The sequence below is a fragment of the Pyrus communis genome, chromosome 1 (genome assembly GCF_041283825.1).
Source record: "Pyrus communis isolate YQ-2024b chromosome 1, ASM4128382v1, whole genome shotgun sequence".
NCBI classification, from domain to species: domain Eukaryota; kingdom Viridiplantae; phylum Streptophyta; class Magnoliopsida; order Rosales; family Rosaceae; genus Pyrus; species Pyrus communis.
Genome location: NC_142565.1, coordinates 11,369,043 through 11,438,650, shown reverse-complemented (window position 1 = coordinate 11,438,650; position 69,608 = coordinate 11,369,043). Strand labels below are relative to the sequence as shown.

At 37.3% G+C, this 69,608-nt stretch overlaps 7 protein-coding genes, 2 long non-coding RNA genes and 2 pseudogenes across 26 annotated transcripts in view; 4 read left to right on the top strand and 7 right to left on the bottom strand.

The window, feature by feature from the left end:
- LOC137720573 (AT-rich interactive domain-containing protein 1) overlaps positions 1-3,647 on the bottom strand; it is a 4,818-nt gene extending 1,171 nt beyond the window's left edge. Inside the window, 6 exon segments of the mRNA XM_068459657.2 lie at positions 1-148; positions 1,256-2,372; positions 2,374-2,491; positions 3,027-3,084; positions 3,086-3,206; positions 3,640-3,647. The exon segment at positions 1-148 is cut by the window's left edge and continues 1,171 nt beyond it. Of these exon segments, the coding sequence (XP_068315758.2) occupies positions 1-148; positions 1,256-2,372; positions 2,374-2,491; positions 3,027-3,084; positions 3,086-3,206; positions 3,640-3,647 (1,570 nt within the window).
- A 6,272-nt stretch (positions 3,648-9,919) lies between these two features.
- LOC137719478 (protein DETOXIFICATION 34-like) lies at positions 9,920-13,428 on the bottom strand. Its single transcript, XM_068458515.2, has 7 exons — positions 12,892-13,428; positions 11,729-12,354; positions 11,531-11,587; positions 10,905-11,143; positions 10,689-10,807; positions 10,444-10,530; positions 9,920-10,319 (listed from the first exon to the last, which is right to left on the bottom strand). Exons 1-7 carry the CDS (start codon positions 13,198-13,200, stop codon positions 10,215-10,217), a joined length of 1,542 nt encoding a protein of 513 aa, XP_068314616.2. The 5' UTR covers positions 13,201-13,428; the 3' UTR covers positions 9,920-10,214.
- Positions 13,429-14,926: 1,498 nt separating this feature from the next.
- Positions 14,927-19,873, bottom strand: RLK4 (receptor-like protein kinase 4). Of its 5 annotated transcripts, none has more exons than XM_068459305.2 (4): positions 16,852-19,873; positions 16,382-16,557; positions 15,632-15,823; positions 14,927-15,470 (listed from the first exon to the last, which is right to left on the bottom strand). In XM_068459305.2, the coding sequence occupies exon 1, from the start codon at positions 19,647-19,649 to the stop codon at positions 16,896-16,898; it is 2,754 nt and encodes a 917-aa protein (XP_068315406.2). In that variant the 5' UTR covers positions 19,650-19,873; the 3' UTR covers positions 14,927-15,470; positions 15,632-15,823; positions 16,382-16,557; positions 16,852-16,895. The 5 variants fall into 5 exon arrangements, with proteins under 5 accessions (XP_068315406.2, XP_088553489.1, XP_068315407.2 ...); XM_088697363.1 differs by having other exon boundaries at positions 15,635-15,823; XM_068459306.2 differs by having other exon boundaries at positions 16,430-16,557; positions 16,852-19,837.
- Positions 19,874-24,353: 4,480 nt separating this feature from the next.
- Positions 24,354-28,240, bottom strand: LOC137720456 (putative E3 ubiquitin-protein ligase RHB1A). Of its 7 annotated transcripts, none has more exons than XR_015964432.1 (7): positions 28,049-28,213; positions 26,716-26,841; positions 26,137-26,500; positions 25,929-26,038; positions 25,705-25,805; positions 25,220-25,570; positions 24,354-24,750 (listed from the first exon to the last, which is right to left on the bottom strand). XR_015964432.1 is itself a non-coding variant. In XM_068459526.2 (5 exons), the coding sequence occupies exons 2-5, from the start codon at positions 26,782-26,784 to the stop codon at positions 25,544-25,546; spliced, it is 570 nt and encodes a 189-aa protein (XP_068315627.2). In that variant the 5' UTR covers positions 26,785-26,841; positions 28,049-28,240; the 3' UTR covers positions 25,002-25,543. The 7 variants fall into 7 exon arrangements, 2 of the variants coding, with proteins under 2 accessions (XP_068315627.2, XP_088553502.1); XR_015964433.1 differs by lacking the exon at positions 24,354-24,750 and adding an exon at positions 24,774-24,910; XR_015964431.1 differs by lacking the exon at positions 24,354-24,750 and having other exon boundaries at positions 25,002-25,570; positions 26,716-26,876; positions 28,049-28,214.
- Positions 28,241-33,621: 5,381 nt separating this feature from the next.
- On the top strand, positions 33,622-37,164 carry LOC137721580 (Pentatricopeptide repeat (PPR-like) superfamily protein). Its single transcript, XM_068460671.2, has 2 exons — positions 33,622-35,889; positions 36,693-37,164. The coding sequence occupies exon 1, from the start codon at positions 33,779-33,781 to the stop codon at positions 35,762-35,764; it is 1,986 nt and encodes a 661-aa protein (XP_068316772.2). The 5' UTR covers positions 33,622-33,778; the 3' UTR covers positions 35,765-35,889; positions 36,693-37,164.
- A 2,609-nt stretch (positions 37,165-39,773) lies between these two features.
- Positions 39,774-42,521, top strand: LOC137721437 (calmodulin-binding receptor-like cytoplasmic kinase 2). Of its 2 annotated transcripts, XM_068460532.2 has the most exons (6): positions 39,778-40,124; positions 40,767-41,011; positions 41,092-41,260; positions 41,417-41,506; positions 41,590-41,891; positions 41,961-42,521. In XM_068460532.2, the coding sequence occupies exons 1-6, from the start codon at positions 39,875-39,877 to the stop codon at positions 42,210-42,212; spliced, it is 1,308 nt and encodes a 435-aa protein (XP_068316633.2). In that variant the 5' UTR covers positions 39,778-39,874; the 3' UTR covers positions 42,213-42,521. The 2 variants fall into 2 exon arrangements, with proteins under 2 accessions (XP_088553470.1, XP_068316633.2); XM_088697344.1 differs by having other exon boundaries at positions 39,774-40,124; positions 41,092-41,506.
- LOC137721435 (uncharacterized) lies at positions 42,455-49,058 on the bottom strand. Of its 7 annotated transcripts, XM_088697343.1 has the most exons (16): positions 48,804-49,051; positions 48,301-48,353; positions 47,961-48,066; positions 47,350-47,462; positions 47,111-47,179; positions 46,701-46,857; positions 46,525-46,601; positions 46,246-46,410; positions 45,317-45,852; positions 45,100-45,164; positions 44,550-44,629; positions 43,917-44,021; positions 43,576-43,715; positions 43,333-43,479; positions 43,015-43,167; positions 42,455-42,933 (listed from the first exon to the last, which is right to left on the bottom strand). In XM_088697343.1, exons 1-16 carry the CDS (start codon positions 49,000-49,002, stop codon positions 42,786-42,788), a joined length of 2,313 nt encoding a protein of 770 aa, XP_088553469.1. In that variant the 5' UTR covers positions 49,003-49,051; the 3' UTR covers positions 42,455-42,785. The 7 variants fall into 7 exon arrangements, with proteins under 7 accessions (XP_088553469.1, XP_088553457.1, XP_088553453.1 ...); XM_088697331.1 differs by having other exon boundaries at positions 46,525-46,857; XM_088697327.1 differs by having other exon boundaries at positions 46,246-46,601.
- On the bottom strand, positions 44,096-44,214 carry LOC137721581 (5S ribosomal RNA; annotated as a pseudogene).
- Positions 49,059-50,870: 1,812 nt separating the features above from the next.
- On the top strand, positions 50,871-51,596 carry LOC137719800 (uncharacterized). The gene is made up of 2 exons (XR_015954259.1): positions 50,871-50,997; positions 51,406-51,596. It is a non-coding gene; the product is annotated as an uncharacterized LOC137719800 (long non-coding RNA).
- Positions 51,597-59,312: 7,716 nt separating this feature from the next.
- On the top strand, positions 59,313-60,219 carry LOC148699158 (uncharacterized). The gene is made up of 2 exons (XR_015954250.1): positions 59,313-59,430; positions 59,732-60,219. It is a non-coding gene; the product is annotated as an uncharacterized LOC148699158 (long non-coding RNA).
- A 6,087-nt stretch (positions 60,220-66,306) lies between these two features.
- On the bottom strand, positions 66,307-68,225 carry LOC148699157 (uncharacterized; annotated as a pseudogene).
- Positions 68,226-69,608: the final 1,383 nt, after the last annotated feature.

Here is a 69,608-nt window from a genome sequence, read left to right as displayed (position 1 = left end):
CACTGGCCGAGGATGACTCTGAACAGGGTCCTGATTGTGGTGTTCTCCCGTCTGAAAGAAGCTTCTTCTCCAACCTTAACCTCTCTCTAAGATTGTAAGCGGAGCCAAAATTATCATCGTACATGCTTGGATGCATCCTCTGATTCTTCTATAAGTGGGAACATGGTTTCATGTCAAAAGGAAAAATAATATGAAGATAATTATGTAGTTTATTGGTTTAACCAATATTTGAATATAGCAACCACGGCACCAGATAGAAACAATATCAAACATAAATGGAGATAGACCACCTCTTTGCAGGTACCTCAATAAATTTAATTTTATCTTAAGGTAAAATTTGTCTTACAATTTGGGAATACAAAAGAAGCCACTGACTTAACCCTAAAAGTGTTGCATATTGTGTAACAAACAATTCACTAGTAACTAGCTGAGTACAACTAACTAACTAAGCAGACCAGTTTAAATAATAGACTAGGAAGATTTTCCACCATGGGTGTTCATATTTAAGCAAAAAATAAGGACATCCTTTTTCTAAATTGTAATCCAATGATGGGAACGGTTCAGTTTTTAGCTTCTCATGCAAGGATTATCCATGCAAAAAACGACTAAATCAGAAACTGCTAAGCCATTTAATTATCCTCATTGTTGTTTCAATTTTACCTAATTGTGTCTTTTTTTGCACATTTTAGATGACCAAACAGTTTATGATCTCAATGATTTTTTGAGGGATGATCCATGAAGAAGAGCTAAAATATAGACGGTTCCAATTGAACTGCATTGCAGGTAAAAAATATAAGGACATCATGAAAATAGAATACACTAGCACACTCATCAGGTATTAACAGCATCTTCCAGAAAACAAAATGGGTACTATTGTTCATTTAATTATCTTTCCAGGAGAAAAGAGCAATATCCTTTTTTAAAAATTTAAACAAATCTTGAAGTTCTATCGTATCCACCAGCATACCATATATAAAATCGATAGGAATCCATTTTATCGAGAAAGGCATAATATTAACGAAACAATAACATTTCCATATCCCAAAAAGACAAAAAAAAGCCAATAGAGGATTCAGGTCCAGCAATAAAGGTAATCAAATTATAAACATGACTATATTAAAACGATGCATACATGTTAGCACACACATACGCGTATACAACTTTAACCTGGTAGATCTTACCAAATGCACACATGCAAGAACAGAATATTTCCAATTATCTAAAAAGTTATAGCACATAGCATATGTTGATATACCTGCCAGTTAGACTGTTCAGGACCTGAATCAGCATTCCTCTTCAGAAAGATAGCTTCTCGAGCCTGCAAAACCTGCATCCAGTTCTCCTCCTTCCCGAAGAACTTCCACTTTGACCTCTCTGGTAATGAACCAACTGAAGGATCACAAGGATCCTTTGCAATCATTTTAACCCAATTCAGCATACACAGTGATTCTTGCTTTGTTTCGCAAAAAGGACTCTCTTCTTCAACCGTTGAGGAATCCAAAATCATGACATGTTCATCACTACTGTGATTTTTCTTCCCTCTACACAATTCCCCCACCTCACTTCCCCCGAATGACTCTCGCTTCCTTTTACAGAAAGAGTTCACTTCTTCAACAGCAGATGGATCCAAAATCATGACATCTTCACCAATGTCATAATTTTTCTTACCTCTCCCCGATTCCCCCATCTCACTTTTTACCTCATTATTGTCACGCAACTTGTCAACATCCTCCATGCTATTCGTCAAATCCACAAAATATTTCATGCCACAACCTGACAAAGGCACATTACCATTGCCAAATTTTCCAGCATTCAAAACATTTGCCACACTCATCGTATCCAAATCCAGAAATTCTTCACTAACACCACTTTTCTTGAGCCTATCCGAATCTGCTACTGCACTTTCCACCTCATTACTATCCTTAAAACTCTTAGATGACAATTCAACATGCAGGTAACCCCCGTCTTTCAATTTTTGGTCAGACATATCTGAGAAGAACTCTGTTAACTCCTCCTGGAAAGCCATCAAATGCTCACCCAAATCAATATCACTAATAGCCAAACTCCATTCCAAGTCCTTCTTTTCTATAACCTTCTCTAGCAAATACAAATACTTAACATAAACCAATTTCACAGCCCAGCCAAGACTCAAACCCAAGCCACACTCTTCTGCCACTGAATCCCAAACCCCGAATTCTGAAAGAACACGAAACCCACCTCGCCTTCTTACAACCCAAAATAGCTTGAGCAAATCCACCCGCTGCCCATTACTGATCATCGGAGGCAAAGGCCGGAGCAGGTCTTGGGCACAGATCTCTTTCAGAAAACCCCCAAGAAACTGATCGAACCAGCATCGTAGCTTATCGGGCAAAAAGGAACCGTTTTGGAGCTTTCGGAGGCGGTTCAAGATCGGCAGAGGAGCCGTCCGTCGGGTCCTCTTTGGGGGTTTCGTTGCAATCTAAAGCGGACTCATCAGCTAACCACGACCACCCTGCCATGGATTCCGAATTCAAACCCTAAAAAGCAATTCGCTGGTCGGTTTTTTTCCAAAAGAAAAAAACCCAAAACCACAAAAACACAGAGGGCAATATATAAACACTTCAAAATTCAAATACAAGAAACGATTTTGACGACATAAACATGAAATTGGTACATATTAAGCATCTGGGTCGGTGACGGAATATGGAGTTTTGGCGGGAAAATAGATCTATATCTAGAGCATGAAAATGTTACCGAGTTTGAATTGGACCCCATGAAAATCTGAAATTTGTTTTTTCAGTCCCGCGCCCTTCTTTTATTGCAGGCATTGATGATTGGGTGTGCGATTGCGTGCGTGTGGGAGAGAAAGAGACGGCATAAAATTTTCCATGTTTTTTGAACAGAAAAAAATAGACCCACAATCCACAATTTAGGTCAATCTAATAATTTACGTCCTCACACACACACACACACACAATAGAGAGAGAGAGAGAGAGAGAGAGAGAGAGAGAGAGAGAGAGAGAGAGAGAGTCAAAGAGAAACCATACCAGTACTGGTGTTGTATTTTTTTGAGGGGTTTTTTGCATTTGATTTTTGGTGACTGAGCCTTGGCTTTCTCTTTGGGTGTTGTCTTCTTTAAGTCCTTGGTGCTCACCTTTGGGTTTTGGCCTCTCTCTCCCTCTCTCCCTCTCTCCCTCTTTCCCTCTTGTCTCTCTCTTTTCTTTACCCTTTGATTTGTTTGTTACCACTTCCCACCCCAACCCACACCTCTTTTGTTGAGGTGTGAGAGAAAAGAGAGACTTTTTATGGAAATTAATAGGATTTTGAAAGGCTCATAGGGTTTTTGAGGGAGGGCCCCTATATTTATACCTCACATCATCCCACTGACCTTGGTTAATCTTTTACTAGGTGGTTGAGTTAAGATGGGCTTGGGTTTAACTGTTTGTAGTGGAGAAAATCCTTTTTATTTTTTTATTTTTTTTTATTATAATTAAAATTCTTTACTTTTTTTAACATTTCAATTCAAAAGTTCTTGTAAATTAGATCTAAAAAAGATATGTATAGCAAAAAATAATTCTAAAAATTCTGAAGACGATGTGTGGATAAGGACAAGATTACCTTCATCAAATGATCAGAGCTCTCAAATATTCACACACGTACCTCAGCATTCCTGAAGGTTCAACTAATCATAGTTTTCTTGCTCGTGGCAAGGCAAAATCAAATGCATTAAATATAGGAATTAATCACCAAATCTCATCTTTAATACATTCCCAATTGAAGATTAACTCTATCAAGTAAGTAATATTTATTTTAGGGATGTTGGAGGGGATAGTTCCAACATTATCCCAAGATATTATTTATCAATTAAGATCTTGAGAATATTCTTTCTTCGCACCTTGGCCAATAAGATGTCGTCACGTGTAGAACAAAACCGTAACATTGTGGCCCGCCTTGTCCTCCTATAAATACCTCCATCTTTACTAAATTTTGGTAAGCTTTTGCTACCCCTAAAGCCTTAAACACTCACTCTTTTCCTAGAAACTAACTTAGGCATTGGAGATCCCTCCCCACCTCGTGGACGTGTGAGGCTTAGGTCTTTGATCAAATGTTTTGATTGTTTTGTAGGTACATTTTTGTCAAGATTGAAGACAACAGAAATTCGCTACCACAACATAATCATGATTAATTACAAAGTAATAAGTAGATTTCAAACACTTCACTAAGAGTCAAACTCGTTTGGGACTGCAAAATTACAAGAATCAATAGAATTGCTAAATTCATGTTACTGAGAGATGATTTAAGAACATAAAACTCTTAAATTGTATTGGACCCAAATTCAAACCGCATAACCTAATCACCGCCACCATAACATCAAGTAAAGTAGATCCAATGAATCAAACCACTACACCCCTTTCAAACCAAGATGAAACTAAAAGAAAACACTCTCCTATAGAAATTATTAGATATAGTCACAATTAAAAAGGACAAAATAGTACATCATCTTGATATCTTGAAAGAAACCATAGCATTGCACTGGCTAAACTCATAGTGTTATACTAGCTAATTCCTTACCTAATGCAAACTCGATAGATTTCACACCTTGTAGCGTAGTGTCGTACTAGCTAAATCCTTATCTTCTTTGTTTGAAGAGAAATGATAGCTATAATTCATTGATACGAGAAAATACGATTAAACAAGGATGCCAACTGAGTACATCTTTTTTGATGATCAAATCCTTAATCTAAAGAGAATAAGCACACAACAAGCAATAACTAATCCCCTATATAGCAACCACAATGAACAACACAAAAGAACCATTAGCATAGATCTAACACAATATATTAGCGGTGGCAAATCGAAAACCTAGAGACACCTAAAGCCACCGCCAAGAGCGAGGCCACACACAAAGCCACTGCCCTGAAAAGTTACATTTAAAAACCTATGTGGTGACATTTTTTTTAAGTTTTTCTCCTCACTTGATATGTTAAATTAACATTGTTTGCTGCCAAAAAGCATTTAATAATCAACTAAAACATAATCATAAGTCGCTGTCAATGTGGCAGCAAAGGTGATGGATGACAGTCTATGTCACGCCATAAGTTCAACATAATTGACATTTAAGTTGGAAAATAATGTTGCTATCTTATTGAACGTTAATATTGATTTGAACATTTTTTATGGAGATGCTCTAAGGATTGAAAACGCTTAAATTTTACCGACTATAATACTACATGCCGGAGGAAGATAAAACGGCAAAAAACGGTATCTTTTATTAGCTAAGGTCTACGTCGTAACTGCTTCAGTTTAATTAATAAACGTAAAACACAAAGGGTTGTAGTTCGGGTAATCAACAGGTTTCCTCATTGCACTCAATGTAATAAAAGTATTAATAAGCTTGAAACAATATCTTTTTAATTTAATTAGAATGAGTGCTTAAATTCGTGTTGTATCTAAGACAACTCAATAATAATTTCCTTATCTAATAGGCAAATTTATTCTCTTAAATAAGCATATATCATCATATGTAGCAAGTTATCATTCTATATAGAAGACTGACACTAAGAATTCTGATTCTATTATTTAATTTTTTTATTTTTATTTTTTACCTAAATAGGAGATTTTGACAACTCTATGATCCATCAAGATGAACAAATACAATGTAAGCATGAACCCATTATTTGCACCTTATGGTTTTATGTTTGTCGGATGAATAAAATATGATGACATTTTATGAACTCCAACAGAGACATTTTAGGTTTCCACCAAGAGATGATCATCTATTGATGATCAACGGATTGGCTGCAATGTCTAACTGATCATCTTTGGCAAGTTTGCAATAGTTCATTCAGATATCACATATTTTCTGATGGTTCGTGTGAAAATGTGATTCTTTGAGAAATATTATCATGTTTAGTGTTTTTTTTTTTTTTTTTTTGTATTTCTTCAACTGCAATACAGTAGAAGAAAAACATCATAGATTTTAAGCATGATTTCAAGTTTATCTCATATTGGTTTCGTGGGTTGTGTTAAATCAAAGTTTTATTTAAAACATCTACAACTTAAATGGTCATTTATATTAAGACATATATAAAATTTTTAAAGAGATGAAGTCAACAAATTGTAAGGTACCAATAAAAAAAACCCTTGTAAAAATAACACAAAAAAGTCTATAGTGATAATCCAAGACAAAAATAACCATAATAATTATCTTAAGGATGATATGGTTTGATTTCTGATAAAGTTACTGAAGCAACATTAGATTTATTGTTAAATCTTAGGACACTACTTTTTATCTTATTTTGAATTTCCAGGTTTATTTAAATATTAATTTGTTATAGTTGTATATAGTTTGGAGAAAATAAAGTGAAAAAGCAATTTTGTAATTAAGTAAATTACTTTTTGGGATCTAACATTGGACTAAGTATATAGAGCTTCAAGTTCACGAGAGATTTTTCAATGTGCCCTAAACATGAGCATACGTTATATGTCATTATACAGGTGGAGAAATATTTGAAAAGAACTTCTTTCTACTTGTACAATAACATATAGTATACGATCTCATATTCTAGGCACATTCAAAAAGCTCCCTAAGTCCACAAGTATGCAAACGACACGCGTTTTTAAGTTTAGAACACAAAAGTTAATGTTTTGAGCCCATGAGCATTCTGATAATTCAGACAACATGTGTATATATATCAGATTTATCAATTTTGTGTTCCAGTCAATGTGAGTGTCAACGGTGTGATTCAAGCAAGGTGTGTGAGATTGCGTCGGTGACGCTCTTGGAGCATCTTTAAAGCCTTTTTAACTTCAAATGAGGTTGTTTAGTTATTTTAACAAAAAGGGTAGAAAATTGGTTCTCCAAGAGACTCTTTATCTTACTTTTTATTTTATTTTTATGTATAGTTGCTCTTTAAACATAAAAAATAAAAATAAAAATATTCTTTATCAAAAACAAACATAAACAATTATTAATTGGGGAGGAAGATATGCCAAGGGATTAGAAGGATGCGTTGTTTAGATAAGTTTTTCTGTTTTTTTAACAAATGATATTATTTAACTAAAGAGATGGGGGAGTGAGTTAAGCCTCACAATGAGCTAGTATAATGTAGTTCAAATTCACCTTTGGCGCAAGTCGAACATAAGACCTCTCGTTTACAAATGAAGAGGAATACACTAGACCGTAGTACTAAGTGGTTGTTTAGATAAGTTAAACATGCTGATTAAAATTGTTTTTGGACACTACTTACTGGTTAAACTAACAAAATTTAACTGAAGGTATTTGAGATGCTAAGATCCTCATTTTGAGGACAATGACGTCTATTTTTATATGAGTTCTCATATTAATTTTATGATAGATTGAGCTATGTTACACGGAAATAAAATACTAATTGATGAAAAAAATTTAGAAAAAAAAACAACAAGAGAGAAGAAAATTTCACGTCATCTTGAATCTCTTCCATCTCCAAAACCTAGTCTCATCAAATATCTAAACCATCTAAACCTAGCAAATCAATTGTATAAAAGCATAATATAACTTTACACATCCAATTTCATCCAATCTTTTATCAATAATATTCAAACCCAGTTAGTTACATAGCACCAAAAAAGATTGTGTGGTTTTACGAATTGGGATCCCCTTCTTCTTGAACCTATGAACCCTTTTTTCCCAACAGGATCCTCTCTGGATCCTTTTGGTGAGGATCCTGGGGATTCGTAAATCGTTTACGTTCATCGTACATCATGCGGTCAATTTTTGTTAGGTACTATTTGTATTTAATTTTAAATAAAAATATTTAAAATGATTTTTGACCGCACGATGTACGATGAACGGATATGATTCACGGATTCCTGGGATCCTCACAAAGAGGAACTGGGTTCCCCTTTTTTATATGAAATTTTCCAACTACGGTGAAAAATTTGATAGAGGTCCCTTTCCCTTTTTCATATGCGAAAAGAAAAAAACAAAAACCGAAGAGGGGAGAAGAGGAGTGAACCATCGAGGGATTGATAAAGAGAGGAAGGGGATGTGGAGGAGAGGCAACAGGGGAAGAAGACGGAAGGTTTTACAAGAAAAATGATTTCAAAAAGGACTTAGAAGTTGTGTTTCATTGAATTGTTACAATTAATTAACTATATATGGTTAAATGAATAATTAAGGTATTCACGACATAGGTAATGGATTTTCTAGAATATCTATAATCTTCAAAAATATCTTTTGAGTTATCATAGAAATACTTAGAATATAGGGTAAATTAGATTTAAGACCAATTTCGTAGTCAATTATTAGGTTTAATCATGAATATTTTGCTTATAAATATAGGTCCATTGACTTTCAATTCAAATAAGCAACTTTCAAATTTTGTAATAATTATGAGTCAGCCTGTATTGAAGAATGTTGTTTTACAATTTTCTTTTTATTTTCAGTGTTTTTTTTTTTAAAGAAAAAAAAAGAGACAAACTGATGACTTTATCATGACAGTTCATCTCGAGAACCGAGAAGGTTCACAGAAGTATTTCATTCGCAGTGTTTGAGAATTCAAATTTCAAAATCCTTTTTAATAAATGGATGCACCGATTTAAGGTACCATGATTTTAAGTACCTTGTATGTTGCATTTCTTGTTTACAGCTTTTGACTTTCGTTTTTATTATATATTTGTTTTGGGCCTTATATATTTGCAATGTACATAAATATTTTGATTGTTTGGGGTCGTTTCTTACCTTTGCATCAGGTAATCATAGTGTGTTTTAGTTTAATGATTCTGTGGCTTCTGCAACCGTTTCCTTTGATCTAGTTGTTGGCCAATTTTGCACAAAATATTACAGCGACTCAAATACACTGAAGAGCTAGAGGTCCTTCAACATATGTATATATACTTACCATTAGGAATTAGAATCCACACGCAGAGGTTCGTTTACATTATAAACCTACATGAAAGGTTCACCGCTCTTCTACGCAAGTTTCATTAACATTATAAACCACATTGATCGGTTCACTAAATCTATAATAAACAACATGGGTACGTTCACTAAATTATCTCGCCTACATATTAGGTCCATCAATAGAAAGTTCAGGTTTTTTTTTTTTTTTTTTTTTTTTTTTTTTTAACGATAATATCTATACTAAGAGGTGAGGAAATAGGTTAAAGTTCAGATTTATTAAACGTATAGAAATTGAATAACTGTGTTCACTATTATAAACCCCATTACGGTCCCATTGCCAACCACATACAATATAATTTGCAGATTCACATCAAAATTCTAAACCAAGGATTGGCTGTTTTCAAGCCTGTGAAGAAGGTTTAGTGAGAATCGTCTTCTCACATATTTTAGCTTAAAAAACAATACCTGGTGACAGGACTTGTCCAAATCATATCGGTTCTGTATACCAGCGCATAATATTATTCCAAAGGATATGTCAATGAGATGAGGTGTGACTTGTTCATGCTTAACATATGACAAGAATTCCCAATGGTATGGTAAGAGCATCTCCAAAAGAATGTAAAAAGTCTACGTCAACAATAACGGTAAATACCACACACAAACATTCTTGTGTGTGATTCTTAATGGTTCGGGATAGTAAGAAGGAGATCTTATAACCTCAAATTGATGATCTGAACTCGAAAAATCTCACTAAATATGATTTCAACAAGTTTAAATTTCATATAAATATATATTATTTCTCAAATCACAACAATAAATTTTGAGAAAATATGCGCAACCATCATCACTAGCATCCTCACCACCACTCTTATGAAATGGAACCACCATTCCTAACATCATTAAATTGTCATGGCAACCCTCATCAGCCATCGTCACCAACACCCAAACCTCATCACAACCCTCGATCATCCTCTCACCACCTTTGCCGCCACCACCATAACTACTCATTTCATAGATTTATACCTCCGTCAAGGTAAACTATATATAAATCCACAATTAATTGTCATTATGTCTAATAGGTTAGACAAATGAGAAATTTTATAATTTCTATCACTTTTTTTAGAAGATGATATTTTAAAGCGTCATTTAATAATTATTTCATTTGAATTTGAATTTTTTTTTAACAAATGACAGATTTGTACAGTGTACATTCCTTTTTTTTTTTTTTTTTCTTTTTCTCATTTACAAAGACATTCCATTCTTTTTTCTTTTACACATTTTTTTTTTCAACGGCATCTCCTTAGTGTACAAATTGTGTAGAAAACATTTACATTAAAAAAAAAAAATGATTCTATATAGTTTGAGTTTGTAATCCATTTTCTTGTCCATTCCATTTTTTCGGATCACCTAGTTCTTCTCCAGTCCATTGCCGCATTCTTTCTGAGGCTTGTTCTACCTGTAATTTCATTTCAATTAAGTGTTTTATTTTACCACAAAGTATGGATTATAAATTCATAACCATATTAATTTGCGAGATGTTTAATTAAATTTGATGGTAGGAAAAAACATTAATACTTTACCTCTTTGTTCCAATTGGTATTGTAAACGATGTACAAGAGGATCAGTGTCTGCAATAATGTCCCAAATATCATACCAATCCAAATTCCCTACAAAAAGAACGCTCGTTATTTTCATCAAGAAAAGAAAAATGTGTTTCAGCATGTCAATTAATCATAGTTTTTTATTGTTACATTATGCTAATCATTAGTTGAAAGGTTTGAACTATTAAGTTTCTTAAACTTTTGTTAGCGACAACTTTGGTTACCTCCACTCTCAAACTTGTACGGTAACCCAAAAGAAACCCTAGAGGTAGCCCAACAATATAATAACAAAACAAATTTATGTAAGCCACCAAAGCTTGCCAACCTCCTCCAACAGCAACACCTGTGAAATTTGTATTGTTATAACCTCGAGGGTTTCGATGATTTGATAATATCGTAGTCTTATATTAAATTGTCTGATAAGAGAAAATTAAGTTTACCAGATATAACTGGCTGAACACTATTAAGGAGCATTGTAACACTGAGTAGAAAGGCTAAACGAGAGACGGCTTGTTGCATCTCTTTGCTTTCAGTAAAGATGATGGCAAAATGATCCTTGGCTGCCAAGATAACCAGTGCAAAAATCATCCCAATGAGGAGAGACTCAAGGATGGTGATAATGACTGAGTATTTTGCAGCTCTAGGATGTGCTGATCCAAGCTCATTGGAGACTCGAACGCTGCAAGGAAGTAAAATTGGAGAAGGTGTACTCCAAGGAGCTAATAAGAAAGAGTAATCCAATGGAATTGGATCCCATCCAGATCCACTTTTTGGGGACCCTAGTCCTCACATCTTAATCATTCATCGTGTATCGTGTGGTCAAAAATCATTTAATTTTTTTAATTTAAAATTAAACACAAATAGTATCTTATGAAAACTGAGCACACGATATACGATGAACGGGAAGGATATGAGGATCCCTAGGATCCTCACAAAATGGTTGATGTGTTATTTATAGTTTAACCAAACATAATTATAACTATCACGTCACTTGGTCAGCTAATGGAGTACTTACGGTTTTTAATACGAAAATAAGAATTAGCAGTAAAAAGTGAAAGTTCCTTACCTTATTGCTGCATTGATCCCTATAAACAACATACCTTCCCATCCATTCACATTCATGCTGAAACAGAAAATCAACCACAGATCAGAATAAAATGATTTCGTATCAATTAATACCGTAACCTAATTAATGTACATATTATTGTGGAGGGAGGAACATTGTAGTCAATTTTTACGGTAAAAGAACAAAGGATTTTGTTACCAGATTGAAAGGGAGCCAACTGCAATAACAGGATTGTCAAGGTGTCCAGTGCGAACAATTATGGTCATGAAATACCAAATCTCCAAGCAAAGCATGACAGCTGAAGCAATAGAGAGTTTTGCAAAAGACCACAATTCCTTGAAGGCCAGCCATGACAACCCCTTCCAGTCGTCAGTACACCAACCGACTATATAGACCACCTGAGCCAATGCCATCCCCCAGGCTGAGATATCGTACGCTGCAGCTGCACCGCCGGTTCCCCACCCGAAAACTTTTATGAAGAGAAAGAGGATTCCTATGTGTGCTATCAGAGAGATGAAACCAATCCATGCAAGAACTCCAACCTTGCTCTGTGCCTGCAAGAACTTCTGAGTTGGGAAGTTGATGGCAAGGGAAAACATTTGAGGGATGGTTTGGATGGAGAATTTCCCGGCTAGGTCTGCAATGTCATCCTCTTGGCCTAGGAGTTTTAGGACTGGCGCGGAGTAGATGTAAAGTGGTAGTATAGCAATGCAGGCAGCGAAAAGGATTATCCACGAGCGCTGCATGTACACCCCTAGCATGTCTACTTGCCCAGCACCAAATGCCTGCCCGCATAGTGTTTCAAGTGCACTTGCCATACCAAGCTGCAAGTTCAACCACATTGATTGATTAGTTTTAACCATTGAATTATAGTGTGTGTGTGTGTGTGTGTGTGTGTGTGTGTGTGTGTGTGTGTGTGTGTACATACACACACACGCATATATATATATATATATATATATTTAGCGATGTTCTGATGTAATCTAACTGACGGGGAGGAGAATTTGAACTTAGGTATAGCGGGTGACACAATGCCTACCCAACCAGACTATGCTCAGGTCTGAAAAAACTAGTATATCTGATTCACTTGTAGTTATCAAATAAATACTTCTCATGAAAACCCTAAAACTCTAAATATCTACCTTCTTAAACCATGAAAATCCTTTAGATTATTTTGTTGCGAATCATGTACGTACTTGACACGCATTCAGATCGCTAAATCTTGCGGTGCAAGTATTGTAAGACTGTTTGTATGCATAACACTACTTAATCATCGTGAATGGATACGAATGCACAACAAAATAGAAAAATTGAGTATGAAAATCCTTTGGGAAATTGCAATGCAAGGAGAAGAAGCTAACCAGGAAGCCGAACGAAAAATTGGAAATGACAGAGAGAGAAATTGCAACGGCAGAGAGCTCCACATTTCCTATATGCCCAACAAAGATGTTTGTGAAGGAGTTGACACCGTAGTTGCACAATATGTTAAAGGCAATTGGCCCTGCAATTGACCAAAGCTTTGTGGTCTCTACAAAACATATGCTCTTGGCATCCTGGAAGGTGTGAATTACCGGATAATCTCCATCACTGGACCCAATGAACGCGGGAGGAGCATGGTGGAGGTCTGCAGGTTCAAGGGATGAGCCTGCGTCATCCACTTCATCAATCATCAATGTTGGACTTTGTAGCACTGCTGAAGATGATCCAGCAGAGGCCTCCACCTTAACTGGTAAATTTTCTTCCGGGGTACCTATTTTCGCAAACTTTTAAATCAACCCTTTGAATCTTTTTTTTTTTTTTTCGCTTCACCTTCGGAAGCTTGGGATTAAAGAAAACTCAGGAGATTCTGATCTCCTTGTGTTTCTTTTTGTTTTATTTAATTTTGATTTTTTTGTTCTGGTGAAGTAATCTTAAGAATGCTGCTAATATAGCTATAATTTAGGCACACCATACAAAGATATCAGCCTCGCAGAAAAAAGATGACCGAGTCTTAGTTTGTAGTGCAGTTTTCAGTTATTATTTCTTTGCAGAATTTTAGTTGTAATTGCCTTGAACCGTTTGGGTACAACAACTCAAGTCACTTACCATATAAACTTTGTACCAATATACAAAATATTAAATCAAGGACAAAGATAGTGCATATGACATTTTACCATAGTGGTGAAAAACAAAAATGTCTATGCATTATGATGTGGGTTCTATTCCTACTAAATGTTGTTGTTTGTAAAACTCATCTATGCTCCCTGATACAAATAATTTATGATCCAATAGATTCTGAATTGAGAGACCGTTTGTGGGAATGATCTTTCAATAATGACCTAAAAACTGCTTGGTTTAAATTATGAAAAATATTATGAGATGTATCTGTAGGCATTGAAATTTTGGAAATTTCGTGTTTACAGAAACATACCAAAGGTTAGTGCCATCTATGCAAAACCTTTTAACATGTTTGGGAAGATTTTTTTGTTTGTTTTTTCATTTCATGACAGTTATGACAATTCCAGAGTTGCCATAGCAATCTAGTTAGCAAGATCTTTCTCTTGTTTTTCTGTTTTTTTATATATATTTTTTAAGTTTCCTATATGGTTATTAGAGGACAGATTAGTAATTAAGAAATTGGCAAAAATGGGTGGGATGAGCACAATGGAAGGCGATAACAGCACTCATTATTATTATTCTTCTTATTAACTACATATTACATCAAATCTCGATTAAACTAATCAAAATCAAATGTTAACTAAATCAATTAATTAAATAGAGATAACACGATGGTGGCAAGGAGGCTGAAATGCCTCTTTAAATCTTCCCGGCCTCCAGAATGATGGACTGCCCGCTGGTCCTTTAAAAAAAAAAAACAAAAAAAACATATCAATCATATATTGACAATATATTGAAAGTTAATTAATTATATATATATATATATGTATAAATTAATAAATAAAGAGATCATCTCCGGATCTCTTCCACCAAAACCACCCAATCAAATGATCCGAGTCTTTGAAATTTGATTAAACGGTTAAAGTTATTATAACTTTTAAAAGGAACCCTTGTTTTTAACTGTTAAATCAGATTTCAAGGATCTGGATTACTTGATTTGATAACTTTAGTGGAAGAAATCCGAAAATGATCTCTTTCCGATTAGTAAATCCACTATTTTTCTCAAAATTTAATATAAAAAAATAATAAAACAAAATAAAAGTTAATTGTCGCACACGCATGTGGAAAGAAATAGTTTTAATAATTACAATTGGTAAATGATCATGAAGTATTAGAAAAGAATTCCATGACCTTTATGGAAAGGAAAAGGCATCATCATTTGCAAAAAGGTTTAAGGTAAAGCGACATGACGGGGGAATATCTCCCTCCATACCCACCTACCTACCTGGCCAGAGGGAATGTCAAAAATGAAATCACTGAAATTTGAGACCTACAAATATACTTGTCTTTCATGTCGATATAATGTCCCACAAAGCATCCAATAATAGTTCTCCTCCTCTGCCCACAAATTCTGACACTGCCTATATGCCTATGTAATATGTATACAGAAACATATTCACAAAACAACATCTCCCAAACCATTCACCAAGAAATACAAACAGGAAGATTTCATGAACGGAAAACTCCGCTTCGGCTGATGGAAGTCAAGTGCCTTCTACTCGTTTCAAGAAACTGCTTCCTGGATGCAATAGGACAAGTCTTATTCTCTTGGCAGCACATTCTCCCCTTTCCCATTGAACTCTTAGAAGTGAAATCTTGTCCAGTCAACTCATAGGCTCCGGTTGGGAGTATTTGATTGTCAGTATCCACCGTACTTGTAGCTGCTGCTGTACTTGCTTTTGAGCAAAGGAAGAGGGAAATATTGTACCTATGCCAAATCCAGTAACTTTCACTGGTCTCGAGTACCCAGCTATAATCCCTGCGATGGCTAATGCAGTTGAACCTGCAAGTACAAAACCCCAGTGAATCTTTCAAAAATTGTCTTAAATACGACCCTGGATCCATACCCTAACAGCATTCCTAAAGGGCAGAGCATATTAACAAAAGAAGCATGAAACATGGTGACAGATATCAATTTTAAAAATTGAGGGATAAAAAACATACCACCTTTAATGTTGTCCTTGTCAGTCCGATGGTGGAGCCTGGGATGTTTATTTTCTTTTTCTGAGGGAAAGATGAAGAAGCTCGCAAAGACTATCCTAGAAGTAGAAAGGCAAGTATCGGCAGCTTGCTTGTGCCAGCCTCTTTGAGGCAATTTAACCCAACAGTTTGGTTCATTGTGAAGGGCAACTAGAACTGCCATAGCAGAAAATACATCAATAATCTTTCAATAATAATTCAAGTTGAAATCAAGTGACGATAAAATACGAATGGGCAACTGAAAATCTAAATTCATCTAAACTAAAAACAAGAACCATGCAATAGTCAAACATATTGCTTTACCAGCTCTACTTGATTAATCTGGCACAATCTGACAAACTCATGTTAAGTAATAGTTGAGGAACAATGTTGAGTGTGCAAACAGCAGATTAACCAGAGACATATGACCAAAGCGTGTTAAGTAATAGTCAATAAACAATTTTGTCGTAGTGAATGAGAGAGCAGTGTCTTTGGGATTCTTAATCGTGGCATACTTGGCAGTCCTGACTCTCCTGAGCTATCTTTCAAGTCAAAACTTTTGAGGAATACTTTTGACGTGCATATTGATCAGAAATGCAATAATACGGAACAGAAAGCATCAGACAGAGCATATAGGCAACGAGGTATGCATGTCAATGGAGACTACGGAGTAATATTTATCTATATACACTTCAGTTAAATCAATTTATCTAAACCTAGGTAACTTATATGTACCTGAATTCATATGAGCAGTGTTGCCATCTGGCAGTTGGGGGCTCCTACCTTTGAAGAAAATCAATGGCAACGTATGCTATAGACATTGAAGAGAACCATGGCAGCATTCCAGCTAGAACAAGGCAAGGCACCAAAACCAGTAAGGTATTGCGTAATTAACCATTAGCTATATGAGTCTGCATTTAAAACAGAATTGACATTTTAAACAAATCACTCATAACATGATAATCAACATAAAAAGAAAATACTCAAGGAACCTTACTTGTGACTCAACCAAGCCCAAATAAACGCTAAAGCTAAGGACTATTCAAACCATATATTTATAAATCCAACAACACTTCAAAAAACATTTGATATTTGGCCACAATCCATCAATATTACATTTACACCAGATACTCCTTCCCAAACCATATATGAAGCGAATGAATCAATCAAATGCTTAAATGGGTTACTAGGGAAAAAAAAAATACCCATTGTGAGGAAGGGCAGAAAACACAACTGGCTTGCAATGCTGTTAGCCTTGGTCAGTAAAGCCCACTGAACTTCTTTGGTTATCATCCACAATCTCAGTCACTAGGGAAGAGCCATTACCAATAGACGATTCTGAACAACCACTAGATAATCTTGTATTGTAACCCGAGAAGTCGCTGCCATTAGATAACCCAATTCCAGAATCAGCCTTTACCCCGCAAAAAGACTCCCCCGAAACCAGTGCTTGCAACAATTTGGGTGCTGGAGGAACAGTCACTTCCACCAGCCCTTCCAACATTTTCACTACCATCCCCATTGTAGGCCGCATTGCCTCGGCATCCTGTATGCACCACACTGCCACCATTGCAACACGCTTTGCCTCCTCAATATTATATGTGCATCCGAGCCTATCGTCAATAACTTCCCTTACATTGCCCTCAATTATTTTCTGTGCCGCCCGCGGAGGAAAAAACAAACTGTCAGTTGTTTCACTTGCACCCTCTCTTCCATCTACAGATTGGCGCACCTCCACATTTCTGCGGCCTGCAAGTAATTCTATTAGTGTCATTCCATAGCTGTATACATCAGCTTTCGTGGTGATTGCCACACCAGATATCCACTCTGGCGCCATGTAACCCCTGGTGCCCCTCATTGTGGCTAATACCCGACTAAAGTCCCGTACAACTAGCTTTGCCAACCCAAAATCTGACACCTTTGCAGTGCAAGAACTATCAAGCAAAATGTTTTCAGGTTTGATATCACAATGGATTATGCACTCTCTACACTCCTCATGTAAATATGCAATGCCTCTTGCCATACCAACTGCTATCCGAAATCTAACATCCCAACTCAAATTTGGACCATCTTGACGTAGGTACACACTAAGAGCACCATTTGGCATGTAATCATAAACCAAAAGTCTATGGGAATTTTCTGAGCAGAAGCCTCTAAGTCTGACAAGATTGACATGTTGAATGTTCCCAATCGTGCAAACTTCCGCTTGGAATTCTTTCTGTCCACCACCTGGCCTGTCTAAGCGCTTCACTGCAACAATAGTAGAATCTGATAACTCCCCGTGGAAAACAGCTCCAAATCCACCATGCCCAAGTTTGTCTGAAAAACCCCGTGTTGCAGTGTCAAGTTCTTTATAAGAAAATACCTTCAAATTAAAGGTTGACATAAGCTGAACCTTTTCTTTTTCTCTCTTCTTCTTCTTCTTCTCTCGTACCTTAATAAAAATCACCACCACCACCGCCGCTACAAAGCCCAAAATTACAATTGACCCAGCAATGCTAGCACTCAAAACAACACGATTTAGCACCTTCTTCTCCAATCTTGTCGCACTTTTTTGCACCCTTAAATAGAAATCATAAGCAAATCCACTTTCGGAGCTCAAATTTTGCAAATTCGAGAGAGACCCATAATACACTCTACACACGCCAGTAATGTTATCGTAGTCCACACCTATGCAAGTACATGAAAGCAAGCATGTGTGCTGACAATCGTCAAAGTTAATTCTATAAGGCTTACTATAACTTCCAACATATCTCACAACACCAACCTTGTCAAACCTATCATCCCTCTGACCACAAGCCACTCCCTCATTAAACACCCGGCGGCAACCCCCCGAGTAGTCCCCTAAGTTCCAACTAGACTCATCCACCGGCTGAAAACCGGAGTCACACTCACATGGCCTAGGTGTTTCACCATTGCAAACCCCAAAAGGCCCACACATACCAAACACTCTGCACTTTTTCTCAGGCTGAAACCAAAACGTGTTCCAGGTCTGGGTTGCCCAAGTGAACTGCCTGAGCTGACCCGATGGGTCCATCTGGAACCGGGTCAGAGGCAGGTCCAACCGGCCATCCAGCGGCGACTCAGTGAACCCGAACGACGCCGTTGGCGTGAATGGGTCGATAAAATGGAACTTATATATGTAAGGCACCGTCATTTGAGGCACATTTGCGAAGGCATTACCGGTCCAATTCCCAGTTGTCCAGTAAGTTGCAGTACCATTAAAAACGAGCTCAAACTCACCGTACTCCGGCGGTCTCAGCCGCAAAGAATACAAACCCGGCGCAGGGTCTATGTAGCTCCGCCAACACGTAAGCCCTCGCTCGCTCGTCAGATTCATCCCCGGAAGCCACGTGTCAGTCGGGTAATCGAAGCTCTGCCACGCGACGGTGCCTCCCTGGGTAAGCAAAACCAGATTGCCATTCTCCAAAAGCTTGACGCTAACGCCGATCCCCGCGTTCGTGCTCGACCACACGATTGAGTTACCGGATTCTTTGACCACCAACCGACCCGACCCGGTGATTTCCAAGCTCGAGGAGGTGAGATTATTGACGGGTCGGTCCCGGTTCGCGACCCAGACGTAAGTCGGGACCGGAATCAGAGCATACCAAATGCCCAAGTACCATTTGGGACTTTCGTCGTTGGTGGAGAAGAAGCCGAGTGCAAAGGTCCGGTTGGGGCTCGAGAGCGTCGCGTTCCCAAAGATTACAACTTCGCTGTTCCTCGCCATTGGGTACTGTAAATTCGGGAGCTTCGCCGTCGCCGTCGCCGTCGCGGGTACGGGAGACCCGTTTGTGCTGCGCGTGGGGGAGTCAGGAAAGTCGGGGAGTTTGGCTCTGGTGTAGAACTGGGATTCGATTCGGGGTGACAATTCGTCAATGGGGATGGCGTTTGTGGGTTTTAGAAGAAAGGCTTGGAGTAGAAGAAGCAGAAGAGAAATGGGCAGCATGGAAGAAGCCATGGCGGGTGGCGGCGACGGCGGCCGTGGTGAAATTTCATTCATTTTGTTTCAGTATTGGAAGTGTTTGGTTTCCGAGAAAACATTATCCGGGAAAAAAGGCCATGGTGCTGTTGATGGCTGAAGCCTCAATTCACTGAAAAAGCACCGACTTCTTTTTGGTCAGAGAGAGGGAGGGGGAGAGATTAAATCTGTAAAAGCTGCCAAGGCACAAGGGAAAAAGGTCTGACAAAAAATATATTTAAATAAATATATATATTTTTTAAATAAACCTGAGATTCCACTTCAATGCTACGAGGATAAATGGAAGGGCTTCACGAAACGACAATGGAAATAAGGATAATGCTGGTGTGTAAATTTGATTTAAAATTTGGGAGTCTTAGTCAGAGATTTTTGATATTGTTTACTTTTAACGTCAATAACATTTTTATTTTAAAAAAATCATTTTTGGTACTAATTATTTACAATATTTTTTTATCATTTTGGTTAAAACTCAAAGTTTTCAAAACATTTTCATTAATTTTCTGTTAAAATTTTGATCTTCTCATACAACTCTAAAAATAATAATTTAAACTAATTCCAGTCATTTAGTAACCGTAGAATGGAGCCACTTAGTATTAAGGTCTAGTAGTGTTCTTCTTCATTTGTAAGTAAGAAGTCTTATGTTTGATTCTCGTCAAAAGCGAATTTGAACCACATTATTGTTAGCTCATTGTGAAGTTAAGCCAACCCTCTTTCCCTTACCTTACCCCCTATATCTTAGTGTAGATAATATTTTTTGTTAAAAAAAATGATGGTAGAATGAAATAGTTTTTCTCAAAAAGAGTCAAGACGTGTACGTGAAATTACTGAAATACCTTATTGTTCTTGCTCTTTTACATTGAGTGTGTTTATTTATGTAAAGGAAATTAAAGGTAATTTTCTTTATTTTGTTACACAAAAAAAAATAATAATAATAATTATGCTTTAAATTCTTACTCCTATATTATGGCTAATATAGATTCATTCTTTTTTTAACGGGATGTGATTTACAAGTTTTCTTAAGCACATAATGTTTGTCCAAGAAATAAGGTAAAAGAGAAATTGTGTACAAAAAAGACAGATATTATTGCCTTTTTAATCCTCAGTTGATTAGTCAGAAAATTTTGAAAATGTATTATTGTTTGGGTCCAAAATAATATTGTTGGGCCGAGTGTAGGTTTGTGCTCGGACCAAAGCCGTGTCAAAAGTACTATGGGCTGTCTGGTGATTGCGGGCCATTCAGCAGGGATGGTTGAGTCCTATCACAAGAAGGAGTAGTTCAGATAAGCAAAGGGGTCGAGGAAGTCCTAGTGCAATTAGGATTCTCGACTAACAATGAATAAAGTCCTAAAAAGGGGTGAGTTCAAAGTCCTAGTGGGAGTAGGGTTGTTCGAAGCAAAGTTGGAACAAAACAAGGAATCCCAGTCCAGATATGAGTTTAATTCAATCTCAAGAAGGAGTTGGTGCTATAAATACAAGACATCATGCAACAATTCGGGACCTTCAATTCAACACACAACTGCCTTGCGCAAAACCTCTCAAACATCTTGAGATTTTTATTTTCTTTTTCCCGCCGACACATCTTCAGTTTGGATAAACAGCACTGTGGAGGCAACTGGCGAACACCTTCAGTTTGGATAAACAGCACTGTTGCCGTAGAATCAGTCGACCGAACATCACCTTTAGTTTGGATAAACAGCACTGCGTCGAGGCTGACTGGTTACCTATCCAAGTCTTGGTCGAGAAGGATTTTCGAATCCTTATTGGCAGAGGTCATCTTATTAGCCTTCTCAGCGAAGTAAGGTGTTACGAGTTACGACATTCGGCGTACTGGACGCTGAGGGATTTTATGATTGGATACTCAAAAGTGAGTTTCAGATTTGGCATTCTGACAGCCGAACCACATTCACCATCAAGACATACATCACCTTTGAATACTTGTGTCCATATAGTCTGGTGTCGATTCGACGTGCTTATACTCTTACGAATATAATCACTGTGACCGAATCGGGCGTCAACGATTTGCGAACTTCGCAGAACTAGCAGCCTCGTCTTCAGGCTCGAGAATCCAAATGCCGAGATTTGTTCCTTCCTCGGTTGCAGTTGCAAGATAAAGAAGTCATCAACGCGCTCAATGCAACATCAACAAATTTTACTCCTCAGCCGAGCTCGGCCGACAACTTGGCACGCCCTGCATTCAACCAAAGGATGTAGTTAACTTATTAGTTACTCGGCCTGCGAGCCACATAGGCTTTGTAATTTTTAGGATCAACAATTATGTAACTCAGTTGAAATTTGATTACATGCTTGCTAATTACTTATTTAGAATAAAAACTATAATTGTCTAATTCTCGATTTTTCATGTATTTACTAACATATAAAAATTAATAAAACCCGAGAATGACTATGTTTGTTCCATAAGACACAAGAGCTTGATTCAAAATGTAATTGGCGGGCACTGCAATAATCACACTCCCAAAAAATGCATTACCTACTCCTATATATCCTTTGAAATTCTCCTTACTATCTTATATTGGTAGGAAAATAAATATAAGTCGAAGTAGCTTTCACGAAAGGGACAAGAAAACCACTCTTGTGATGGAGGGTATTTTGGTAAAATAATTGGTCAGAAAAGGTAATGGTGGGGGACAAATGTTCTCTTAAGTCCACTCACGCGGGAGGTCATCTCTTTTTCAAGTTTCAAAGTTTCAACAGGGGAACGGAAAATATCGAATAAAGAGAATTTTAAATTGGAAACTAAATATTGACAAAAAAAATTGGAAATTAAATAATAAGTTCCGTATGGAAAAAAGAAATTAAAAATAAGGAGAGTGGGGACCAAGAATTAGGGGAGGGTTGGATCCCAACAGATCTAAATATTTATAATTTTCCTTTTCGATAAATGTTCTAATTTTTTATTTTAGAGATTAATTTATCTTAATCATTTATTGTATATTATGCGTTTAACTTTCGTTAAATATTAGGAGAAACTTGATATGTAGGAATAGTCCAGTTTATTAAAATAAGTCCAATTTGTTATATTTAATTATTTAATTATTAATAATTATCTGTTCAATGATAAGATTTATTATAAAAATCAAATTTTTTCCCAATTATCTCTTTAATTATTTCTTTTTATTTATCTTTTGCTTATTTCTCGTTCTTCCTTGTGCTTTAAACCCTATTTATAGATTTTATTTTTAATTTTTATAATCAACCTATATCACAGGTTAATTATATTTATCTACCTATATGACTGATTCTTTTTTTATAATCAACCTGTCTCAGATTAATGTGTTTTGCTTGTAGGTATGTTATGTTTTTTTCTACCTTTTAATTAGGTTTTATATCTCACGTATAGGTATTATATACATTCATATATTTGTTACTTGAGTTAGCGTAAAATGTTTTGCAGATAAATTTATGTTAATATATCAGTTTTTTTGTTATAAGATATTAAATATATTTTTTTAGAGTTGGAAAATGCATAATATTAGAAGATTTTAATTGATTTTTAATATTTTTAGAAAACATAAAATGAGTATAAAAGAAATAAAAACATATAATTAGATAACTGGATTCATTCTTAAAAATACTTTATATTTTTTAATCTGAATCTAAAAAACTCTAAATATTATTTATGTTGAATTTTAAATAAAAATTTAAAATAATTTAACGCAGGATGATAAATGAAAATGATCGGAATATAATCCTATTTCAGAAAAAGTAGTGGCAGAGTCATTGACAAATCTTTTCGTCCTGTCTTTGTCCATGTGCTGCGCGTGCCTTGGAAAAATCTTTGAACTTTGCGATTCTATTTTTTGCTTTTTTAAAATTTGTCTTATTAATCATCACGCTAATGATGACCTAATTGTAAAGGTTAAGAATTAAGTGGTCCAGCCATCATTCCGTTTTCTTCAAATAGAACACGTAACCTATGTCGTTAAGTATTAAAGATGGAGTGTTTATTCAAAGATTAAGAATATATAATAAGGTTATGCTTCACTTGTGATTGATTTTGATACGTTACCTGTCACTTAAGTTTTAAAGTTTAAGCGTCCGTGAGAGCTTGAATAATTTAGTGTTATCTTTTCAAAAGACGTTCAATCATCTGAGATGTCGTCCAATAATTAGTTGTGTTTAAAACTTTTAAACTATCTCCAATCCTTAAGTTAAAACTTGAAATTTAGGTTTTAAATTTCCCCAAACTTACTCAATAGTTGGCTCTAAAATAAATTTTGAGTTAAAACTGACTTTTGGGGGCAAATACCAACCAAGATTTGTCCTAATTTAAAGATCCTAGCCCACAGTGCGCATAGATGCGCCTAGAATAAAGGAGGTCGCACAAGCTTGATGCGCCCAACATGCACGCACTGATAGGAAGTGAGGCCTACCCTGACAAGGTTGTTGTCCACCCAGAACGAGCCCAACGGAATTAAAACTTATTGATAACCTAAATCTTCTGAGTTAAAAATTTAGGTTTTAACTCCAAACATTAGAATTGGTCTTACGAGATGTAAAAAAACATGAAATATGGTGTTTTTATTTCTAGTGTTTGGAAACAACGACAATGACAATTCTTTATTTGAACATCAAAACAACATCATTTCTCGAAAGCATTAATACAAAAGTTTAATAATTGATATGGTTTATTGTAAATGTAAAATTCTCGCATTCAAGCACTCACAGTTTTGTGTTCGAATTTTTTTTTTTTTAAGATTTTCAATATTGCTTGTATAAAAAAGAAAAAGCTTGTTATATATTGGGGACAAGTACGTTTTACTAGTAGACAAGTCCTTGTTTTCACAATAACCAAGTGAGAGAAGGTTTCCAAATGTTTCCCTTTGTGATAACAAGAGGCTCGCTTTGTGCCTCTCTGAGTCTCTTGTATGCCACCAGCTCATCCTTAATCTGCATTGTTTATACGCAGGTACGCTTTTTCCCATTTCTTGGAAGTTGAAGCAGACAGTTCAACAAAAATTAAGCTGAAAGCAAGGGTTCCGAAATTCTAATTCGAGTTCGAACTCATACGGTACGTTGCAATCCTTAGGACCGCCAGTTCTGATTTGGTGTAACGTTTGACCGGGAGGCCAAAAGTACGATGTCGCCTCATGTTATAGCAAGACTGCATGAGGAGAAAAATTAGTATATCATCAATGTACAGTGAGACACCTCCTAATTTGTTTTCCGCTTTTTGTTTTCAGTTTGCATTTTGTGTACCATTCAACATCCACTTCCACATCTCTCCCACCATTTTACCTCGGCCCTTCTTCCTATTTTCTCCTCTTATCTCGAACGAAAAAACAAAAACGAAATGATTATCAACGAAACCCTTAATTTCCCAAATGTATATAAGATCAACTTTGTGTGGTATACTTTTCAGGACTAAATTTCTTGATCATTGCATGCTTTTATACATGAGACAATTTTTCCAAATCAAATCCACCCACAAAGTAAAAGAGATGTGATTTACACAAATTACAAATTTAAGGACTGCAGTGTATGATCAAATCCGGCAGCAGACAGCAACAAATGGGCAACAGAAGGGTTCCTACAACAAACTAGAGATATGTACATAGCGGAACTGCCGTTACCTTGGTTCCACAGGAAGGCCTTGTTCTTAACCTCTTGGTTGCTCCACTTTAAATCTAGAGGCCTGTCTGAGAATTTGAATCAAGCTATAAACATAGGGAAAGAGACTTTGCCGCCATCAACTGACCCGCTAATACAGCTAACTAAAGAGATTCGGTGCAATCTTCAATTTGAGCATGACCGAAATTATAAATGAATCTGCAGGCCACACATCCCTGGCAAGTTTCGAAACAAAGCGCTACTGTCGGTCTAGAGTCTACTGAGTTGGCAATCTCTGGCTTCAAGCAGCAAATAAACTTTGATTTTACAAAAGAACGAGCTACAAACTACAAGGTTTGGTCAACTGCCAGTTCCTGAAATATCAGAGGAGAAACTTTAAGTTGCAAGCATAAGGGCTTTAAATACCACATAAGACAAACTCAGACAGATTTGATGACTCAATAATTAGCACCTAGGGTTCATCCAGTCAACAATTAACTAGGCTCACCCTTACAATTGTAACCGTTCCGTAATCATCATTCCACCAAAAATCAGGTGCATCAGTAATTTCTACTCTTCTTTTACCTTCTTCATTGGTGAAATGACTTCCTGTGCAAGCATTGTTGACAGATGAATACCAAAGGCACTATCTAGAAAAACGAACTCCTTTCCATGACAATCTGATGAAAAATATATAATAACTGCACGTATCACTTATTTTAAAAGGCAAACCTGATCACATATAGGACAGGCATCACTTCTTTCCATCCACTCAAGGATACACGAGAGGTGATAGTGGTGCTTGCATTTTGTGATAAACTTTGGATTCTCGGTTTCATACTCTGCGAGTGGAGAAACAAGATTAATCATTAGCTGCCCGCAGTTAAAAATAGCAAAGTGAAGCAAAAAGGGATTTTCTCTTCTATTGATGGTAAAGTACCTTCGAGACAAATAGGACAAACATCCTCGTCTTCTTTTTCTAAACCATGAGGTTCATTTGATTTTGAAAGTCCTAACTTCTTCGGTGAGATATCCAAAGAACTTTCTTGAACTTTGCAGTCTGATTCCCCAAGATCTCCACAAGTAGCGGAAGTATCAAAACTACTGCAACTAATTGTTTCCCTGGCAGAATCAGAATCTGTTGATCCAAAGACCATATCATATGGCAAAGGTGGAGGAGGGGGTCTGTAAGAGTCAGGTATTGATGATTCCAAATCCCAACGAACCAGAAGTCCTGCACTGATTGCGGAGGCTGTGACATCATGAGATCTTAACAACTCTTGCTCTTCCAAAACCGGAGGACACTGAAGAAAAGAGGTTTTAAGAAAGGAAAGAAAGATAACTAAGAATGAAATGTTAATGCATATATAGTAAACCAATACAATAGCAAAAACAAGCAACTCTCCTAATAACATGTGATAAAATTATTTCCTCTATCAGCCCGAAACAGTCAGGTACTCAATGAAAACAAACTATAATAACAAAAGAGATGTTAGAGTGAGAAGGGAAATACACAGACATAGATATATACAGGTGCTCCATGCAGTTGCACACGAGCTTTTCTGGAAGAACAGCAACAACCTCCCATTCTCTGCAGTTATTCTTGTTATGCACCCAACACAAGTGTAGATAGGGGCATTGGTTTCTGTTATTTAGCATCATAGGCGACTAAGTCAATTGCTATAGATTCAAAATAATTAAAATGTTACTATGAGTTAAGAAGATTACATACTACAACGTTAAAAGGATATTATGTTACTAAAACATAAAAGAAGCCACTACAAAGTGCTTAAAATATTTAATTAACCTTCGCAAAGAGGCAAGAATAAGAAATAAGAGTTTACAGGTAGTAAATATGGTCTCAAACAGGCAGAAACATGTAAGCTGCAAAATTATCGACCAGCCAACAAAATAGTCGGTAAATTATGAAGAGACGATGTAATTAGCTTTTCAGACTGTGCAAAACTGATGGTTTCATGATCCCAAAAATTTTAAATGGGATTTTACGTTGTTAATTGCAATCAAATAAGAACTGCAACTATAAAAGAAAAGGGGTTATCACAAACACCCATCTGTTAAATTCTCAGCCATTCCAGATTCACCGAAGTATGACATTTAACTTGAAGTGCTTAATGCTCATGCTTATGGGGGACTAAGGTGACATGTTTTTCTGTATGCAAACTATAGTTACTAGAGCAATCAATAACACAGGACAGACAAATATTGGCGTCAGTTTTCCGGAACTAAAAGCTCCCGCCCACAATGCCATCACTCGAGAAAGCTAATCCTATGAATTAATGCGGCTAAAACCACGATACATACGAAATATTTCTAAGCATGCAGTACTAGAAATTAGTGATGGCGTTGCACTTTGAATTCGTATGCAATCACTAGCAATCGAACCTAATCTTAAAGTATTTTTAGCATGAGAACAACAGGACAACCTGTAGAATCCCCAATATGCTTCCTTTGCTAAAAGGAACAATAGAAGCACAAAGCCTTTGAGACCCTCTTCAATTCCAAACACTCATTCAACTCTCACAATGCTTTTCTACTAAGCAATTAAGACAAACAAAAGCCCCAATTGAAAAAAAAAAAACTGAAAAATCACTCGAAACAAAACAGTAAACCGCCCCCCCCCCCCCCCAAAAAAAAAAAAAAACAGAAAAATAGCGAACAAGAAACCCAATTGAATCAAAGGCTGCAAACCCACAAATCCAATCAAAACCCAGATGCAAATTTCACAAAATTAAGAAAACCCAAACAAGAAAATTAGTTCTTGCACACAAAAACCCAGATAAATAATTAATCAAAATTTGCGAGCCTTAAACGAAAAGAGCAAAAGCTTTTACCTGTGGAAACTGGAAAGATAGCGTTTTGTGGAAAGAAATATCCAGTCGGTGAAAGAAGGAAATTAAAGAATCGCTTTTGGCCTTTGTGGGAAGTTGCTTTCTGCGTTTGCACAGTATGCGCTCCACTCTCATATGAGTCATATCCCTCTCTCTCGCCTCGCGTACGCTGATGCTGATGCTCTGGCTGTGTAGTGCACGTCTCTATTAACCACTTGTTACTCTTAAATTATAATTATTTAATTTAATTGATTGGTTAAGTTTGTGATTAACCACTTAGTTCATTCGTGGTTCATGCATTTATGGTTATGGAGTTGAAGGATGACGTGGTATGGTGGATGGGAAGTAGGGTTGGCAACGGGGGCGGACATGGTTCAAATATGTCATCTCATGAATCCGTTTATTTTTTTCGAACTCGAAACCGTAGAATCTCCTAACGGAGATCCTCTATAACCAAACCTCGTTGGATAATGAATTTCCCATTGTTCAGATCGGTTACCTACGAGGATCTGATTGGACTGGTTAAATTGCCATCGATAGTGGAAAGTGGGGTTTTCCAATGGGTTAAATCAGTTTTTGAGGAAAATAACAAATTTTAGAAAGCGTGACTATGAAGGACTTTACATAAACGAGTTATCGGCATAGTGACGTTTCGTTCTAATAACACAATGTGATGTGTGTATAACTGGAATGTTATATAATGATAAACTCGTTCTATGCAAATTGCTCTCTGAAGCCTCAATCCATTACACTTTGTTTACTTTACTTTTCAAGTGAGTGACAAATTTTTTTCTAAGCTTCTAGTACATTATGTTCGTATCTACGGTTAATTTGGTATGTTTTCTTAAATAGTTGTCGAATATTCGAACTTGAAGTATTTTTTAGAAAAAAAAAATGTCAGTATAATACAAAGATGAGTTAGTTCTTAATTCATTGTGTTTAACAAACCATAAAAATGATAAAATTATTTTTGTTGAACAAGATGACAATTTTAGACATGAGTGAGTAGATTTTAATCATTACTTAACACAAACTTGTATAAGTGTGGAGTCCTATAATTTCTGAATTTTATGCACCTTTTTCCAGTCGTGCTCATTTGATTAAACTTTTAGACTCTCCTTTTATTTAGTTTTGCTTAAAGGGGAACATTTTTATTTAGCTTAGGTTAAGCTAAGTTTGGGTTGAAATTATTTCACTACGAACCTTATACATTTTTTTTATTAACCCATTTGGACTAGGAAAGTGAGGACAAATGGCTTTCTTGGAGTGGCAAAGTTCGCCATGTAGTTCACTCACCATGCCGACCTAAGGACACTAATATGATCATTAGCTTGTTTGGTGAAAAGTATGTAGCTTAGGTGTTATCACGGAGGGCTTTTAGAGTGCTTAGTAAGCACTTTAGGGTGATGACTATTGAAACCTATGTTGATGACTAATCAAGCCTATGGCTAATGTGGAATGGTGGATTAGCAATTGAAGTTGAAACTTATAACCAATGAGAACAACTTTTGCCGCCTTATTTATGGTATAAATAGGAGCAATGCTCCATTTGTGTTTTTTTTTTCCTTTTGCAAAATGCAATACGTACCTTGCATAGAAAGTGTGTAAGAGAGTGTTAAAGGAGATAAGCAAAAGAAGTACTTGTGTAATAAGAGGAGATGGTCGAGGTAGGGGAATTTGGGGAATTAATTGATTACATTTGTTACTTGTGAAATATTGTTATGTGAACTTTAGATATATTCAACTATTAACTTAGATGTGCTTTATTATGTGGTATATTATATAATGGCATGATCATTATCATTTGTCAACGAAGTAAGGGAATTACTTATGTTGGGGGAAATGTGGAAATTAGCTTCTGTGTAGTTGAGTTTGTTCATTGTGAAACCAGTTCCATGTGAGCCCGATGTGCACAGTAGAATGGGATATCGATGAGAATTGTCGATGTGGGTGATTTAGGCTGGAGATCAATGAATCAGATAAGATGACTAGCAAAAGGGGTTATGAACTTGAGTTAGTTGATGGGGGTTATTCTATATATTAAAGCACTCGGGACCACAGTGGTAAAATGCATGGTATGAGACATGCAGGTCTGGGTGCTTCAATATATAGATTAACGGGTTGGGTAGAAAATAAGTATTGTTCTTGCATTATATTACTCATAAAACATTTGTAACATTAATAATATTAATCACTTGAGACCTTGGCCCCTTACTGAGCTTTTAGCTCACCCCTTATTAGTTGTGTTACTGGAGATAGGAATCTAGTGGCTGACAAGGAAGAAAGAGACTGCATATAACTTTTTAAGGAGTTGTTGTCGTTTTCTTTTATGTGTAACGACTATGTAAATTATTTTGTTTAATGAAACATTTTAGTTCAACACAGTCACCTGTTATTACCCTTAAGTTACCTTTTTTATTCATGCCCCAAAAAAAAAAAAAAAAATTTAGGGCGTGATAATAAGTCTTGTTGAAATAAACATATCTGTCAAGATGCAGACTACCTGCATTTGGACAGAAAGACCTATGAAGCTTCACTGTTCTCTGGGATTGTCTTTGCGCCTTTTCTACTCAGCTTAGGTGGAAGGCGAAGAAGGCCCCTTCCAGGGGAGCCCAAGCAATCAATGAGATACTACTTTGGAAGAACTAGAATTCTAACCTTGTGTCAAGATTTACGGATCAAGGGACAGTCTCAAGTAGAAGAGTTTAATCATTACTTAACACAAACTTGTATAAATCACTTAGCACTACAATCTAGTAGTATTTATTTTTATCTGTAAGAGTGAGAAGTTTTAAGTTCAAATATTATGAATAACGAGTTTGATACCAACTTATTTCTTTATTTGTTAATGCAAATATATCGTTATATAAATAAAGGAACAATTAGTTTTCGGTCCCTAGTTTTTAATGTTCATTGACTAAGACCTTATTAGTTTTTTGATTTTGATCAAAGTCTCTAGCATTAATATATTAATAAATTACATGTAAGTTACATAATTTTTATAAAAAAAATAAAATTAGTAATTGATTTAGAGTTTTAATACTCACATCCTTATTAAACTTCTAAATAATTTTCAATTCAAACATTTCCTAAATATAAAAAATAAAATTAGAATAAGTTTGTACCCATTAAATTTTTATAAAAAAATTTCAATTTTTTAATCTTATATGTATCCATTCTTAAATATACCAATTTGTTAAAAATGTACCCTTTTTAATTTAAAATGTACCCATTGTTTATATAAAATTTCATTCAATCTTTTCTCTAATCCATTTTTTTAAACTTATATGGGTTCATTCTATTTCATTGATTTGAGAATATATCTATATCAAGTTTAATAGAAGAAATTTAATAATGTAATTATGCCTAATATCTTTTTTTTTTTTTTTTGTGCTTTTGAAAAATGTACCCATACATTGGTACAATAATTTTTTAGTTAGTTTTGATGAAAGTACCCATATACGCGCGCGCGCGCGCGCACACACACACATAGACACACACAAAATATATTGGAGAGTATAATTCATCTTTAATTTTTTTTAATCCCATAAATTGTGGGTTTTATTTAAAATATCATTAATATAAATACCTACAAATTTCATTTTTAATTTAAAAATATAATAACCTATATAAAAATACATTATTACATTAATATCGAGGACTTCGATCAACAACTAAAAACCACAAAGATTTTAGTCAAAGAACATTGGTAGTTAGGGACTGCATCCAAAGTGACCCCAAATAAAACAAGAACATGTATAAACAATCCAATAACATGGAGGCAAAACAAGAGATGAGTTATTGTTTGAAACGCAAGCAATTGAAATTTGACATGACAAATCTTTCGTGTATTAATGGATGGAAAATGACTTTTTCCTTATCTTTTCATGTGTATAAATACAGTGAATTATTTTCTTTCATTGTTTTGTCGATGTTTTTAAAAAAAATTTCGGATGTCTACATGTGCACATCGAGATGACAATACATAAGTTAAACTTATTTGGGCGTGTCAATGCCTCAACTTGTTTATTTATAGCATCTCCTTACCAAGCCTAACCGTACCATTTATATATACTCTACCCAAACAAAGTCTCACTTTACCTTCAAAGTAGCTGAACCATAAATCTATCACCCAATCCTAATCCGAATCCTAATCCTAATAATAACAACTAACAATTGTACTCATCAGGTTAGTAAAATTACAGGAAGAGAGGAAATATAAATAGTTTTTTTGGTAACGATATTCAAATGATTTTTATTCGCTGTAGAAGTTGCTCATATCTTTAACAATTGTTTCTATGTAATTATTTTGTCATTAAAAGTTAATTTTATTTGGACGAAAAACGTGGATGAGAGGAAGGTAGGAGGAAACTGATACGGTTTACATGGCTGGGAGGGAGAGAACGAAAAAAAGTATAATAATTATTTTGTATGTAATTTCCTATATTACCCAAAACTTTTGTTTTGGTTATTTTTCTTTAGTTTTGTTGATACAGTTATAATGACATTTTAACCCTTTTTCAATTAACAAAGGGTTCTAATATTTTTTGTTATTACATAATTTGCTTACAATAATAATATTATTTTTAATCTATTATTAGAATGAATCTTTAGGAGTGCCACATGGTCAGATTTGTTAATCTGTCCAATAGGAATTTTTCAAATTGTCCTGGGTGGAACTAAACTAACCAAAAATCAGAGAAATTTGTGTCCGTGAGAAAGAGGAATGTTATAGAAAAGTAAACCAGATAAAAAGATGGCAACTAGGGTTGCTGTTTTCATGATTATATAGTTTTAAGACATTATAAAGTTTTAAGACCTCAATGGATCTATGATAAGATTATTTATTTACAACGGAATGGGAGACAAAGTCAACAGATCTTACTGAATATAAAATATTATGGCTACACAAACCGTTGAAGGTAGTTCTAGATCTAGCCGCCTAAAACGAACTAATGCGGGGAGTTTATTGAAACCATTGAATTCAGAATATGATCCACGAAATAATTTGATCTATGGACAACATCATTGTGGTAAAGGTCGTAATGCTAGAGGAATCATTACCGCAGGGCATAGAGGGGGAGGTCATAACCGTCTATACCGTAAAATCGATTTTCGACGGAATGAAAAAGACATATATGGTAGAATCGTAACTATAGAATACAACCCTAATCGAAATGCATACATTTGTCTTATACACTATGGGGATGGTGAGAAAAGATACATTTTACATCCCAGAGTAGAAGATCTTGAGTGCGGCACCTGTTGGTGGTGGGACATGAAGTGGTGTGAGGGGATGAAACACAAAATGGGGCCGGATAAACATGAACCCAGATCTTCTCCGGATCTAAAAAAATCTGAATTTAAGGATCAAATGATCAAGGCAGTTGAAATTTGATCTAACAGCTATAAACAGGAGGCCCCTCTAAAAATTATAATAATTGTAGCCGTTAAATCAAATTTCAACAGCTCGGATCATTTGATCCTTAGGCTCAGATTTTTTAGATCCAGAAAGTTCTGAGTTCAATAAACATGACAAAAACAATGACAATGACAATGAGATAGGAGTGTTTTTTTTTTTTTTTTTTTGCGCCTAGAATCCGCACGAACACGTGTCCTACTGTCGGAACCTAGAATTTCTGCATCGGAAGGCCTCATCTTGTTTATCAAGGCCTCAATTTTGCCGCTACTATTTGGATAAAAAAGGCGTCAAAAGAAGCCAACTATTATGCTATGCTGTCCAGATGCCGCTCATCTTCAATCCCCACCGTCCACTTCAAACGACCGTTACGTTTCCCGCCAACCCCTCCTCCTGCTTCATTTCAAACCAATACAGACGCCCCAAATCATGCCCACCCATTTCATCAAACCAACTCGTCTTTCCCTCCGAGTCGACGCAGTGCCTTCACGCCGGTGGTTGAATCCGCCCATTACTTCTGCTCCAACGCCCTCAAAGTTTCAGCCAAAATGGGTTTTCTTCGCGAGGGAAAACAATTCCATGGACATGTGGTAAAGTTGGGTTTGCATAACCTGCAGTCGCTGCAAATTCATGTCCTGAATTTATACGTCAAGTGCAAGGAATTCAATGATGCACAGAAGCTGTTTGGTGAAATGCCTGTGAGAAATGTGGTTGCTTGGAATACCTTGATTTATGGGCTTGTCAACCGTGGGAGTGAGTATAAACCGAATTTGTATTTGGAGTTTTATTATTTAAGGAGGATGTTGTTAGAAGCAGTTAGTCCGGATGATATAACGATTAATGGCTTGTTTCGTGCTTGCATTGAGTTAAATGTTGTTGAGATTGGTAGGCAATTGCATTGTTTTTTGGTGAAATTAGGATTTGATTCGAACTGCTTTGTGGGCAGTGCTCTTGTTGATTTTTATGCAAAATATGGTCTAGTTGAAGATGCAAGGCGTGCTTTCGATTTCTTATTGTGCAGGGATTTGGTTTTGTGGAACGTGATGGTGAATTGCTATGCTTCAAGTTCTTTGGCTGTAGGGGCTTTTAGGGTATTCAATTTGATGAGACTGGAAGGTGTTCAGGGGGATGAGTTTACATTTAGCAGTCTGCTCAGTTCATGTCGTAGTTTTGGATCTTGTGAGCCGGGAAAGCAGGTTCATGGCATTATCATTAGACAGGCTTTTGATTCAGATGTTCTAGTTTCCAGCGCACTTGTTGACATGTATGCAAAGAATGATAACATAGGTGATGCTTGGAAGGTTTTTGATGCAATGCCCATCAAGAATGTCATTTCTTGGACCACTATAATTGTGGGATATGGACTACATGGAAAAGAGAAGGAGGCTATTAAACTACTCCGGGAAATGTTGCGGGAACACTTTTATCCTGATGAATTAACTCTGGCAAGCATTGTTAGCTCATGTGGTAACGTGTCATCTACTACTGAACTTATGAAAATTCATGCTTACATGGTTAAATTTGGGTTTGATTTCTTTTCATCAATTGCTAATGCTCTGATAAGTGCATACTCCAAATGTGGTAGTATTTCTAGTGCGTCTAAGTGTTTCGACTTGGTTGTTGAGCCTGATCGAGTTACTTGGACGTCCGTTATATGCGCATATGCATTCCATGGTTTTTCCAAAGAAGCTACAGAGGTTTTTGAGAAAATGCTAACTTACGGCACAAGGCCAGACCACATTGCTTTTCTTGCGGTTCTTTCTGCATGTAGTCATGGAGGGTTGGTAAAGAAAGGGCTTCACTACTTTAGATTAATGACCGATGACTATCTGATTATTCCAGATTCAAAACACTATACCTGTCTAATTGACCTTCTAGGGCGAGCTGGTCTTGTAGACGAGGCTTTCACGGCTTTGACATCGATTCCCACTGAAGCTGATCCAAGCACCTTGGGAGCATTCATAGGGGCATGTAAAGTCCATGGAAACGTAGGATTAGCAAAATGGGCTGCAGAAAAGCTTTTTGCATTGGAGCCAAACAAGCCTGTAAATTATACTCTCATGTCTAATATCTATTCTTCTGAAGGTCATTGGGATGATGTAGCAAGAGTACGCCAAATGATGAAGAACAGTTGTGATCATAAAGCTCCAGGTTGTAGCTGGGTGGAGACTGGGGGTGACATTCATACGTTTGTTTCTGGTGATGAATCCCACCCGCAAGCACCAGAGGTGTATTCCATGCTAGGGATGCTGCTCAGGCTTATGAAGGGGAAAAGTTATACGTCTGATGCGATGGTTTGACAATGTTCTGGATGAATCTGCCCTTGACCGCCCTCGTCAGTCTGGAGCTCAGCTTTCAAAATTGAGCACTCAAATGATTGGTAGCTCCACTCTGATGGTGATCAGCTCTCATGGTTTCTTGTGAGGTAAGGATCTCCCGAGTCTTTTACATTTATAAAACAAATCTTCATGTCTCATTAAAATCTCACCTGCTATTAGTTCTTAGATAAGTTATTTATTTATCTATATAATGCGTCTATTTCGAGAATATTACTACCAAAAACTGTGTCTCTCGTAACGATTCTGGCATTTCTTCCCTATCTAGTCTTTTAATTAGTAATTCATTCCTGTCATTCTTAAACACCCAAGTTCTTATTGTTGATTTCAATCCCAAGTTTCCTAGTGCTTTTCTGTCCCAGAGACCAGTTATTGTCTTCTTCTCAGTGCTTCACCTCTTTAGTTTTGAAATCTGGGAAGAATTGCTTCCTTGTGCACTAATGTGCAAGATAACAAAAGAAAATGATGACCCATGAAATCTAATCTTTCTTTTCCATTTAGTGTCCTTGCAGTACTTGGCTTAGTCAAGTTGGTTAGAGTAATGTGCTCCCCCTCTTGCACCCAAGTTCGAATGACCCTCCTCGTAGTTTATATAAATATATATTAGCGTAGAACATTGCTTGTATCTATACATTTTGCATAAGAATCAACTTGCAAATTCATCCATGTAAAACCGATGCGGTCAAACTAATGTCAGCTTGCTGCTGTTTTTCATCACCAAAATTGTTTCCTGTAACGAGGCACGGAAAGAATTGATACAATTAATGGACGGTTGCGCAAAAGGTGGTTAGACTAATTAAACTAAAATAATATCTATGTATCCTCGAGTATTTACCATAATACCAAAGAAGATGCAACAGAAAGTGAATTTGTTGATCGATGCACGTTTCAGGTCAGCACTTTTCAGTTCACAACTAGCTGTTGTTGACTGCTGTTGAGAGGATAAAAGCTCAAGTTGCAATGTGAATTCTTTATTCTCTGGCAACAGTCACATCAACAAGTGGGAGCAGACAGGATTAATCTGAGAGGAAAAAGCTTAAACCGGAAGAAAGGCCTGTTCTATAAAAGGTAGCATAAAAGCAGAAGACAAGGACATTCAACTCACAACACAAAAAGACTTCAAAGCTATGCAGCCTACCTTTTCCAAATTCCTTTTGTAATTCAACACCTTTGCAATTGTATTTACGGTTGAAGCTCTGGTACATTGTTTGTAATATTGATTCTTGTATTAAAACTTTATTTCAAAGCACTTCAGTTGCTAGCAAGAACTTGCCCGACTAGCAATAGAACTTGCCTGAATAGGTTTAAACTTTGCCTGATTGCTTGTATTTCTCATTTCCTTTCAAGTTATTACTCGTTGAATATTTGGTAAGTGTTTAACTTCATTTCTTTCCTATCTTTTCATTTCCATATAGTTTGTCATACATTATGAGGTTATATTTATATCAGAATTGCAAACTGAGTTGAACCAAAATTCAATCAGTTTATGGTTATCACTTTTTCATACTCAAAAAAATATTTAAAGTCCTTTACATAACAAGGCATAGAAAAGACTTAACATGTATTTTAATCCCTTTGTGGCAGAGTCTCTTGATAGAAGCTCAGTCTACTTGTGGCACCGGTCTACAATCTAACAATAACATCATTTAAATCCTTTTGGTCTTAGCTAAGAGTGGCACACCTAACAGTAACAAATGAGGGCTTGTTCGGATATACTTTTAAAATGACTGAAATCGCTTTTAGAAAAAATATTTTTGGGTTCCAAAAGCACTTGAAGTGCTTTTTATAAGAAGTATCAGTTATGTGTTTTTTCTAGGAAGCACTTTAAGTGCCTTTTTTTTTTTTTTTTTTTTTTAGGATTTACTAGTATTTTTATTAGGGATTGTGTCAAAAAATATTTTCACTACAAATGCTTTCAGTCATTTAAAAATCACATCCAAACAAGCTGTAACTCATTTAAAAGAGCTCGATGCCTACTCAAGGCTTTCAAATGCATTTCTAACAAAGAGCACCAACACTCACAAGTAAATTGTGACACCAACACTATTTTGGCACGCTCAATGAAACTCTTTGAGTTACGTGCCAAGACACTATAAGAAAGGCAGGAAACCAAGTAGAAGGTTTAAAGTTACTTTACCATATCTACAAGGCCAATTGAATTGGCTTGAAAAGCAAAGATAAAAATTACAAGGACGAAATTCAAAATCTAAACTACAAGGACTATGAATGTAATTTAGCTAAAGTTCAATATAATTCTGAAACACATGAGATTGACACAATAAAAAATTATAGACAAAGGATAGCGTTAGTGGGTTAAACTGTTACTTGTAAAAACGATAGCGTTAGTTGTTAGGGGGAAAAAGAAATCTGTAGGGATTGAACCCGCATCAGCATGCATAAGCATGATTACTTTCAGCCACTACAATAAATGAACATTTGCGCAATAAAAATTCCTTTCATTTTTTTCTTATTGTTGTTGGGTCACATCATTTCATCCATATAAAGAAAATCCCCTTACCATGTATAATCTTTTTCTTAATTTACTTCATTTTTGCTATCACCTATATTATCAGAACAGATAAATTATAATTCTGATTAAACATCCTTCCTAATATAAGAGATGTTGATAATTGGGAGGGGTTCCTTGAAATTATGTCAATATTCTAACAAACTGGAGACTGCACTCCAGGAGTTGTTGGATTGCCATAGTCGATTAACTTCTAATCAAAGTGTAAGTAATCTTGCATCAAAATTGCAACATTACTTGATTTTGTTTGCTATACATATTGTGTATTATAAATGTGACTACAAATGTCGTATGTGTTTATAAGTTGTTGGGCTACTCCTCATATTGCCAATTGGTTTTATGGTAGAACCTTAACTTTCTTCATGATATCAAAACAGATTGTCCTATGTGCAAAACCCAACGGCTACACGTGCTCCACGTCACTCAAATTGTGTTGCCCATGTGTTATGCTTGAAAATTCGCCACACGTGAGGGGACATTGTTAAGAATGAATTCCACATCGATGAGAACATGAACCTTAAATATGCTTATAAATAGTTGAGTTACTTCCTATATTACTAATTAATTTTATGGTTTAATCTCAACTTTCTTTACCGTCACATCAATTATGGTGTTGCAATTTTGTTTGGAAGGAGGTGTGCACAAATTATACCCGTCACTCACGCTAAAGAATAGAGACATGCATGTTTGAGCTACCAAAAGAACACGGCAGGGCATGTTTCATAGACATGTTACAAAGGGTAGGATCCGTCGGTCCAATGTTTTCACATTCACTTCTTCATACTGAAACCAAAAAGTCAAACGAAATCTTATTAATATCTAGTGATAAAGAAATGGATATTAATAAGAAAATACTCAAAACACAAGGTTAATTTCACTTGTACATTTTCAGTATGGAGTTAGTGACAGTTTTTTCATTGTTCGTAATTTGATAAATAAACAATATGATGCAAATCATACACAATGGGTCATTCCATCAATTTAAAAACAAGACAATATTTGTTATAAGACGTAGCACTCATTGTTCATTATCTTCGTTTTTCGCTTACATATATACCAGAATGATCAAAGATGGATTAAGAGATGTCAATAACTTGTTAAAAATGACATTAAACTCAAAAAGTTAAAATGTTATGTCTAATGTCGTTTTCAATTAACTTATCAAACGATAATAGACGAAAGAAATCGAAGATAAAATCTCAAGCAAGGATAATACATGTTTAATTACTTGAACTACGAATCTTTCTCATAGTTTTTACATTCTTAGAGTAGAGTGATAAAAGATTTTAATTGAAAATCTTACACCGAAAATGAAACCCAACCATTTTGCACCTGGTCCTACTCTTTGACACGCTTGAGTCCTTGACTACAACGGCGCACGTTAGCCTCGCTCATCTTTTGAAAAGTCAAAGTCTTCTCTCTCCTCTCTCTCTCTCTCTCTCTCGCTCATCTTGTGAAAAATCAAAGTCCTTCACTACCCGCTTACAACTACCCGCCATTTCTACGTCTACGTCCCATCTCTCCGGTCCCCTCTTTCTTTCTCTGAAATGAGGCGAACCCCATCGTACCGACGCCGTAGCCTTACGTCCGACCCGCGGAGCACCCCTGACCGGATCCCCTACTCTCCTAGCTCGCCCTACAACGACGCCTCAACCGGACAGAAATCCAGCTCTGGCAAGAGCGTGGTCGCTGTCGCGGCCCGCTCCTTCGCCGGAGCCTTCGTCTCGTGCTTCACTCCGCCGGAGACCAAGAGCTCCGTAAGCTTCGAGGGTTCTGAAGAGTTCAGAGCTCCCTTCGGTAATTCCATTTCCGTAACTTTTTCCTTTCAAGAATTTAAGCTGAGTCTGGTAAAAAATGTAGAGTTATTTCGTAGAGATCAAATTTTAGAAATTCATTTAAACGTGTTAGAAATTACTTGTACTTGTTTTCTTATAAACATGTTAGAAATTCTCATTGAAAACCCAAGTGCTCGTCGGAAGAGCTAAGCGTTTTTACGATCCACAAGTACCTTAAAGTTTTCTACTAAACTGAACGTCGTTAGAAGCAACTTTTGTTGTGAAAAGCACTTTCAGCCATTACAGAAGCAACCCTCGGTTATGAATTAATTTTTCGACTTTTTTTATTTATCGTTATTATATTTGTATAATGTATCTAATGGATGGAATCGTAAGGAAGTAGAGTCAGTAGACGACTTTTGTGTTAATTATTAGAAAGTACGATGATTGAATTTGAAATGAACTTAATTATATTGCTTATAAAGTTTAGCACACAATTAAGAACTACTGGTCTGCTTGATTAAAAAATGAAGATAGTATTAGGCTGCCATTTGTTTTCTTCTCTGTTATTTTTTATTCATATTTTTAAGAAGAGAAAAATGATTAAAACAAATTAGTTTGTCTGTTTAATGAGGTAGACTGAACAACTAAGTTGATTTTGTAGTATTTTCAAATGCTTCGAGAGATGGGAGCGAGAGAAGACGCGGTTCTAGTCGAGGCATCTACTCCAATCCAAATAACTCAAGGCATGCGAGTGAGCCCAGGAGTGTAAAGTTCACCATGGAAGAGATAAACAAGGCCACAAAGAGCTTCTCTCCCTCTTGCAAGATTGGACAAGGTGGTTTTGGGACGGTTTATAAGGGAAGACTCGAAGACGGGACCTTTGTTGCAATCAAACGCGCTAAAAAGGTCCGGTACAAGTGTGTTATAGGGCTAAAACCGGGGTGCGATATAGTATTAACTGAGGACATGGTTATTTTTGTTTGCAGAGTGTATATGACAAGCATTTGGGAGTGGAATTCCAAAGCGAGATTCAAATGCTGGCGCAGGTGGAGCATTTGAGTTTGGTCAAGTTCTACGGGTACTTGGAGCATCAAGATGAAAAGATTGTTGTTGTCGAGTATGTTCCTAATGGAAACCTCAGGCAACATTTGGATTGTAAGTTCTATTTGTGTTACTCTCTCTCTCTATTTTCCTCTCTTCCTTTCTGTGTGCTGTGTGTGCCTGTGAGCTCGAATGAGCGTGTATCTGTGCACCTTGGCTCCTCAATGCATCACCTTGAGTGCCTGAAATGTGATACAACGCGTAATGCAGGTTTGCACGGTGAGATTCTTGAACTTGCAGCACGGCTAGACATTGCAATTGATGTGGCTCATGCCGTCACCTATCTGCATACGTACACGGGTAATTCTCCAGTTTTAGTTCTCTGAGAGTTGTAGAATTTTTGTGACGGAACTAACTAGACCATGTTTCGGCTTCCTTGGCAGATCATCAGATTATTCATAGAGACATAAAGTCGTCCAACATTCTCTTAACGGAAAACTTGAGGGCCAAGGTAGCTGATTTTGGTTTTGCTAGGCTTGCTGCTGATAGCGACTCAGGTGCCACCCATGTTTCTACTCGAGTTAAAGGAACCGCTGGCTACTTGGACCCCGAGTACCTGAGAACCTATCAACTCACGGAGAAGAGTGATGTCTACTCATTTGGTGTGCTACTGGTTGAGCTAGTTACAGGCAGGCGTCCAATTGAACCTAAACGGGAAACCAAGGAACGAGTAACTGCAAAATGGGTATGAACTTCTCCTCTCTTGAGCTAGTTTACATGGGAATTTAGTGCATGACTCAGGTTGGTTTTGCAGGCTATGAAGAAGTTTACCAATAGAGATACTCTTTCGATTTTGGACCCGAGGTTAGAACAGAGAGCAGCAAGTGATCTAGCCATCATCGAAAAGATTCTTGAACTAGCATTACAATGCTTGGCTCCACGCAGACAGAACCGGCCTAGCATGAGGAGGTGCGCGGAGATCCTCTGGAGCATCCGTAAGGATTACAAAGAGGTATTAGCTCCAGACTTCTGTTCATTTTCTAGCCCTTCACAAATAAGTACTTGAGCATGAGAAGAGTGGCAAAATAGCGATCTTCGGGCTCCCATGGAATGTAAAGATAATATGGTCTTATCGGAGATAGAACACGAAGAGCGTTGCGTTTTGTAAAAAAGAACTACACAGTAAATGTGCATGTGCAATTTGAGTAGGAAAGCCAAGTAATTTCTTGAAGAATGGATCTGGAGGAGGGGAACAATATTGTATTTTGGTCTGTTGAAATTTTACTTGTATGTTCATTGTTCTTGGAGTTACTGCATTCGACATGAGTGTATTCCTTTATTAGATATACGAGCGTATTATGATTACAATTACAAAGAGTACATGACCAGTTGATTCAGCGTCACTCAGTCGCTACTTGGTTAGAAATCACTCAGTCTCTACTTTAGTTTCCACCGAGGCCCTTCAATAACTTTCTCACCTTTCTCCAACTCATAATACTTCCTATCTATGCAGTAAGATATTCACAAACCTCCCATCTCCCAAAACATTCTCTCTTGGCAGTAAAAAAAAAAAAAAAAAAAAATCATCTCTTTTTTCTATAACCTCAACACTGCAAAATTTCCCGTACTACTCTTCTCGTTATTCACCTCTTGAAAATGAATCTTGTCGAGTCAATTCATAGGCTCCATTCGGTGGTATCTGACTCTCAGTATCTACCGTACTTGTAGGACTTTCTTTTGAGCATAGGAAGAAGAAGGAAGATGTATATATTGTCATGTGCCAAATGCTGCAGATCATTTTATGCACCAATCATGAGAGAGAGAGAGAGAGAGAGAGAGAGAGGAATATTTTCATGATATAACTATACCTGTGCCAAATCCAGTAGCTTTCATTGGTTTCCAGTACCCAGCTACTTGCTGCAATGGCTAATGTAACTAAACCTGCAAGTATAAAACCCCAGCGAAATCTTCTAAAAGTTGTCTTAATGAGATTCTTCAGCCATTCGTTAACAGCTTGGAGCCTGCGTAATCCGTTGGAATTTTAGAAAAGGAAATGGAATGGATAAGCATATATATATAAACTCCAACATATATATGTTACCGCAAAAGTTAACGGGTTACCCTCAACTTATCTACTAGGGCTATTATATTCAAATAGGGTTTGCTAACTTAAAATAACATCGTACCGTTCCAAGGATTCCCACCTCTCAAGCATATTTAAGGAGAATCTGGTTGAAAATGAAAATGACCTAAACTTGGTTGACAATTGTATCAGCCACCCAATAAGAAGAGCAATGGTTCCAATTACTATAACAAGAATAATATTCCCCGGCCTGCAAATTTCAACATGGTTAAATGCATGACGCAAGTACTAAAAACCGAGTCCAGATTTAAAATGCACTGAAACTGTGTCCATCAACTCAAGATACCTTCTGGCCTTAGTATAAACCATGAGTGCAGTAAGAAGTGCAACGGCTGTGTGTAATGCTCTCTTAAGATCGTCCTCAACTGTGCCTAGGTACACAAATGTGCTCCCTACGGCCATGAAAGAAAGCCAGACGTCCATGAACTGAAAATTCGAGATAACTAATTCATCATAAAGATTTAATGCAATGTATATAACTGCTTAATTACGCGATACCACGGATTTGTCAACTTCAAATGCGTCTAGGCTTTTGCCACTACTTGCATATCGCGTTCTCATTCTTTATTGCAACAAAAGGTTCGACCATTAGTTATTTCTTTAAGGAAAAGAGACAAAGAAGTGTACCTGTAAGACACCAAAGCCCAGAGGACACCAAGTTCCCACATCACATGCATGATATATTCCGCTTGCAATTCCACTAGATGTAAATATCACCCACTCTGCCAATGCCTGTAAATAGATATTATGATCAACTTGTTACAACACAACAAAGCCTTTTCCCACCAGGTGGGGTTGGCTGTGGGGGGATGCAACATGAGGACTTCCCAGGCGGTCACCCATCCTAGTACTACTCTTGCCCAAACTCGTTTAACTTCGGAGTTCGGATGAGATCAGGTGCATGTGAGCTGGTATGATCGCAACCCAAGGATTCGACGTAAGATAGGAGTGCCGGCTGTTGACTACCTGACACACTCCCCCTCCTCCTTTATCCGGGCTTGGGACCGGTAATGTAAGATAAACTTACACAGGCGGAGTTTATGATTAACTTGTTAAAAGCCAAAAAAAGGTTTCCGTTTGGATAAAGAAAATAGTCTAAATTTCAGAATTGAGTCAAACCAATATGGCATTAGTTTAGTGTCCACTTAGGATAATCTTACGGAGAGTACTGTCGCAAACTTCAACTAGTAATATATTATTACATTATGTTTGAAGAAGTCTAGTTATTGTGAATCAAAGTTAAAGTTATAAGAGAATCACCTTCTGTCGAAGGGCCCAAAATGCAGGAAGTACTGCTGCAGCATTTGACGCAATAAGAAAAATGGATTGCCATACGTGCCCTATGCCAATTTTCAGGCAAGGAAATAAATAAGAGAACAACTGTAGAACATAATAATCAATCTTGGATAGTTTGCAACGTAAACAATAACTTTGTAGAAAACCACTTAAAACTAACCATATCAGATTCAGAGCCTATGACATCCAAACTAAGTAGATACAGTATGTACTTAGACAAGTTTATATTGTTTCCGGAAACATCTTTTTCATTAATGATATAAGTTTTGGCAATTTGATCATCTACATTTTATTTCTCCAAACTAGCAGACTCAATTTTTGCAGATTTTGCCATAACACTTTCTGTTTCAATTTGCTTCCTAGAAGAAAATTCATATACCAGCTCCATGACAAATGAACCTTATTCAATAAAAAACAGACTAAATTAGCAAATTTTGAACTATGAGCAGAAGTAAAAAAGACCAACTGCATAGAGAACAATTTTGTATAAGTTCACCGCTGAAATAACACATACCATGAGGTGTTACAAGTTCAATGCTACAGTCAAAGCCTCCATGGTCTGGATCACATGAGCAGAAGCTGATAAAAAAAATTAAAATTAGAAACCTATACTGATCGCAATAAGGTGTCAGCTATCTTCCTGATCAAGAAATTAAAACATAGGTGTTCCAAAAAAGGAAACTTAAGAACACAGTAGATAAAAAATCACAAGGGGAAGGATAAACATAAACCTGTATGATGCCAATCCACTAGCATCCAATGCAGTTTCACATTTTCCATGTGAAGAGCACCTTCTCGGGCATCTTTCAAGGGAAACAGACATGATAGTCGGAACTTTCGAAGCATCACTGGTGGTGTTGAGATGCTTTAGACCAAAACCCCAAGTTCCTTCTCTAATGTACAAAATGTAAAAATCAACCTTGTCTTCACTTGAATTATACAAGTTAAAAAACATGGAGCCATGGCTATTGCTTGTCCTGTTCGAATAAAAATAGTCCCAGCTAGCAAGAGATGGTAATCCACCATATCTAGCATATACTTCATAGTTAACCTTGTCATCGGAGTTTAATTGAATGTGCATATGTCCTCCAGCTGCTCCACGCGGAATGTCCAACATAAAGTAAGTCCATGTTTCTTCTGGTTGTCCACCATGCGAGGAGTTGGTTAAAAGATGATCAAGAGGAAAATTGGCTGACTCAGGAGGCACTTTTTCACTGATGAGTAAATAGTAGTATTCAAAGTAGCTTGAACCTTTCCTCAGCGATGTCTGCAGACAACCATTCTCAGCTTGTCAACAAAATCATTCCTGCCAATAAGTTTCTTGAAGCATCAAGAATAAAATTAAATACTACAGAAAATAAGAACATCCATCTAATAAGTACATCCACCTTGATCTCATAATTTTTCTTTAATCGCTATTGTTTCTGCATTTTTAGGCCACTACAAGTCAATTCTTAAAATATTCTGCTAGCACGCCCTTCTTATACCCGTCAGTGCAAACTAACTTCGAAATATATACTTAACGTTTTAATCTTCACCACTAATGCATACAAGTATTAACAATATCAATGTGGAAATTAAACAAATAATCTACTACTTTGAAGAAATTAATACTTTCAAGAACTTTCATAAGCAGAAACACATTTATCAGCAAGCCCACCTGAAGGGTGTACATTTCCCATGTACAATTTGCTCCGGCCTTGCCCTCCGGACATTCAAGCAGTTTTGATTCCAAGGAATAACAAACTTTTGTGTCAGTATCCAGACTCCCTTCAATCTCTTTTGAAATGTTGAGAGGTAAAACAGTAATATACCATCGACCGACCTTTGGAAATTGAATGACCAATGAGGATTTGTTTATATTACTGGAATAGTCATGCACAGTTTCTGAAGGTATTGCACCATGCCGTGCATAAAATATTAAATTAATATCACTAACATTCTTGGTGTTATCTGAAGATGTTACATTTAACCAAACATCCTTCGCCAAAATTTTCAACTCGTGTGATACTCCCACTACATCCAAAGAGTAGAATTTGGGCTCACCATCTCCATGACAAGTGCCAAAATTGTTTTTACATGAAATTACATATTCAATTGTTTGGTTATACAAACCAGCTTCTGAAGTATTGTCTGCAGCACTGTAACTGTTAGATTGAGCACATGAAAGTGTGTTAATTGTCTGATTGCAGTATGGGCCCCACATGGTTAGGGTCGTACATCCTTCCACAGTGATATTGGCACTGAATGAGTATGATGGGGCGCGATTAATCTGCCATGTTATCCATTATTAGTGCATTAAGACCCTTCGACGGAAAAGAAATATATATATATATATATGTATGTATGTATGTATATGCATATATATATATATATATCTATATGTATGTATGTATGTTTTGAAGTGAGGTATGAACAACAAACTTTATCGCATACGGTAAACAGCGAACTAATGGTTTCAGGTGCATGACTAACAGCAGAGCAAATCAACACAAGAACTATAAAATCTAAAGGATAATAGATACCATCTTTGATTGTGTCCTTGTAGGTCCAATTCCATTGAAAAGACCGAAATACCAAACTCCTGGAGAAATCTGAAATACAATTCCGTAAGACACAGTATATAAACTTTTCTTTGGTATATAGAAAATAAAATTTTGTTCAGAAAAACAAGAAAATATTCGCAAACAAACTAGTTAAATTTTCGAGCAAACTTTCCCTCTCCAAAAGTGTACAAAAATAAGTAAAAGGTTTGATGATAGACCTGCTCATTTGTCAACTTGAGTGTAAAATTCTTTTGCATAGGATAGCACTGCTGTGAACTCTGAAGAGCTTGTATTCCCTTATAGGAACCATTGTAGAGGGGAGAGAGAACTCCTATATCAGTAAATTCATTCAATGCTATGTTCAATCATTGTTCAAATAGAATTCAAAGTAATATAAAATAAGGGAAACTGAAAATCTAGATGTGTTTATGTGAAAAAAAATCGTGAAACAAATTGCTTGTGTATACCAGTTGTACTTATCCTTGATTAACCACACACACTGATAAATTCATGTTAAGTAATAGTTGAAAAGCACTTTTGACAAAATGGCTCAGCAAGCAGATTTGTTGGGGATACTTAACGCTTATCCGAAGAGAAGGAAACTAATAGAGGCAGACCCGGCAGTCCTGACTCTCCTAAGGTATCTGTCAAGTTAAACTCTTGTGGAATACTTTTGACATGCATGATGATCAGAAATGTAAAAATACAGGGCACAAAGCATCAGATAGAACAGAAACACAAAGTACACATGTAGCTAGAGACTACGGAGTAATATTGTTTTACCGACACTTCAATTTAGTCAGTTCATCTAAAGCTCAGTGACATATACCTGAATCCACTAGAGAAGTGTTAACATCCGGCAGTGGGAGGCTACCAGCTCGGAAGCAAATCAATGGTAACTCAACTTTAGGAACCTTTTCTATGTCTCCAGCAGCCTGAAAATAATTTGAATCATTAGCAAGGATGCTAATGTATTCAACTATAGTTTTGATTTACAGGTTTGTTTCTTATGGAAAGGAATGCAATCACGAATCCAGAGAACCACTTTCATTTGGGAATCAGCACTCGGGCAAGTACACGGTATACCTTTCCAGTTTCCACCTCAAATTACTAAAGCATTGTTGACAAAAGAAAAAGCGGAAAATTTGAACCTTGGTGCGCATACTTACAAGTTCCACGTTCGAATTCATTGCTATCGACGAGAACCATGGTGGCATTTCAACTAGAACAAGGCAAAACACCAAAATCAGTTAGGAATTGCATAACTAACCATTAGATATACAATTCTGAATATAAATCCAAATTACAATCTTAAAAAAATTACTCATTACACACGATAACCGAAATAAAATACAAAATACTGAAAATTTGCTTGCTTGTGGATCAACCAATCCCATGTCAAGAACTTTCAAACATGATCACAGATAAAGTTAGCAACTTTCAGACCAAACCAAATCAAAATGGTCAAAACTTAGAATTATAGCATAATTCAACAAGAAAACCTATGTCGATGTACTTTACAGAATTCCAACGAAAAACAATAGAAGAAAAATTCAACATTTTGATTACGATCCCATCAAATATTACACCCCCATAATCCTCTCCATACAATACAAAGACCGAACCAATCAATCGAATGCTTCAAAGGGTTATCAAAAAGCTAATCATTCACCTCTAATATATCGAAATCCAGAGGGTCCAATTGTGGTTGGTGGGTAGCTGAAGCTGGAGACAGTGAAGCTGCTGTACGGACCCAGTTCGCCATACGAATAGCAGTGGACGAATAACCAGAAAACGACGACGAATAGACTGGGATTTAAATGGGAAGAGCAACAAAGAATCGAATTCGAAGCCATGGCATTCTGATTCATGGAACAGAAAAACGACAAAGAGAAGTGGGTTTATTTGTTTATTAAGTTATTTAAATGATTTTGATTAGTCACCACCAGTGGATTTTTAAATGGTTTTTTTTTTTTTTCGGATAGGATTTTTAAATGGTTAAATTGGAGAACTTTTTGTGAGTCTGATGCCTTTTACATGTGCCAGTCATCCATGACTTCGTCTGTTTTTTCAGATTTTTTTATTTATTTGCTTAACTTTGGCCATAGAAAGAATCACTCTTTATGTGTATTTTTAACATTTATTAATATTTTTTTCTAAAAAAATGCAATAATGGATAGTAAGTTACGATTATATATTCTTTTTGGGTTCAAAATGATTATGAAAACTTATTTAACATTTATTAAAATGAAGTGTATAATTTGTTTGAATTAGCAGCGTAAGCATATTATACATATAGTTTTTCTCTTATAATAATATAATGACATAAAAAATTATAATTTAATTGATAAAAACATTCATCCGTTCATATTATTTTCTTCAATTTCAATATTGCGTAAGTAAAATGAACATGATATTATTATTGGCACTTAAACAATATTATTTTGCATCTAAATTTTTTATAATTAAAAAAAATACACTTATGAGTTATAATTTTTTTTTAAATGTTAATAACCGTTTTTAATGAATAACAATAAAAGAATGCAATCAGTGTTGGAGTACTGTACACAGTACATCTTAACAGTACACCTGTCAGAATCCGACAAAAGAAATTCCAAACAAACTTAAACAACACCGTGCTTTGTGAGCCCTACTGCTATTACGTTATAAGCTCCGCTGTACAAATAATTAAGGAATTAAAATACTTATTAACACAAACCTTAATTAACCCTCCATCCATTCATCTCTCTCTCTCTCTCTCTCTCTCTCTCTTTATTTTACGTTTCTTTCATTTCTGAGAGAATCGAAACGGTCAACGTAACTAGTTGGTCTCTTTCTTGTTGCCCTCCTCCTCCTCCTCCGACCGAACCCAGAAAACCCACCATAACAACAAAGTCTCTGATCAGTTGAAAACTTAGAGAGGGAGAGAGAGATGAGTGTGATCGATTTGATAATGAGTGTTGATTCAATATGCAAGAAATACGACAAGTACGACGTTGATCAGCAAAAGGAGCTCAATAATATTTTTTGGGACGATGGATTTGGTCGCCTATACGGTGTCGCTGAGGCCGACCTCGAAGCTGCTCTCCATCTCTCTCTCTCTACTATTTTTTTTTCTCGTTAACAAGTTGCGCATTTGTGTCTTAGTTGGTTGATATAAATTTGTTGAAGTAAAGGAAGAGAAAATAAGTGAAATTTTATATAGAATTCTCAATTCCATGTTTAATATGACGATAATAATTTATGAGTTATAATTTATGCACACACTTTTTGTTTAATATGCATCATTGTTTCTATCCGTTGATTCTATTTTGCTTTATTTTTAATAAGATAAAAAATAAAGATATGTGTATAAAGAGAAAAAGTTGCGTGTAAATCACTTTCCTATTTTCTTCAAAGAAGAAAATTTTTTGCATTTTAGTTTTTGTTAGCCTTTTGGTCCGCTTGTTTCCTAAGAAAATCGAAGTAATGTCGAAAGGAAAGGAAAGGTAGAATTTTTATTTTTCTTTTATGTTTTTCCTAGTGTTAGTTGACTTGTTGAAGCAAAAAAAAAAAAAAAAAAAAAAAAAAAAAAAAAAAAAGATGTTAACATTGTGTGTGATTAGTTCAGTGAAACAGAGAAATCGAAAATTAAAGCTTTAATCCTTTTTTATTCTCTCATTTTTATCGGTATTCACCTAAATTGAGCTTATGTCCGGATGAATTATGAATTGTGTGTTTCAATTGGTTGGTATCTGTAGAAATTGGAGATGGTATCGAGGGAGGGGAACATGGCTACTGTTGTTGCTATGAATGCTGAGATTCGACGAACAAAGGCTCGTTTGCTTGAGGAGCTCCCCAAATTGAGAAGACTTGCTCCTAAATAGGTTTAATCCTTTGTCATTCTGTTATTGATAATCGCATTTTGCTTGAATGTTCATATAATTAAGTTATATCACATTCAACATTTTTCTTGGTTTTCACTAATATCAACCTCTTATGCTACCTTTTTTAGCAGAACTTAATTGATTTTTCAAATTTTCATAAGACGCAATGTATCATGAAATTTCAATTTTTAGAGCGTGTCTTCATATATGCGCGTAATGTAATCTTCAATTCTTTAAGCCACGTTCTTCGGTTTTAATGTTTGTGTTTTCTTATCTGTTGCCAGTGTGTTGAAGTGAAATTGGTGATCCATCAACTATTTCCACAAGTTCTCTACTTCATTTATGGTTATGTGAAATATATGCAATATATTCTCATTGATAATGGACAATGTATATGTTGTCTGGCAGCATGCAGGGAAGTCCATATCCAAATTTATCGGATCAAACAATTTAAAAGAAAAGAGTTACTGCATGAAGATCTGAAATATTTGACCGACATTTTTTAGCAAATGTTTATGTGGAATACACATTCTTTTTTGTTACAGTGGAAGAAAATCAAACTTTTGACCCAGCCTATTCTTATATACCGACTTTCATTACATGAGCTAACTCTAATGACTTAGAACGTCATAATCTTTGCAAACGTTGCAAGGAATGCCATTTAGATACAATCCTACAATATTTACTTGAAAAACTTGGATGCGTTTGTTGCGCCGGACTATCTCGGACTGGATTAGCTTCAAGGACTAAGCTGGACTGGCTTAGACTAGACTAAACTGGACTAACTTAGTGAAGCGTTTGGTGCAGTATTGGACTAAGAAGCTGAATAATAACAAATTCTAATATTATATTATTTAATATATAAATTATTAATATTTTATTATGATCTTATCTTTTTCTCCATCTTTTTCTACCATTTCCATCCCACTCTTTTCCTCTTCTCTCATCGTCCCACCCTCTCCCTCTTTTTTTCCTCTTAGACCTCTCAATTCATGTCTCTTTCTCATTCCTGGTCAAACTCCTTATTGATTCCAGTCTCTATTTCTCTGTCCTCCCTCCCTCTCTAGCTATGCGTTGTTCGAACGGAACCTCACGGCTTCAATTTTCCCGACGAGTTGCAGGTTTCCCGGTGTGTTTTCTGGCCTACCCTCGTTAAATTGGATGAAGTTAGCACCGCCAAAAAATTCATCACCATCCCTAGACCGAGATCTTAGCTTTGAATGCTCGAATCTGTCATGGATTTGAAGAAGCCCAAATAGGCTGAGACTTCCAGGCCATTTTCCGGCCACATTCGACCACATTTTAGCCTCGATTGAGGTAAAATCGTAATCTTGTCACTCCCAGCTTCAATTTGGTATATTTTATATGAAAGTTGGTTGTGAAATGGATCTGAAAGAGAGTCGGAAAGTTAATGATTGATCTAGGTGACCGGAGATGACGAGGAGTCTGTCGGGAGTGGTCGTTGAGCATGACGAGGACGAGAAAGAGAGGATAGTCTTAGCTAGTCCCATGGTTATTGGGGGGTCTCGCTAAGACCTCTTAGTGAAGGGTTTTGTCCATGCTAGTCCCCTTTAGTCTCATTAATGTTAGTCCCAGCATGGAACAAACACAGTATTGGACTAATAGCTAGTCCAGTCCAATCCAGTCCAACTTAGTGAGGGCAAACAAGCGCCCCCCTTATGTATACACCATACACAAGACCTAGTAAGAGGACATAAACTTATGTGGAACAGGTTCACAACCACTTGGTGTCTTAATTTAATAATATAATGTTACGTGTTGAAAACTTTACACGTGTCATTGTTTTATTGGAACGGGGTGCCATGGTGGCAATGGAATTGTCCAATACAATTCCTTCTCCAACGAGGAAGCTAACAAAATCAAACAAGAAACCGTATTAATGATATGGGATAAGAACTGGGCCAAGAAAAAAAAAACACACACACTCACAGAACAGTCAAGGAAAACTTGAGACCTTAATTTTGCTAGCATTACCATCCCTCTTTAAATTTGAATTTGTTATGCAAGATTATTATGGTTAATTTATTTTATGGTGGATAATACTAAAATAAGTGGAAATTCAAAGTCTATGGTGAAAATTTAACCATTCGTATGTACGTGTTGCATATATACTAAACAAAAAATAGGTTGGTATTTAGAAAATGCATATTTTTCCTACTGAGACGTTTTGTATAAAAAAATGAAATTATTAAAGTACGTACGTTAACAAACGACCATTATAGTGAATTTTAAGCATCAATAAACAAATAGTTTATCTTTTCAAGACCAAGGTTCTAAAAGACGCTAGGTGCTAGTTGGGCGGCGGGTTGGGGCCTAACGCCTAGGCGGCTAGGCCGGCGCCTAGGCAAACTAGGCAGATTTAAGTAAAATCATATAAATAAGTGTCTCTTTATACTTAAAAAATACATAATTGTATTGAGATACATAAATTGCAAAATAAAATGACATATAGGTTAATCTATTATATATATATATATATATATATATATTATAAAATATGAGTATATATGTAAAATTATGGGGTTCTTTCTCTTGGTTTTGTAACGTTTTTTCTAAATCTATATGTTTTAATCGTTGGGCCACATTTTTCATTTCAAAAAGGCTTGGGCCTTGTTTTCACATTAAATAAATAAAATATATTTTATTCTCTAATTTTAAAAGCAATATCAGCCACCTAAAATTCTAACCCTAGCTAACAACATAACCTATGCGCCGTCTTATTCTTCTCCTTTGCTAATTGCAATTTTACGGAGCTCTCTCTCGTCAAATGTTCTATGCTGACTTCTCTTTTACGCATGCAAAGAGGGGACAAGACGCAAGGACACAACGAAATCACAGCAAGAAGGCAGAGATGCATAGTCTTTGCAGCGTTTTTTTTTTTTTTTTTTTTTTTTTTTTTTTTAAGTTGCAAAACCGCCCAAAGACAATCGAGGCTGCCTAGCCCTCCCAAGCTGACACACCTTGATCCGAAATGTCCACTAGGACTCCAAATCGAGCTATGTTAGCTGACACCTGAAAGGTGACGAAACTATAAAGTGTAATGATATGAAAAATGTGAATAAATTTAAACCTAAAAGTGCCTAAATACAAGAGTATGTTGTGAGCGGGAATGAACCAAATTCACACGTAATGACAGAGCATAAGTACAGTACAGTAAAATATGGTGAGAATTATACCATCGATGATCATCATCTACCCCATGATTTGCCAATAATCCTCGTCGGTACGAAAACTTTGCTACTAACACCTGGAGGGGCGAAAAACAAGGGTGAGTGGGCCTGAAAATAAAGTTTTAATAAAAACCTTTTGAAAATGTTATAACCCTTCGCCATAAAACCTATATAGTTTCCAGAAAATACTATTATGTAGGTATGAAAACTGATGCACAAGAGCAGCGAAACCTGAAGTATGCCATGTCATAATATCTCAGTAATAATAAATGTAAGCCAGGTGTGAAACCAATATAAAATAGTATGCCAGTTGGAATCACCTAATGTGACTTGTACGACTAGACCTATAGCTCATCAACATATATCTGCACATGAGTCGGAGTCACCTAATGTGACCTGTAAGACAGGTTGGGTGTAAATAAGTACGCTCAAGTGCTACGATCACGTGAAAGTTGTGCGATAGATCGCAGGTCACCTATGAGTCGGAACCGCCTATTGTGGTATGTACGACAGGTTAGCACCAAAACATGGATCCAAGATGAGCGTACGGTGCGTGAGGTGAACAATCACGTGAAGGTTGTGCCTTGGCCTCGGGCAGGAACACTAACACCGGGGTGTAGCATAATAAGTTATAAATGCATAGCAATATGCAATGCAATAAGACCAATCACATGCTAACTCACCAGAAGCTTACCTGAGCCTTCGCAACATCAAATATTATAATTCATAGTTCATACTAATGCAACAATATAGTAATAAGCGGTATATACATGGCATACAAGGCATAAATTCATTTAAAAATGTTTTCTGGAAATCGTAAAGCGCATACACACACACACACACACACACACACACACATAGAGAAAACAAATGCCTACTCACCTGAGGTCCGCGCTATAACTCCCCAGCACGAATATCAAGGCATCACGAACGATCGTCGCCTAGAACAAATATCAATTCACAACTCAGAATTCTTATCTATAGAATACGTAACTTACATAAAACCATCCCCAAGGATGTTCTAAAATGATTTGAGACCCATTGACCAAAAGTCAGTCGTCAGTTAAAGATCGACGGTAGAGTCCACAACCCTACGTAACTCGATCCGGAAGATCCGCATCACATATTTCCGATCCGTAACTTCCATAGATCCACATTATGCTTCTAAAACAACATACTAAAGTTTTATTACGATCCAACGGTTAGATCTCCGCCAATTGCAAATTCAAGTGGCGGTTAATGTTTCATTTTATGAACTAACAAATCCAATTCGGGAAGATCCGTATATCAGATTCCCGATCCGTGAGTTCCTATGATCCTCATAAGTTACATACTATAACGTATTGAAGTTTGGTGACGATTCAACTGTTGGATCGTCGATTACTATAATAATCAAGTGGCGGACCTTAATGGAACTATGTTCAAGCAACGGAAATTCATCAATTGGACTTCACATAAAAAATTGTAGAATCAAATTTAGCCTAGGAAAGTCAGGGGATGCCTCGGCCCATGCTCTGCCGTATACAGCGGTCGGCCGTCCCGACTCGTCAGAAAAATCAACTATTTCTAAAATTTCTCAAACTTCAAAGAAATGAAGACCTCAGTGAGTAGAGCAAGTTTTATACCTGTGGCTAAGTCCAATTTGGCCGGGAAATGCCCTAAATCGTCCTCAAAGCACTGGAAACCCCATAAAGGTGATTTGATTCGACCTCGATTCGAACTTTGATGCCCCCAAACTTGTTTGGGCTTTGTTCCTGGGTTCAAGGTGAGTGGTTTGATGGTGGTAATGGTCGACGATGCTTTTACGATGGGCGGATCTCCGCCGTGACACCTTTGGAACCCACAGGTTCCGTTCTTCCTCAAAACAAGGTCAATCTAGGTAGATTTTGGGTGGAAATGAACGAGGGGAGGTCGGGTAGATGTTTGGTAGTGGTGGTAGGATGTGATTCATCAGAAAAATTGCCTGAATGGCATCGGAAAACATAGATGTTGCTGGGTCGGGTACGGGTTAAGGGGAACTCGATGGGTTCTTCTCATTCTCTCATTCTCTCATTTCTCTCATTTCCCATTGGTCACCCTTTTCTCTCTCTTCTTCTAAATGGGCGTCCCACCCCTTCTTTCTCTCCTTTATCTCTTCTCCCAACCGTTTATTTCTTCTTTTACTCAATCTGGGCCATACACGTGGCTTTCCAGATTTTGCTCCAAAAATCTGGAACCTTCTAGCAATTAATCAATTTACTATTTTGTCCCCGACTTCGTTTGTTAATAACTCATTCGTTATAACTCCAAATTACGTTCCATTTTTGCTCACGCTCTCATAGCGGCAAGTACTATGAGGATACACCAAGAAAATGGATTTCACGTGACTCGACAAAGCGGTCAACAAAAGTCAATGCATTTGCCTTGAAGGGCATTTTCAAAATTTCACATTTTAAAATTATAAAAACCGCATTTGCCACAACCATGTCCTCATGGTTTTGCTTCTGGGAACTCACGCGAGAACTTCCCAGTGGATCACCCATCCTGGGATTGCTCTCGCGCAAACTTGCTTAACTTTGGAGTTCCGATGGAACCTGAAGCCAATGAGCTCCCAAAAGGACTCGTGCTAGGTGGAGATGGGAATATACATATAAGGCTTACAGGATCCTCACCCTTGGGCGATGTGGGATCTTACAATCCACCCCCCTTAAGGGCTCGATGTCCTCGTCGGCACACTTCCGGCCAAGGATTGGCTCTGATATCAAATTGTCACATTTTGGCCCGGGCCCCCACCACTTCCCGGGCTCGACTCCATTGTAGCACGATATTGTACGCTTTGAGCCCCGACCACGCCCTCATGGTTTTGTTTCTGGGAACTCACGCGAGAACTTCCCAGTGGGTCACCCATCCTGGGATTGCTCTCATGCAAACTCACTTAACTTCGGAGTTCCGATGGAACCCGAAGCCAATGAGCTCCCAAAAGGCCTCGTGCTAGGTAGAGATGAGAATATATATAAAGCTTACAGGATCCTCACCCCTGGGCGATGTAGGATCTTACAACCATACTTTTTCATTCATTTGGTTGTTAATCCTAGTAAAATTACCCTATTAACAAGAAAATGCCTCCACTTTTATAAAAATATATTCATTTTAATATGAGTTTATTTCTCTAGTGTAAATTGTGTGTCACTTGCACATATTGTACAAAGTTATGGGCAAAGTGTATCATACCATATTTACAATTGTTACAGTTCTAATAACAATTGTCAATGACACATAATGATAGAATTTTAAATGAGGAATCTATTTGCAAGAAAAATAATATGTCAATGTTTTGTTTTATTTTGAAAAATTATAATGGTTGAAAGAGCTGATTTCAAATACCGTTGAGATTACCTTTACTTGAACAATAACTCAAAAATACTACAAAATATAAAATCCTCTTTGGGTGGTTTAACCCCTTATGCACATCCTGCCCCCACATGGTTAAACCCATATTTACCTTTAAAATTTCAATATTAATCTTCAAAATATTTAAAATAGAAAAAGCTTGTTTTATTAGCACACCACAATTATTGAATTTCCACCTCACAAACTTAACACACTCCCATTTTACTTTTTTTTTTTTTAATTAAAATTTATCTTAATCCACCCTCACATACTTTCTTGTACTACCCTCACACCTCCACTCTCCATATACACCCCACATTTTTTACATACACCCTATATTTTGTACATACATCCCTTACTCTTCACATCTTAGGTGCAAATACATATTTATGTTTTTATATTTATTTTTTACACTCCCTGCTCTTCACATATTCGGATTTTTGTGATCAGATATGGTTAGGGGTTATTAGATGCGTGATTCTCATCACCAACCAGAATTTTTTCAAGGGATATCATTCATAACACAGCTATAGGCCTGTTATAACCATGTTGCTCAATCATAAACTTGCAAGCGAGTAATTCATACAAACACAATCATAAATGAGAGACCTCTTTGAGAGGAAAATAATATGTCAATAATTTTTACTATAATGAGTCAAAATAGAGCTACCATTGAATCTTTTTTTTTTTTTTTTTTTTTCCCGAATATAGGGACAAGATGCTCACATTTAAGCTCGAGGGGCTCTATGAGGAGGATTACTTGTGATAAAGTGAGATTCAAATGCTTGCATGTATTTTTCACAATTGTCCTTTGTAGTTGTCTTCAAAAGAAGCAAAACCGATATTCTAGTTCGGCTATCTTTAAAATCCCAACATGATACCACTATTATAAGATTAACAATAAATGTTCAAGTTACCTCTTTTTTATGTGTAAATCATTTTTAGAGATCTTTTTATAAATAAAAATAAAGATATATTAGAAGAATTAAATGTTGGTGAATACGATGGGTGGTTAGGCATGTTTTTATTTTTTTATTTTTTTTTATTTTTTTATGAGGGTAAGATCGGAATAGTAACGAAAAAGGTAAGAGGGGAATAAGATCAACATATTTGCGGGTATTTTCCAGAGCTACTCATTTCTTCTGTGTAAATCATTTTTTATTAGAGATATTTTACCAAAACGAAAAAAAAAAAAAAAAAAAAAAAAAACGAAATTAGAAGGATTAGGCAAATCCAACTAATGATAACTTGTAGCCATACAAGCATGTAAGCGATGTTGCTACATAATAAAGATGGCCGCACATGTAGACATAACTACATGCACATAATCAACAATTATGATTCACATATTTACAGCATAAACGCCAAATTGTCTTTGAAAAAAAAAACAATATGAATCCAACGTTTTCTTTTCACATTTTCGAAGGCTGAATTGTATAAAGCCTGAAACACTTTTCTTGTTTAAAGTTCATTATATGACATTTATATGGTTTCCACTTTATAGAAAAAAAGTATAAATTCTTATAGAAAAAGAAGCATGTTTGTTCAAAACCATGTTGACTATCTATAACTAGTTCTTAGAAATCCAATTGGTGACTTTTACTTGATAATTGTGTAAGTTAAGTTGTTAGACGGTGAATATGACTGCACCATTGTACATTGTACGAATATAATCCAAAAGTTTAATTCAACATATGTATTTTCTTAATTGCGTAAGTTAAGTTGTTAGACGGTGAATATAATCCAAAAGTTTAATTCCCACCCGTTCTAACCTCCGTGACTACTAGGTCACAATGGCGGACGACAATGATTTCGACGATTCTGGCAACCTCTGGCCTCGAGGTTGATCTCAATCGATTTCTTATCACATCAGGTAGCTTCTAGATCTATTGCATGTAAACATTTGCTTCAAATTTTTGGATTTTACTTTTCTTCATTTTATTTGAATTATTTATTCAAATTCCCTATCTCAAATGTCTTTTGTAATTTTACGAATTCGTTTATTAATTACTATCTACTTTTTTTCATATTTATTGTCTGTAATTTTTTTTTTCTTCTGATTTTCATATTTTCTGATTATGTTTTACAGAGGTTGTATTAATTTTCCTTTGACTGGAAAATTAGGGTGTGGTACGATGTTAATATACTGGTTTTCTGATTTTGAGATTTTGTAGGGAATGCTAATGTACTGATTTTCTGGGACAAAAAACGAGATGATGATTTGTCTGGTATTTATTTTATTTTGTTTTATTTATTTCCTATTATTTTGTTTAATTTTTTTTTTCTTCTAAATTAGGCTTGATGGACAAAATCTTGAAAATAACAGCCCTTATGCACATTGCAATCATTTTTCCTTAATTAATGCGTTCTTAATAGCCTTCATGAATTGATTATAACACTTAGATGGAGAGGGTTGTGATGGGAACATGAAGACATTTCTTCGCCGTGAATGTTGACCCATAATCGAAGTCTTAGAAATCTAATTCTTAGTATAATTTTGTATTGCAGTACTTTACATTGGTCATTGTGTATTGCAATATTGCTCCACAATAATATTTAACATCTCAGTTTACAATACACAATGTTTTGCAATTGTAAATTATAATTTTGTAGTTTCAACAATCATTCATAAATGATAGTTGTGGATGCAAATTTCTTCCTCCTTGTTCTTGGACAAAATTGCACCTGCAAAATAAATAACACATTTGGTCAAGGCCAAGAGCCTCGTGCGCCCACGATAAATTAGGGGAGGGGGGGAATTGGCCGAAGAACCTCCGATGCCAAAGTTAGAATTTTGAGGGAAAAGTGTTTGAAGAATTTAGAGAATTTTAGCAAGAGAATTGGAAGTGAACTTTGAGGAAAATAATGAGGTTTAAATAGGAGAGTGGCCGGCCTCCTAGGGTGAGAGAGGACCGGCCACCTAGCCTTGTTTGTGGGCTAGATTCTTGATTTATGTTAATTTGGGAGTTATGGAATAATTACCTAATCAATTAGCTAATTAATAGAATAATTACCTAATTGATTAACTAATCAATATAATAAAAAGGAAAGATTTTGGGAGTTACCTTGTGGAGAATATTGGATGAGGATGGATGAAATAAATTTTGAATTGTTACCTATTTTGGACACTTTTGACTTTGTTGAGGGATGATTGCCCGCTGCTCGTGCGTAGGAATCCCGGTATGCCTCAAAGGTATTTTTGTCTTCTTATATCCAAAAATCCACGTGTCGCCTTGTGATTATTTTTGGCTCCACAAATTCCCCCACACTTGTTGGGCTGCTCGCAGGAAAGGGCAGCATGTTTAGAGATCTTCATACTTTAGGAAACTTAGGACTGCTTCTTATTTTGATGTAGATTCCCTCTTTAATAGGAAATTCAATCATTCTAGAAAAGGGAAATAAATTTCTCTCAAAGCCTATTTAAGTCCACCTTAAGTGGGTTATTAAATCAATTTTGGAGAGCGATTTATTCTACCCTACAAGAGAGAGATAGCTTAAAGGATATTTGTTCCCCCCTCTTCTAGCAATCTTCTACATTTTGCCCATGCAAAAGATCGTCTTTCGTTGCTTTCTTTGTCTTCTCCGCGCTGCATCGAGGTAAGAAAAATTAATTTTCCTTGTCTTCTTTTTGGATAGTGCTGTCATGGGGCAGCCGTCAGGGTGGTGCGGCACGTCGGCTGGCAGGGGCCAGGAGGTGTTGTGGCAGGGACCATTACTTACGCTACTCAAATTGGCTAGAGCCAAGGGCAGCTTGCGCGACTGAGGCCACGGATTAAGGCGCTGGGGCATAGTGCGAGGCGAGTCGCATGGCTTATGTCCTTTGGGCTCTTGGACTTGACGGGGGCTAGTCTGGCAATTGAGAGAGATGAGGAGGTCGAGGGCCTCATAGGCTGCTAAAATGTTGGGTATGCATGCTTTCTGCCTGTTGGTCTGGGAGAAAAAAATGAGGAAAAAGCCTATGGGTTGAGTTCCCTTGCTGAGTACCGTGAATAACGTTGGCTACTTAGTTCTCTTCGCTGGGAGAAATGTGAGTTGTTCCTAAGAGAGAAGGTAAAAAAATCAAGGCGGATACTTTGGCTTGTATGATCGCTGTCGTGGAGCCTATTGTGAATAAAGGTGGAAAGAAGAAATCTTCCTCGTCTATTCAAGAGATGCTGGTTAAGAAAAAACCAAAGATTTCCTCTGTTGCTTGTGAAGGTTCACCTGCTGTTGAGAGGTCTGTGATTGACATGACTTCTTCCAATGGGAAGAAAAATAAGGCTGCTAGATCTAAGCTTGTGGCACCTGCTATATCAAGAAGGCTAATTCGATTGCTGATAGTATTGCTTAGTGTAGAGGTATTGTCATGCCCCTAGTGCCGAAGTCTGTGCCACGACGTCCGTTGGGAGCTAAGTCCGGTTCTCATTCAGAAAGACTTGCTATTATGAAGAGCAATAAGGTAAACTCTGCTGTTAAAGTGGCGCTAAGGCTCATTCTCTCTGCTCCTGAGACTGATTCGCCTGCTAGGAAGGAGGAGAATGCTCGCATGGGCAGCTGTGAGAAATATACTAAGTCTACTTCTGGGGAGGCTGCTGAGATATGTGTACTCTTAAAACTAGATCTGCTTGAAGACATAGATGTTTGTGCCAAGTTTGTTGATGGCGTTAAAAAGGTTTGTTTGCCCAAGTTCCTTTGTGAAGCATACGACCCAATATAAAAGGATTGCTCTGCTTGCTATGATACATATATAGCAAAGCTGCCAATGAGGTGGTGAAGACTATAGTAGTTGAAGCTTATTCCTCGGCTGAGGAGATCAAGAGGTTGGATTCTAAGCTCGTTGCTTTGCAGGGGTCTAATATTTCTGCCCTTACTTCTCTACAGCTTAAGACCGTTCGCCAAGAGATCGTTGACTTAAATACTAGGCTTCACGCGATCCAAGTTCAGTATGAAAGTGCAGAGAAGGAGATTGGATGTTACATACCTTAGATACAAGATCTTGAGTTTGCAGTTTCTAAGCTTCGTTTCGCTGCTTATGCAAATGATTAAGAGTTGATTGCTGCTTATAATCAAGTGATCCACTTCAAGAGAATTGTCGATAGGCTTGAACCCCAAGTGTTGGAACTTTAAGGTGTACTGAAGATCAACGAAAGTCTGAAGAATGAAGTGGATGTGCTGCAGCGCATCCGTGTTAGTCTGCTCGAGGAGAATGAGCAGCTGAAGGGTGAGAAGGATTGGCTCGAGGTTTCGAGACTTTCTCTATTTCTCCGGAAGACTTGCTTGCTTTTACTTTTGAGGCTTCCATTGGTGAATTAGTTAAAGAAGTTAATGCCCAGGCTAGGGCAGCCGGGGGTGAAGCGCTGGATGATGCCACTGTTAAAAGCGTCGCGATTGCTGAAGGTGTGGCAACCGAGTAGTCGTGGGATGTCCAAGCTACTGAAGTGTAGTCTTCTAGGTAGCCTTTAGGATTTTCTTTGTTTTTCCTTGTAGCTCTTGTTTTTCTTGAACTCATTCGGCCTTTGCTAGTTGTTTATAAACATATTCCTTCGCTTTTCTTTATATTCGCTTCTTTTGTTCATGCCCTAACCTTTAAACTTTATAGACCAGTGGCATGCGTGCTACTTTTCTATAAGTAGATAGGCATGCGTAGCCTATGCAGCTGTAGGTGTTGGTGTAGAACTTTGCAAAGTTGTTAGCCATAGGGTTGGTAGCCGGATGCCTTACTTATAGAAGCAGACAAGCCCGCGTAACCACTAGGCTGTTAACCTTGGCTTTCTCCAATTTCGTAGGTTGCGTAGCAAGTATCACAACACTTTAGGACTTGGTGTAAGTTGTTTCGCACTTGGCAAAGGTAAAGCTTATCGACTACGTAGCATGTCGATAGTGGATAAAGCTTCGTATATGCACGCTAGCTTGTTTAACCTTTCACAAAAATGTATGGTTGTATAAGTCTAGTGTGGCTTTACTGCTTGAAGGATAAGCTGTAGACAATCTTCTGGAAACCGTAGGCTACCTTAGTGCATTTGGTAGTAGCTTTAAGGTTCCAGGGCAGTCGTCTATCGGATGTACTGCGTAATGTGCCCCCTCCATCTCTAGGGCCCGATTCCCCACAGATTAGGCCAAGAGACCCAAAATCCTTCAGTTAGCTAAGCCTTGAAAAAGATCATTGTGGCTACTTCTAGGAATTTCAGCGCAAGCCATCGTGCATCTAGTTATACTAGGGCAGCCAGGCTCATCCACGTCTGGATATTCGGAGTGTAGAGTTTATCCTCTCGTCTTGGTGAGCTGACCCATGTGGGTGTCAGGGAATTGGTTTACCCTTTCGCACTGGAGAGCATGGTTGGTTTCTCGAGGGGCACAATTCCTGCGATGATTCCCTAAGAAGGGCGCGGTCTTCTTTTGAAGTGCATGAGTGATCAGTTGTTGTAAGCATGTAGCCGAGCCAAGTTATGATTACTTCTTAATTCCTTATTGAAAAACGAGTGAAACGAATGAGAACTTAGCTGTAAGGTAGGAATTGCATAATAACTGGATAGTCTTCAGCTTGTGAGGTGGTGCCCATCGAGCTGCTTGAGTCTTCAGGCTTTGATGTAGTGGGAGGTCACACATGGTACTTCCTCAGATTGTAGGCGCTTCACTGCTTTTCGATCTTTTTGTTGTTTCATGGTGGCAAGGGTGTAATTACTCTTGCCGCCTACTCTGCTGATCTTGTACAGACCTTCCCATATGAGATTCATCTTTTTGGAGCCTTCTTTATAAACAGTGATGAAGGTTTTTCTTAGGAATAGATCTTCGGGCTGGAACTGCCGGATCTTGGCCTTTTTGTTGTAGTTGGAAAGGCGCTGCTGTTGGTAGGCTGCAATGTGGGTGATGGTCTACTCGTGCTTCTCCTCTGCCAGATCTAAGCTTGTGGCCATCTCCTTACTGTTTTGCTTAATGTTTGGTAGTAGAGCGATGATACTTGGCTTGATGACATTGGGATGAATGATTGCTTCTAAGCTAAATGCCAAAGAGAAAGGAATCTCATCGGTTGCTCGTCTTTTGGTGGTGCGATATGCCCATAGACATTCAGGGAGTTCGTCTAGCCATTTTCCCTTCTTGTTGGTGAGGGATTTCTTGAGGCAGTTGAGGATCATCTTGTTGGATGCTTCAGCCCGCCTATTGCTTTGAGGATATCTCGGCGTGGACATGTACTGCTTAATGCCATACTTTTGGAAGAACTTCGCCATATCTTTGCCCACGAATTGTGGGCCGTTGTCTGTGACAATGGACTAAGGGATGCCAAATCGGCAAATGATGTTCCTCCATATGAAATGCTCTATATCTGTTTTAGTCTTGGTCATCTTAGGCTTTGCTTTTACCCATTTGGTGAAGTAGTCGGTTGCCACGATCATCATGCCTCTGCCCCCAGTAGGAGGGGGTATAAGTCCTACCTGGTTGATTGCCCACTGCATGAACGACCAAGGACTCATATGCAGGTGTAGCTCACTGGCAGACAGTGCCGGTATTGGCTTGTAACGTTGGCAGCGGTCGCACTTTTGTACTAACTCCTTAGTATCTTGGTGCATGGTAGGTTAATAGTAGACAGTGTTAAGAGCCTTCTGTGCTAAGGATCGACTTCCGGAGTGATTTCCACAAATGCCTTCGTGGATTGAGCTTAGAACCTTCATGTCATCGAGATGCGCTACACAACGGAGATGTGGTCTGGTGTAGGATTTTTGGATGAGAATGTCGTTCCACATGTAGTAGCATGATGCCTTGATTTGGAGCTTCCTAGACTCCAATCTTTTTGTGAGGAATGTGCCATTGACCAGGTAGTCTACAAAGGAATCTTACCAGTTTGGAGTTGTACTAATCTGTGACACATCGACTGCTGGCTTCGCCTCTATGCTTGGCTTGTCTAGATATTCATCTGAGATAAAACGTTTGAGTTAGTGGTCGAGGGCAGAGCCTAAGCCGGCTAGTGCATCCACGTGAGCGTTGTCTGCCGTTAAGTCTTTTGCCATTCGGAAGCCTACTAGTAGGGTCTTGTACTCTGTTTTGTTGTTGAGTACTTTAAAGCCTAGAGTGATCACTTGTTCGGGTATCGAATCTTCTAGGGTGACAAGGACTACGCTTACTCTCGAACCTTTGTAGTTGGATGAGCCGTCAATATGCAAATGCTAGAAGTCTCCATTGGGTAGAGTAGGCGCGACTAGGGCGTGCTCGGCTACCTTTGGGGCGTCGTTGGGTCGCTTTATTGCACTGTGAATGCATGGTAGGGAGTTGTGGAGCTAGGACCATGTTACACGTAGCAGAAGATGCTCAACTGCCGGTATTGGACCATTTTAGAGCTCAATTATGGATCAATGGTTAGCTAGAGATGTGTGACGCGTAGCATGAGGTAGTGCTCAACTGCTGGTACATGTTGCTCATATGTAGAATCTTTTAGGGTGACAAGGACAAAACTTGCTTCCGAGTATGTCATTCCAGTGTTCGTCTGCCCTTGGCATGTTTTTTGGGCCGAGTTGTTGCGTTCGTCAGAAAACTTTGCATCCGCCAAGGTCTACGCCTTTATCGTTGCGCGTCTGGATTGGGCGGAATAATGCGTCATGAGGATGATTGCGTGCGTTTAAAGGTAAAACTTGAGCTTTTGGGTTGCAACAACTATCGCCAAAGTTAACTTTTGAATTTCTGATAACATCGAGGAGAGCTTTTGAATTGTGGAATGCAGGTAGTCGGGCCCCTAGCTCTTTTCGTATGATGGTAGAGCTTATTACTGCTTCAAATACTGTCAAACATGTGAATAAGTCATCATCTGCTTCCTGTTTGGATAGTAGGGAGGTGATGTCGGGTACTTCTTCAAGTCCTTGAATGTGCATTGGCGAGCCTTGTCCCAAAGTGCATGTTTCTCTGCCATAGCAAAAGAGTCTATTAGAGTTAGATTTTCTTTCATGATCAATTTTCCAAACAGTAGGTGGTCTGCTAGAAGTCTTTTTGGAAGACTGCTCTAGCTATCGAGTCGTTGCATCCGACTATCCTTGCCTTCTCTGCTTTGAACCTTTTCACGTAGTCACTTTGAACAAATGGCCGGATTTCTTTTTGATCAAGTGATAGGATGAATATTCTTTGGTGAAAACCAAAGAAAGTTCGTCAAAACTCCAGATAGATTGTGACGGCAGGGTGTAAAACCAATCTTGCGCCTCATCTTGTAGAGTGGTGGCAAATATCTTGCACATGAGATCGTCATTGTTTTGATAGAGGATCATTGCACTTCGGTAGTGCTTTAACTGTCTCTTTGAGTCTTCATCCCTTTTGAAAGATGTGAAATGTGGTATGCTGAATTCATGTGGAGGCTCTACCTGCTCAATCTCATCCGTGAAGGGTGACCTACTTATGTTGATCATGTTCCGTCGTAGTGCTTCGTCAGCTGCCTCATTGCGTTGAAAATTACGCAATCCCTTGGTCAAGAGTCTTTCTACTTCTTCCTGAATTTTCCTTTGTTAGGGTAGTGAAGCTCTCGGCTGCCCCTAGCCGTGACTTGCTGGTCTAGGCTATTCTTCCATATGTTTGGCTCATCTATGCCGCAGATGCAGTGCGTGTGGTGCGTTTCTTGTAGGCCAGTGAGTTCTTTGAAGGCAACCGGTTGAGCTTGAGCCAGATTGAGTGATTGCTTATCTCTGTTCGTCGTGCTGCCTACTCCGATGTAAGATGAATGATGCTCCTAGTGGGCTTAACCGCGAATGAACACTTCGCGTGGAAGGTTGCTCATGTTGACTATCGGAGTGTGATCCCAATCATGAATGTATGCTCGTCCGTGGGCCTAGTCGAGAGTGCACGTTCTTCTGCGTGCTAAAACTAGAGTATACGCTATCTCTTGGGCCCAATCGGGAGTGTACACTGCCTAAACGCTCGGTTCGTGGTTGGTTGAGTGGCTGCTTACCGGGATGCTGCTGGAAAGGTTCTTTGTCTACCCTTGTCCTACTTTGGGACACCTCGTCTGGGGCACGTTGAATCTCGATGCGCTGTAAGAGCTGGTTCACCAAGGTCATTTGTTGTGTGAGGGCGCTCGTCGACTCTATGACTTGAGACAAGTGTTGTTCTCCATTTAGGTTGGAATAGCTTGGAAGGAATGCGTCTTCTTGAGCAATGGAAGTGTGGTAGACTCCGGGTGCGAGATGTGAGTTAGAAAATGTAAAATATGTAGATAAATGTGGTGAAAATGCTCTCAGTTTGATCATCGATCTGAAAATTTGGAGCCAGGATTGTTGAACTAATCTTGGATCGATTTTGGTTGCTTGGAAGGCCACGGGAGCAGACTGGGCCATAGGAGTAGGTTGGGCCACGGGAGTGGACTGCTCAACAGGAGTAAGCTGGGCGACTAGAGCAGGCTGCTTGGTAGAAGCAAGCTGGGCCATGGGAGTGGGCTGCTCAGCTTATGGCGCACATGGGTGCGAGGCTAAAGCTCGGCTTGGTAACACGTTGGGCTTAGAGTGACATGGCTTGGGTCGTGGTTTTGGTGCTGTGGGCCTTAGATGGCACGGCTTGGGCTTGCTTAGCTGGCACAACTTAGGCCGTGGTGGTGGTGCCATAGACCTCGCTACGGGTGGTGGTCGTGGTGGCCACTGCGGTGGTTGCCATGGTGGAGCCCCGTAGCCGTGGTGCCGCTCCACCTATGATCACATTTAGCCTCGTGGATCGCCGCGGTCCCATTTCTTGAATATTGGAATTTTCACTTGTTGAATTTTATAAATTTCTAGCCATTGTATTTCTCTTTTACGTTTTATTTGCAAATAAAAAAAATTCTAATAATAAGAACATGCGAAAAAATATACAAATGGACAAGAAAAAATAGAGAAAAACCTTTTATGCGAGAGTTTTCTATGAGTGTGTGTACTTCAACTCTCAATGAAAACACCAATTTGTGGATGCAAATTTCTTCCTCCTTGTTCTTGGACAAAATTGCACCTACAAAATAAATAACACCTTTGGTCAAGGCCAAGAGCCTCACGCACCCACGATGAATGGGGGAGGCTTTGGCCGAAGAACCTTCAATGCCAAAGTTAGAATTTTGAGGAAAAAGTGTTAGAAGAATTTAGATAATTTTAGCAAGAGAATTGGAAGTGAACTTTGAGGAAAAGAATGGGGTTTAAATATGAGAGTGGCCGGCCTCCTAGGGTGAGAGAGGACCGGCCACCTAGCCTTGTTTGTGGGCTAGGTTCTTGATTTGTGTTATTTGGGAGTTATGGAATAATTACCTAATCAATTAGCTAATTAATAGAATAATTACCTAATTGATTAGCTAATCAATATAATAAAAGGGGAAGATTTTGGGAGTTACCTTGTGGAGAATATTAGATGATTATCTATTTTGGGCACTTTTAACTTGGTTGAGGGATGATTGCCCACTGCTCTCGCGTAGGAATCCCGGTATGTCTCAAGGGTATTTTTGTCCTCTTTTATCCAAAAATCCACGTGTCGCCTTATGATTATTTTTGACTCCACAATAGTGATATGTGATTTCATAATCAACATGCATAAAAAATGAACTCAACCTTATCAAATGAACACGAACCCAATTAGACGATGAAAACTTGTTGCGGGTTTGGACATCATTTATGTCAAACGAATACAAACATGACAAGCATACTGAATTTAGAAAGTGCACTCATTAATCAGAAGCCACTTAAATTGTAGACAATACTAATTACATTCTCATAGATCTGTTGTGTATTGCAAATAATGTAACATTATTTGAGTTGTCAATTTAATGCGTGGTCATTGCCCAACCCATTAGAAAACTTGCCTTAAAAGTGATAAGTAATCTTTTTCATTCTATTCCCGACAATAGTACTTACTGTTAATCAAACAGTAGGTGTTAGTATTTACTTCTGAATCCACATACTTACAAAACCAGATTCCTTTTCGTTTTGTATCTACTTCTGTTATTCTTTTTATATTTGTAGTCATGATATTTCACTTTCGAGTTCTCTATTATGGTTATAGTTGCTCTATGTTTAGTAATGGGTCTTGGCATTAAGTTTTGCACATTTGGGAATTTTTTAGGTTTTAATAACTGCCCTTAACAATGCACTG

Coding starts and splice junctions, on each gene's coding strand:
- LOC137719478 (XM_068458515.2), bottom strand. CDS start 13,200: ATGATTGATGAAGTGGATGACGCAGGCTCATCCCTTGAACCTGCAGAC. Junction 11,588..11,728: donor GTTGGCTCCCTTTCAATCTG/GTAACAAAATCC, acceptor TTTCTGTTTCAG/CATGAATGTGAATGGATGGG. Junction 10,808..10,904: donor TGTTCAGCCAGTTATATCTG/GTAAACTTAATT, acceptor CAAATTTCACAG/GTGTTGCTGTTGGAGGAGGT.
- LOC137720456 (XM_068459526.2), bottom strand. CDS start 26,784: ATGGGAGGTTGTTGCTGTTCTTCCAGAAAAGCTCGTGTGCAACTGCAT. Junction 26,501..26,715: donor GAGCACCTGTATATATCTAT/GTCTGTGTATTT, acceptor TCTTTTCTTCAG/TGTCCTCCGGTTTTGGAAGA. Junction 25,571..25,928: donor CCTGTCCTATATGTGATCAG/GTTTGCCTTTTA, acceptor CTGATATTTCAG/GAACTGGCAGTTGACCAAAC.
- LOC137721580 (XM_068460671.2), top strand. CDS start 33,779: ATGCTGTCCAGATGCCGCTCATCTTCAATCCCCACCGTCCACTTCAAA.
- LOC137721435 (XM_068460530.2), bottom strand. CDS start 49,002: ATGAATCAGAATGCCATGGCTTCGAATTCGATTCTTTGTTGCTCTTCC. Junction 44,022..44,549: donor TTTGGGCCCTTCGACAGAAG/GTGATTCTCTTA, acceptor ATCTATTTACAG/GCATTGGCAGAGTGGGTGAT. Junction 42,934..43,014: donor AGCTACTGGATTTGGCACAG/GTATAGTTATAT, acceptor AATGATCTGCAG/CATTTGGCACATGACAATAT.
- RLK4 (XM_068459305.2), bottom strand. CDS start 19,649: ATGAATGAAATTTCACCACGGCCGCCGTCGCCGCCACCCGCCATGGCT.
- LOC137721437 (XM_088697344.1), top strand. CDS start 39,875: ATGAGGCGAACCCCATCGTACCGACGCCGTAGCCTTACGTCCGACCCG. Junction 40,125..40,766: donor AGAGTTCAGAGCTCCCTTCG/GTAATTCCATTT, acceptor TTGATTTTGTAG/TATTTTCAAATGCTTCGAGA. Junction 41,012..41,091: donor CAATCAAACGCGCTAAAAAG/GTCCGGTACAAG, acceptor TTTTGTTTGCAG/AGTGTATATGACAAGCATTT.